The sequence below is a fragment of the Ursus arctos genome, unplaced genomic scaffold, assembly GCF_023065955.2.
Source record: "Ursus arctos isolate Adak ecotype North America unplaced genomic scaffold, UrsArc2.0 scaffold_3, whole genome shotgun sequence".
NCBI classification, from domain to species: Eukaryota; Metazoa; Chordata; class Mammalia; order Carnivora; family Ursidae; genus Ursus; species Ursus arctos.
The window spans coordinates 6694861-6766949 of NW_026622985.1; the positions used below are offsets into that span (position 1 = coordinate 6694861).

Here is a 72089-nt window from a genome sequence, read left to right on the forward strand (position 1 = left end):
TTGCGTTCTATGAAAGTCAATCATCAAATATTCCTCTAAGTGGATCAGACTGCCCGAATAAGACAGAGCAGTGGGTAATCAGGCAACGCATCACCTGCTCAAATACAGAGCATTAAATTACCAAGCTCCCAATGAGTGGAATAAAGAATGAAGTACCTACTTATATATTGCTATGATGTAATGAGATATCTTTACTGGATTCAGGATATCATCCATTTGATTGGGGCTTTTGGTTCAGGATCATATGTCCAGGAAAAATGCTTAATTCTCCCCCCAACATTTTATCCCCATCACCTAGCATAATGCCAAGGACACCAAAAGAGTCAACGTGGTTTATTAGTTAAATGAATGAATCGGTGGCGATGATTAACTTACTATGAGCTGGGATCTATATTCAATCTCTAATGTTGGGGGTTATGGGGAGGAAATGAGTCATAATTAGGAGTTCAAATCTAGTGGACTTGAGCTCCCTGTGTACAAAAGTGTTGTAACTGACCATCCACTGGGACTCCAGGTCTGACTAGTGAAACAGGGTCCCCAGAGCTTCTCCAAGTTTGACATTTGCAGGCTCCCTTGGGTCAAAGTTGTTCCCACAGTCCTGTATCTCATTAGGAAGTAAGAGTAGAACTGGAACCCAGCAGGGGACCTCCATCTATCCCTTTATGAGCAGCTGAGGAGAGAGAATGGGAAATGATAGGTCAACAGCTTACTGGCTCTGGGATGGATACCCCAAGAAGATGAGCATACTGGGCCTCTCTGTTGCCCTAACCCCTGTGTCTCATACCAAGCCTCAGCCTCACCCTTACTCCACCCCATCCTGACAACTACCTTGCATGTCCCATAGGTCCAAGAGGGGAGGCCCATATTGAAATGCCAGTGAATGAAACACATCCCCCAGAAGCAATGGCGTAGAACAAAGATGCTAAATTATTACCCAGCCTTTTCTGAAGAAAGCAGGGATCAGGAACTCACGGGTAGGTATAGTCCGTTAAAATCAATTTTCCACTGCTTAACAAATTTCTCTTTTCTTACAACACCATGATTATGCTGAAGTTAATTACCTCTGGCTTAACTCCATCTGCCTCAATAGAAATTCAATTGGATCTATAACACATGCAGATAATAGCTTAGTTTTTTTTTTCTTCTGCGGAGTTCATTTTAAGTAGAATCCCGGAAGAAAAAAAAAGCAAACAAGAGCCTGAGAAAATAGAAATCTTAACAGAGACATGTTGCAATTTTATCCACAAAATTCACCAGCCACAGTGGGTAACGGTGCAGGTCCAAGCCCGCTCATCGTGATTCTAAGGGACACGACAGAGAAAAATCCTGGCTAGTTCCTGCCCCTCTCTCCAATCCTCCCAGCTTAGGTGGAAGCCCCAAGGTCTCCAACTGTGTTCGTTGAAGCCTGATGCACTGCCCATGGCGCTGGTCCAGCAGTTCTCGGCGTGCAGACCGTTAGGGGTTCAGAGCCCGAGAGCTGCCAAGTCCTGTGATGTCCCCGGCATGCTGCTCCCCCAGGCGCCCAGGTAGGGAGCGCAGGGATGGCGGGGCGTCTGCCCACCTCACTCTTGGCTTCTGCGGGAGCCCAAATGGACTTCCCCAAGCCCTGCCTGTACCCAGACTGGACACCATCCCCTGGAGAGGCCCAAAAGGGATAACCGCTATTTTCTCTCTGCTTGGTCTTGCCTTCTAGATATTCTTATTTTCTTAAATTGGGCATGATGCAAGGCAAAGGAAAACTCTAAAGTTTGTTCTTTCCATTTTTATGTCATTCCTGCATTTTACCCTAGAGAGCAGCTAACAGTTGTTGGGTGGGGAGGCCAGCAGACGGCCAAGCCCCCCCCCCTCCCCCCCCCCTCCCCCGCCGCCACCGGGCCTTGCTATGGTGCACATGCGCCTGGGTGCCCAGCACGCAGCGCCTGGTGCTGCTCCGCATGGGAGAAGCTCCCGTGTGTGCAGGAGCTCCCGTGTGTGGAGGAGCTACGTTGCAGCAGGAGCTCTGGTGTGTGCCACAGCTTCCAAGGTTTTCCTTGTCTACCACCTCAGTGAGAGCTGACTCTGACTTCCTAGGTTTCCAATTAAAACAAAAGAGAGCACTAAAGCAAGCAAATCAAAATGAAAGCAAGGAAAGGTCTCTGGTCTCCTTATGTCAACAACACCGCGCTGACCCAACTAGGCGGTGGGAGCAGAAGGTAAAGTTGAGGAGGGATCCCCGCATTTCCTGGCCACCGCAGTTAACAAGTCAGGTGGTCAAGACCATGGAGGCTTTTCCCATTCAGGGGGCCCTGGGCAGAGAAACCTACCTAGAAGACCCTTCATTTTGGCTTCGGTAGCCAGAATTTCTAATACAATCATAGCAATTGCAATTTTCCCCATTCGTCCCGTCCAAAACAACAACAACAACAACAACAACAACAAAAACAAGAAGAAAAGATCACTAATTTTGCCTCTAGTCCTCCTTAATATAGCTGAAATTTAAATGAATTTTTGATCACAATAAAGAAGGTTTGAAGATGCTACTTGCAAAGTTGATCTCCAAAGACTCCATTGCAGAAGGGGGAAATACATGAACTCTTTTCTTATTGACTCTGTATAAAAGTCAAATGATTATCAAGCTTATCAAAGGGAAATACAAATCCCGTAAATGTTCCGAAGCTCAGCCATATGTAAATAGGCTCTCCTCTCACAGGTAAGAACTAGTGAAACACCATCTCTTATTGTCTGGGCTTCATCACATCGGAAAGCCAGGATAGTACTTACTTCTAAGGGCTCTGCCGAAACTTCTCATATATTCAGAATGCACTCAGTCTCAATACAGAGCAAGGCATTAGAGATGCAGCATGAAGTCAAGTATCTGTCCATAAGAAGCTCCCTCAAGAAATGTATAAATTATTCACACACACGAGTACCCAATCTACCCAGAACACGTAATGATGTGCTTTTATCTGGCTGGTGGTCACATGCTGTGCACTCAGTTGTAACTGTCCTTAATTGTGAAAACATGATAAAATCTGGAAACCCGTCCTGCTAAAGGCACGTTTCACTGCCCAGGAGAGTTTGCATGGGGAGATAGCAGACATTTTTGTGTCTGGATCAGACCCTTTGCTTCTCATGATCGAAAAGTCTCTACAACCCCTGGTCCTTCTCAATCCTATTGTGATTTGGCGCCACTCTCCGTCCTCACTAAAAATGAAGATAGAGCTGCTGGTGTGTGAAGAGAGGGTTAGTGTTAGCCTCAAACGTACAAAATGGCGTTCTGCATCAGCTTCAAAAGCAGAATAAAGTAAGCAAATACATACACACAGACACTTTGTGTCCCGAAACGAGCCTGCGATGGTACTGTGGTGGGCCAGAGCTGGGGCAGGAAAAAGGCAGATGGGCTGGATGTTCTCGGAACCATGACTGGGTGGTGTCCTCCTGCTGCCACTTCCAGGCAACCCCCCAGTCCTGTACAGCAAACAGACTGGTGGAGTCCTTCAGGTTCTCAAGAGGCTCCAGCAGGGGTCTCCACGGACCTACACTCTTCTTTGTGTTGAAGAACACATGCTCCATGCTGGAATGGGTCATGATGTCAGAAAAAAAGAGGCAGTTAAGATACAAGAAACATCGACATTGCAAAAGGGGAAGCAGATCCTGAAGGGGGAGTTACATTGTTTGGGAAGCGAAAGCCTGGCTTGGTGACAAAGGAGAAGGAAGACAGGATTTGGATTTCCGGCTGTGAGCTCCACCCTTCTCTCGGGAGGAATGTAAACATCCAGGAGAGAGTTGACACAAAGCATCACCTTTGGATCGACTATGAATGGGTTGGGATCAAATTCAAGAGAAGATTGTTAAACTGAACACGAAAGGAGGCAGATTCACTTCCAATTAAGAAAAGAATTTTACAAAAAGTCAGGAAGAGCCAGCTTCATGTCAGAGTGCAAGCCGACAATCAAAGACAGGACAATTATACAATGTGGGATGACCGGGGAGGTTGTTGAAATGTCCTGCCCCAGTCCCAGTTGTAGGTTTAAGTGTGTCTTCAGTAATATCCTGAGCGTAACAACACTAAGAAATCGGTTTTCGAAACCAATACTGATTCAAGCAATGAGTGTCCAAGTGTTCAAAGAGTAAATATGAAAGGCATACCCAAACTTGGAGAGGAGAGACATTATCTTACCTAACGGCCGCATTCATCTGCTTGACTCTCAAAGGCTACAAGAAATAAAAAAAGAAGAGGAGATCTTGCGTTCCATCCTTCCAGCTACTGGATAATTAGCTATTCATATAGAATCTCGCTGTTCTAAATGTTCATATAAAGATCTTAAAAGTATTTCCATGCATGGTGGTGAATAAAGATAAGACAAAAGCATCAAGGCAGGATATTGTTATCTCAAAATCTAGACGGAAAGAATCATCTGAAAAAGAACGAGTTAGCATTAAAAGCCAAATTCACTTGGTTTTCAGTGAGGCAGGTAAGATACGGGACTTGGATTTAAGGTCCAGATAATAGATTTCATTAGTGTGCATCCAGTCCGGCTGATAGTTCTGGTACCTGCAAATTGGCCAGACACTGTCCACTCGCCTGATCTTATTTGAAAGATCCTACGATAGAATATGATAGCACATTGCTCCAATTGTTGTAAATGTGGGTAAAAATGAAGTTTTCAACCAGTGAGGGAGAGAACAGATCTCTTATCCAAGTCTTTCTAGACTGCATTTCTAGATTATCTTTCCAATAATCTTGTTTGTCAGTGGAAATGTGGCTAGTGATCGTTTATTGAGTAACCGGCAATTGGGGCTTCCATAGGGCATCAGGAGCAGGGGAAGAGAGGGTGAGAACAAGCAGGTTTTCAAACAGGGAAAGCCATGCTGACTGCTCACACAAGTGAGTGCCCCGAGGTCTTGTGGTTTATGATGTAACACCGGTCTATATTTATGAGTTCCCCAGAATACGTCCACAGATGGAATGGTTGGAAATAGACTGACCACTTAAAATACTAGTGTTCAAAAATTAATCAGATCAAAAGTACTTAAAATAAGTGAACTGGAAGCTAAAATCTAAACCCCAGAATTTTTATGTCAACATTCTTGTCTGTGTGCTAAAATTAACACTTGCATGTGATTTCGGGCAAGTGATTAGCTTCCCCTGTAGTTAAGAATTTAAGCTCTCTCAAATCAACATCTAAACATCTGATATTTTGGGGGATGTGAAAGTAAGAGTTTATTTGGCTGGAGATGTTTTAGGTCATCAATCAGAGTTGAAATTTTCAGTGACATAGACATTATTCATTTCCTGCCAAAATTCTTTCTTCTTCTTCTTTTTTTTTTTTTCCTGAAGACTGAATCCTGTTTTGGTTTAGAATATCAATATAGCCAAGTAAGCATATTCACATATTAAGATGGTCTTGCCACTAGAAGAGATCTGTGACCTGTGATCCAATCGGTGATACAGACAGACTCAGGCAGCATACATTGTTGGTACCTTTCTTTCCCTTTGTAAGGAAGGAAAACTTTCTCCTTCTTCCCTTTTAGGTTCTTGGGTTGGCCTAATAATTAAATCCACACAAGACAGATTACCCAGAGACTAACAAATTAAAGTTTGCACCTATGGGAACCCCACAAAGACAAGAGAAGCTCCCAGATAAGCAACTGAGGCTTAGGTGGCATCCTGAGCCAAGGAGAAGGGGGCTTCAAAGGGGAGGAAAACATTTCACAGGAAGATGGAAAGAGCAAATATTTGGTAAACAAATGTTTGCCATGCCATGCAGACAAGTCTTTCTGATGGAAAAAATTCTCTCTGGTACTAGCTCTCTTTCTGGTACAGATTGTCTTTCTAAGTTCTTTTAGGCAGTTGGGACGTAGTCAAAAGCTTTTCTGGAGCCTATTGGGACTTGATAGTCTTCAGGTTAAAATAATCCACACGTAGAAGTGGCACATTCTGGGGTCATGAATTCTGTTCCCCCTCCCCTTTCTTAAAGAGTCTAGAACAGAGGCATCCAACAGTCATTCGATGTCCAGAAGGAAGAAAACCATACACATATTTTGGCAGAACAGGGAGATAAGAAACGTCCGGCACCTCGATGTCATCATTGGCCCTCTTTTTTTTTTTTTTTAAATTATCAAATAGATTTGACATATAACTTTGTGTAAGTTCGAGGTAGGTGATGTATTACTTTGGTACATTTATAGGTTGTAATATGATTGCCTGTACAGTGACATGTATCATATCATGTAATTAGAGTACAGTATTATTTTCTATATTTATTATATTGGGCATTAGATCTCAATGGCTAATTTGCTTCTTGTTACAACTTTGTACTTCCATGTCCTGGTAACCAACATTTTACTGTCTTTTCCAAGTTTAACTTTTTTAGATCCCACCTATAGGTAAGACCTGGACTCCCAGCACAGTAACTTCTGGAAGCAAGAGGTGATGAACCTTTGTGTTTAGACTTTGTTAGTCAGATGTTTTGTTTTCTTTTGCTTTAGTGTTTGTTTTGTTTTTTGCAGATGGACTCATTCCTAAATGATACACATGGTTATGTCATTATCGCTTCACTGCACATTAAGAGTTATATAATAATTAAATCATGGAGGATAGCCACAAACAGCAGTTGTTTTGATGTTTCATGATATTTTGAGGCTGTGTGAGGATACAGGACAAAAGCTTGAGTTTTTCCCAGAAATATTTTTAAACATCAGAACAAGAGTCAATCATGGATTACCTCACATAAGTTATTTAACCACTCTGTGCTTGATTTTCTCATCCATAATATTTGAATATTAATATGACCATATGAAATTCTAATCGATTATAAAGGATTTGCAAAGTGCGTGGACCATAACGAGGTGTCCAGTGATTATGGATTCCTTTTCCTCCTATCTTTCCCATCACAATTTATTCTTTACAATCTATCACACAAATTAAGTGTCAAATGAAGCCATGGAGAATCTTTTACGGCAAGAGAACTCGGAACAAAATGTTGAAGTCACCAATCACCAATGCCTAATTGATAGGACATGCCGTACTCATAAAGTGCATTCATGTGTAGATGTTTGTATTCACACACATCTGTTGTACAGACATCGTTTCTAGTCACCAAACTGGCAAACACACAGGGTAGAACAGAGGTAGCTTCAGCCATGCTGGTCATAGAAGTGGCAATATTTTGAAAAATTTAGGGAGACTGCACATTATGGAGTTCACACCATGTAGGTCTTTGGTTTGCTTCTCGCACCTAGTTTCTGCAGCATTGGCACATTAACATAAAGGACAATCCCAGTTGTCAGTGCTATTCAATTCTGGGCTGTGTAAGTAAGGGAGGTGGTTTGTTTCAAAGACGTTTCTACACAAAACTCTTTATGCATCGTCATGAAAGCACTTCATTAAAGCATGATTATGTAACTACTTTCCATACCCTTCCTACTCCAATACCAAGACCAAAAAATGACATTTGAATGCTTTCTTTGATGCTTTTTATGTACTTTTTCTCCATATTATGGTTATAATAAGCATCACCTATTGATTCAATCACATATTGCCCTATATAAATATACAAGATTTTGTTTCAGTGGTTACTTATTAAATCATCATAGTATGAAAATGTTGATATTACTATGGTGACTTTTATTAAAACTTTCTATTATCATAACTGATAGCTACCATCTGTTATTATATAGTCTTTCAATGGGATGGTGATTTAGACAGTTAATTTTCTCAGGATGATAAGTGTCTTAGGTAAGATCTCACAAGTAGGAGATAAGAGAATTAAGACAAAAACCTTGGTCCCTACTCTCTTAATCTTATAATCTTTGGAAGAAACATGGAAATCTGGAAGAATCTGTTTGGTCTTCACTTTTCAGTACTAAAATGCACAAACTTTTCTTGATTTCATAAATCGAAAATTTAAACTAATCTCAAATGATTAAACTATATACCCCAAAAAGAGGAAAGACTTTTTAACGTAGGAAAATGTTTACATGCAAACTTTAATGAGGCTTGCCTTAATTAAGAAAGCAAACTCCTCGTGTGTTTTATTTATTCACTAAGTCATGAAAGACAACACACATCTGTATTCTTAAATAAAAGACAAAAGGAAACTCAACACATATAAATCGGAAACAAGATTAGGGTTCGACATGTTCTCACTCCACCTAGAAGTACAGCACACGGCCGTTCATTGCAAACCACAGCCAATGAGCGACCAGGAAATCTAGAGCTGCCAATTGACCCATGGTTCCGGAAGCCCTGGAACCTTCTAGAACTACGGGTGCAAGTGAACAGCAGGCATTCCAGCCACAGTTTTTAAAGAATACTGTTTCCATGAATGATGGGCTTTTCCGAAACCACCCCAACACTGGGATGAAAACCCCAGCTCCAACACGAGCTGTATGATGTCACGAAATTGCTTTATCCGTCTTGGATATAGTGCCCCGTGATAGTGCAATAGTACTCCCACCTGGAGGGGTTGTATGAGGGTGAGAAGGAAGGTGAGCAAAGCACCTGACTCACATCAGGTGCCTAATATTTCACTGTCACATTTTCAGGTGGTTTTAGGATTCAGTGAGGAATACGCCACTTATTCCACTTGGTGGTGAGTTTACTGAGATCCAAGACATAAATGGCCCCTCAGCTATTTATGTCAAAGACATTGGTATTTTGGTTTAATGTGAGCCACGGGCAGGGATTTTTGTTTAGTTCATAGTTGTAAGACCCAACTCCAAGATCAGTCTCTGACATATCGCTGGTTTTCAAGAATAATTGATAAGTAAATGACAACTCCCCTTTTCTTGAGGAATGTCTTTTTATAATGCTTCACTTCTCCCTATTTAGATATTCAAATATAAGACAGCTATACCTCTCTTCCTTGGCCTGGCATTTATCTTCCTGGCAAAAGGAAACCCACTTTGCAGCAAACACATTTGCTCTTTCCAAGGTAAATTAGCCTTCTTATCAGGCTAGATAAAACATGATTTAAGAAGCTGGAACAATAGCTGGGTGTATTTCCCTTCTGGAGCACAGTATCGTGGATGATTTCCCCCATCGGTTACCATTTCAAATAGTAGATGAAAACGCCATTCCTGGAAGTATATAAAAGACACAATAAGATGAATCGCAACCAAGCTTAAAAGCATTTTTGAAGGCAGAAATTAAAATAAAGTGTAGATTCTTCACCAGAAGCAAAGAATAATTTAGGTCGATTTGCATCCTGTGGTTTGTAACTAAATTAACTTTACGTATTAGATGTGACTCAGCCTGCTTATCACTGTCATTAATATTAAAACCACAACACAACATTGTCAACTGGCTGAAAAACTGGTGACATGAACAAAAGCACAAAGACAAGCTTCAAGTCCAGTCTCTTCTTCGGAAGATATTTGTTATGTACTTTTCCTACATCACTGACTCCAGCATTCCTGTTTGGAGGATGAAATAAGTATTACAGACTTACAGAATCCATGACAGACCTCCTTTAATCAGTTCATTTCCAGAGAAGCTAAGATTTAGGAAAAAAAAAAAAGCAAATATTTAACCTGACTTTCCCAATTCTTGATAATAAGTTATTTTGTCCTACTTAGTTGGACTTAATCATTTATTTTGTTCCCAATTTCACCACTCTCCTCTTCCAGAACAATGATGAACTTAGAGCAGCAACTGGGCAGACAGAAGCTAGAACCCTCCACAAAGGCAGACATGGGGCCCAGACAGTGCAAATGCTCCCCATGGCACCAGGTGGTCATTGGCCGTCCTGGGACTAAGTCCTGTTGGGCATCCAGAGATTCTGGAGGATGGTCCTTTCCTCCAGTTCCCTTCCTCTTGCCTGGACCTCTCAGTGATGACTGTCCAGAGCCCAGACAGACTCAGAGCTTGGGCCATGGACACTAGCCCATTGTGGCTTTGGGAGCAAGTCCATTTCACCAGCCCACGAGCCAGATTGGTAGGGTCCTGCGGTGACCAGAAGGGCCTTCCTCACGTTCTCAAACTACCTTAAGATAGGTTTTCCGTGCTTTACTTTTCTTTCGCCTTTTTGTTTTCAGTCTATACTAGATTGATCATTCGTGAAATACAATAAAATGAATTACTACAATAATCTAAAGAACTTAAAAGACATACACAACTATGTCCTGATAGTTCTATAACTTGGTTCAACAAAAATATGCTTACTTTTTATTAAATATAATCCAACTAAGTATAATATAAAATAAAAAGAATTACATAAATAAAAATAATTACACAAATTATACACTTTCTTCCTTGAAATTATGCTAAGTGATCAATATAGAGAAGTGTATGAACACTTACGGCTTCCTATGATTGTTCAGTAGTAACTAAACAAAAATTGTAATTGCAATTTTGATTTCCCATATCAATGCATATAGGTGAGCTTTTAAGCAACACTGATATATCAATATTTAAAGTTTTTAATGTGACCAATGAAATTCTTGTTTGCTGACCAATCTTGTACAGTTAGGATTGACAATATACTATTGACACATGCAATGAACACCTAAATTGTCTGTGTTTTATTGTAATCAAAGTTTTGGCACAGAAACCAGTCTTTCAGAAGTCTGGTGATAGGAACAGAAAAAGGAAAAATATTTAAAGCAGTTTCTGTAGGCCTAGGACATTTATTTTTAACTTTAATCCAAAATGAATCAAAGGATGCTTCAAAAGGAAACAAAGAAATTTTCAAAATTCATTTTTAATACATTAGTAAATAATTCAAGCAAAGCATCCTGTGTAATTATGGCTAAACTTAAATAATCTTTCGATGAAAGAAACGGATTCTGTATCATTGAATGATCATTTAAATGTAACTACAATTTTTCATTTATAAATGTAACCGTAAAACTATAATTTCCTGTCCATAGATCTTCTTTTGCTGGAAAATAATTTTTAAAACATTTTGTCAAATTTATGAAGTGTTTGTTGATAATTTCTGTAGCTATCTACTCAACATGAAGACCATCATATAGTTGATCCAAAATCGTTACATCCCAGAACTTGTCATAATAATTTGTAGAAATTCTGTTCTTCAGAAGTTTTTAATTATATCTTTCATTGAAAAGCATTTCATTCTTTCCTAGCATGGATATATTCAGATTATTAAAAATGCCAAAGATATAAAACAACACACAGGTCCTGCTGTTTGGTCTACTTATTTATTCTCACTTCTTATCTCAGAGCACTGATAGGACATTCTGTAGTGCAAACATTCTCAGATAAATAAATCTTAAAAAAAAAAAAAATAGGGGAGTCAGGGTGGCTCAGTCGGTTGAGCATCTGACTCTTGATTCCAGGTCGGGTCATGATCTCAGGTTGTGGGATCGAGACCCAACAAAGGGCTCCAGGGAGCCTTCCTCTCTTTCCTCTCCCTCTGCCCTTCCCCCTGCTTGCGCATGCTCTCTCTCTCTCTCTCAAAGAAATAAGTCTTTAAGGAAAAAAAAAAAAACATTCTCAACTGAATTTTTCCCAATGATCGCTATCAGGCTGCAACCTTCATAGTAGTGATTCATAATCAGCGCCTACATTATCAAATGATTATTACAATAATCTAAAATTCAAAGCATTAGATGGTATACAGGTCACAGATTTCGCTATGAGCACTTCAGCTCAGCTCACTTGGCGTGGAGACGCAAGCCCTTCTCCGGGACAGGATGGCTTGATTTATGTTTTCAGGGCAGCTCCATAATCTGGTTGAACACCCAAAACATTCTTGTCAACATATCCATGTCATTTTAACAATCGTCTGCACACAGCACTTAAACTCCAGACCACACTGGATGATAGTGTAATATTTTGCAATTTATGTAGTTTAGAGCTAGTTGTGTTTGTCAGAATCAAGGCTGAAAAAAAAAAAAAAACACAACATCAATTTTCCGTTATTTTGCCGTCAAGTTCAAATAACACATACTCGGAGAGAAGTGCCGTGTTAGCCACATCTGTGCGTTCAGAGGCGGCTGTGGTTGTGACAGGGCTGACTGAGTGTGCGCACCCAGCTCCCCCAAGGAAGCGTCTCCAGTGCAGTCTTTCCCTGATATATTGGAAAGTGCATTAAGAAAACAAACGCCATGTGTAAGACTCTAAAACACCGATCTTCAGACGTGGCATGTTGAACAGCTGCTCTGTTAACTCTTTAATGCAATCTTCTTTCTTTTAAATAAATCTTCGGTTTGGGTCTTCCTTCTGTACATTGTGCTTGTAAATGCTGTCTGCATGGGGATGGCTCACTGTTCCTTTAGACAGTGTATCTCCCAAAATAACACACTGTGGTCTTAGCACTTGACCATCAATTATCGTTGCAAAACAAAACTCAAATGGTGATGAATCATACTGCTAAAAAATACTAAAAAAGACAATAAAAAAAAAAAAAGTTAACCTAACTGCGTTTCAAATGAAGATATAACTAGAATGTAGAGAGAGGGGAAAAAGAAATGTAAGTTGACTTGGATACTCTGAGTCTAAAGACAAAAAACGATGTAGAAGTACTATACTCTCGTTCGTAAATGCGTCTCTTAAGAGGGTGTAGGTTACTCACACTGCATGCTAGGATTGAATGAATTAGGGAAATATACCTGGGATGATAAACGTCAGGGTTTTTTTTTAAGGTTTTATTTATTCAATTGAAAGAGAAAGAGAGCGAGCAGTGGGAGGGGTGCAAGTGGAGAGGGAGAAGGAGACTCCCCAGTGAGCAGGGAGCTGGACACAGGGACATGGGGCTTGATCCCAGGACCCCGGGATCATGACCTGAACTGAAGGCAGATGCTTAACAGACTGAACCACCCAGCGCCCTGAGAGTCAGGTTTCTGACTATCAGAGAAGAAGCTGCAGGTATGCAAGAAGTAAAGCCAGAGTAAGCTCTGGGGTGTGGGGTTGGCATCAGGTGAATCAGTGAGTGCACAGAAAGAGAGAGTAATAGGAGTGACAGCAGATACACGTGTGGGCTGGTACACACAAGCTAGAGAAAAGCCATCATGTCCACAGCCCCACCCATGCATGGAGGGAAGAGAGTATATGGATGGGCACCCTGAGGGTGGGAATCCTAGGGGTTATCTTAGGAATCTTCCTGCCACAAGGATAACCACAGACAAACTTAGAGTACCCATACTTAATGGTAGTGTATGGACAGCTTGCTCTTTGAAATCACAAATAAGACAGGAATGCCCATAGAATAAGAATAGCCACCTAATTTAAACATTTTTATTAGAGTTCTTAGTCAGTGCTATAAGACAAGAAACAGAAATTAGGTTTATGAGGCTTTTAAATGAAGAAAAAAAACATTACTATATTTATAGTCAAATAGCATGAAACAACACTCTTAGAGATTTTTAGATAAACAATGAGAATTAATATGTGAAATTAGCCATGTCACTAGATTCAGCCATGGAATTAGAGATCAGCAATTATAAATTACCTTTTTATATAGTACACTGTACAACTGCATCAAGAAACATCACATTCCCAGGAATAAAGCTACAGAAAAGATTCAAGATCTCCACACAGAAAAATACATAAGATTATTGAGGAAATTTTAAAGGACCTAAATAGAGTGAAGAAATACATCATCTTCCTAAATTGGAAGATAAACATTAGAAAGATATTAATATTCTCTTATCAGCCTATAGATTCGATTATATTCCATTGGAAAACTAAACAGATTTTTAAATGTGAAAATTGAGAAGGTGCTTCTAAAAAAAATCATATGAGAACACACAAAAAAAACCCTCAAAAAATCAAAATTAGCCAAATCCATACTGACGATGAGTAATGTTAGAGTACCTATATTTCCTAATTTCTAGGTGTTTCTCAATGTGACATTAATCACGGCAGTGTCATATTGGCCTATAGATAGCAAATAGACCAATAGGTCCATAAGATACCAAAACCAGATCCACCCAATTGTGATTTTATTAATGATATTGTGACACTTCAGAGCAGAAGAGGGAAGGAAAGTCTGTTTAATAATGGTGGCGAATCAGGTGGATGACAATATGAAAAACAGTAATTTGACCTTGACACCAACCTGAGATTATATACACAATGCAATTATGCACAGAGTATACATATAAATGTTTATTTTCTAGAAGATAAAGTTCTTAGAAGGTAGTTTAGCAGAATAGCACCCTGATTCTGGGACAGGCAAATCTTTTTAAAACAGGAAACCACCTGCAAAATTATAAAGGCAAATTATTGATAAATTATAACTCATGACCATTGCGGATTTCTGTTCATCAACAGTGCCATTGGAAGTAACAGAAAGGCCATGCATTTTAGAAGGTATTTCCCTTACGTATAACGGAAAGGAACTTTTATTGGTAACACAAATAAAAGACTTCCTGTCTGGAATTAAATGACATATATCTTAACAGAAAAAAAAAAAAAAAAGGTAACAGATTCAAAAGCGTTCAAAAAAGTGCAGAAAAGGGAAAATAAAATTAAAACCGAAACGAGATACTATAACACACCATGAGAATAATCAACATTAGGATGAATGACAATACCCGTTTGTTGATGAAGCAACACTGTTGCCTGGGCTAGTGCTAGTTGGTACAACCAGCTGGGAAAACTATGGGGAATTTTCTACGGAAAGAGGCTTATGCCTACCATACGACGGAGCTAACGCACTACCAGACCCTAAAACGGAAGTATGAATAGTAGGTCTGTAACTCACCCACCTTCTTCTTGGATCAGCCAAGCAAATGCTGACCTAGAGCTAATCACTACGAAGTGAATATGGTAGTGATGTTTTGCTAGCATAAAAACGACTGACCAGGTCTTTTCAACATAAAAATTACTTCTAGCAGCATATACCTGGTCTGGCCGGCTTGTTGGTTTCAAGTAAATGTAGAATCTCTAAATCCGTTCTATATGTAAATTTGGTCAATAAATTTATGAACAGAAGTTGGTCACACAATGTGACTTTACCTGTGTGTTACTAATCATATCTAAATGACTTCAACTGTACTGACCCTGTTAGCTCTTGTCATTTGTTTAAAGATTTATTTTTGTATTTTAGAGAGAGAGAGATCATGCGCACAAGGAGGGGAAGGTAGGGGCACAGGGAGAGGGGGAGAAAGAATCCCAGGCAGACTCCCCGCTGAGCTCAGAGCCCCAAGCAGGGTTCCATCTCACCACCCATAAGATCATGACCTGAGCTGAAATTAAGAGTCCGCTGCTTAACCGACTGAGTCCCCCCAGGTGCCCCTCTTGTCTGTCATTCTAAAACCAGAATGGCTTTCAGCTGAAGAAAGGGGCCCCCTTGAAGGCTAGTCCTGCCTGTGTGGGACTTGCGCAAAGAGGAATGCCACGCCTGAGCTGCATTTTGCTTCTACTCTTGGAATCATTCATTAAGCCTGACCTTGATCTTTAACGCCTGTGAGTTTGCTTTGCCAAGCCCACTATGGAAAGGAGAAGAGAGCATACTGAGAGTCTGACGCTAGGAATTTGCTTATGCATCACTGGTGTAAGGTGGTGAGGGAATGGGGACTGTGGGGACCATGGCTAAGTGAACAGAGAAAGAATTTTAGGAAGAGGATAGGTTAGTAAATACTATTTGATAAATGCTGTTAGCATTGCCAACAAATAAATCTAAAGGAAGAAATCAGATGGAAGAGAGACTCAAGACCAGCTCTCTAATCTCTGAAGGCATGACCTTGCCTCCATACCGGCAGGTTAAGCGGCAGCCTTCGGCTCAGATCATGATCTCAGGGTCCTGGAATCAAGTCCCTCATCAGGCCCTCTCCTTAGTGGGGAGTCTGCTTCTCCCTCTGCCTGCTTCTCCCCCTGCTTGTGTGTGCTCTCTTTCTCTCTGACAAATAAATATATAAAACCTTTAAAAAAAAAATCCTGGAGATCTGTCTGTACTATTCTGCCCATAAGGATAATAGCCAAGTCCTCCCTTTCCCCAGTCCATGGGACGTTTGGAACTACCCGAACATTCTTATGTGGAAGAACCAAGCAAGAAAGAATGGCAAGATGGAAACAAGAAACCGCTTCTCTCATGAAGAAAAGGGTTAAATTGGGGGAATTGTTCCCCTACTATTCTCTTTTTTATTAAACTCAGTTTGGCTGGGATCAAGGCAGAGGGCTGGGCTCACTGAGACTGCCTAGATGAAATGCTGTGTGTGTGATTGCTTGAGCCCTGGGCCCAGTACGATAAAGATTGTGGCAGAAGCACAGGAGGCCAAGGGCAACTGGCTTTGACACCAGCCCTCCTTCCTTGTTTTCCTTCCTGCTTCAGAATACAGCGGAGCACAATTTGCGTTCGTGTAGAATGACCTCCAATTCACTTTCACGTCTTGGCCGCAGGAATATTTAAATACAGCACAACTAATGAAGCATTGAGCTGTACATCGGAAACCAGGGATGTACTGTAAGGTGACTAACATCATATAATAAAAAAAACATTTAAAAAATAATTAAATAAATAAATAAATACAGCATCATATTCTCAGAAACCACTGGAGGGAGAGTTGATCTTGATAACCCTTAAGGATAAGTTGGTGATCCTCGCTGATTTGTCAGTATAATCGCCTCTTTGCAGAAAGAAGGGCAGGAGGATTGAAGGACTATAATCAACCATATGACAGAGGCTGGACCCAGCCAGAGCTCAATGCCAGGTCTAGCCTGAGAAATGTTGGAAATGGCAGGAGACAACAAGTAGGAACATCCTTCAAATCTTAAGAAATAAGTGGTTATCTCTCATTGATCCAATCCTATAGAGGCTTGTTTGAGTTTGGGCAAAACCACAGCCCCCACCTAGGAATCCTGCTGAGCCCTATTTACAAAGTCACAAGGAAGGCATCTAAATTTACATTGAGCCCTGAGCAGAAATAACAATCAATGTTTACAAAGGGCTGCTGAGAAGGCAGTGTAGCTGGGCTGGAAATAGCCGCTCAGATGCTTTTTGAAGTGCCTGCAACCAGAGTACATGAGGACTGGAGCCGCTGGCAGAGATCCAGGACGGTTACTCAGCAAACGCATTGGTGAGCCTGCGACAGCTCCTTCCCAGAGCGCCGTTGGAAGACGGTCACCAGCTTGCTGCTGGATGGTGCGAGGGACGCTTCCACCGTGGAATGAGGTACACCAAGAGCAGGGGAAACTTTGTGGAACTTCCTTGCTTATGGAGCTAAGTTCCCAGCCCCCGCTACCATATTGGTCTGAACTAGAATTTTTTCCAGCCGAGACACGACTTCCTTGTTTCACACATGACAGTTGCCGCGTTCAGGATCTCGTGCCTTGAAGCCATGGTAGAGGGAGGTGGTGGTGAATCTACAGACTCAGTGGAGTTGAAGCCATGCGTTTGGTGAGGGAAATAAGCAAATTTATGTCCTCAGGGGACTGAGTATTTAGGGACACTTAGATAGCCTCCAGACTCCCTACTGTGACTGCAGCCCTGGGAGACTGTATGATAAGATATAACCAAAGTACATTTCTATGTACATTGAGAAGAAAAAATAAGATAAGTCATGCGTATACTGGTTCAGAAGGAAATGGGAATACTAACGCAGACACCTTGATCAAATCTCACAACTAGGTTCATTAAATGAGGACACGTGTGCGCTTGAATACGGCATAGACACAGCAAAGATGGCACAATCCTCTTGCATAGACTGAAACAAACAATGTAGAGAGAAACTGAATTCAGTGTCAGTAGAAAATAATCTGAGGATGATTTTAGGTAGAACTGAAGTCCTAAAGACTGAAGACTCGCGTAGCTGGCAAGAGAATTGAACTGAACGTAGAGGTGTGTGTCCGCGTACAGGGCGGGATGCTTAGAAATAAATGCGTGTCGACAGGAGTTGACATCTATCCTCATCGAGACTTGGTTTATTCTGCAACAGAAACAGAAGCAACCACAGAAACTATGACGCTAAGAAAATATAATCTAATACTATAGTCTAAATATTTACCGCAGTTAGTGTTCTATCAGTCAGACCCACCTGGTTGTGTTCGAGGTATGCAGTCCACTGTGGCGAATGTGCAAAAATGGGCAAGGGCATGTCATGGACCTTCTTCAGTATGTGTCATATTTTCAGAGTCTTTCATAGCCTTTTTTTTTTTTTTTTTTGGATTCTATTTTATTTGAGAAAGAGCGAGCGAGCCACGAGCAGGGCTGGGGGGAGGGAAGGGAGAGAGAGACAAGCAGACCCCTGCAGAGTGTGGAGCCTGATGCGGGGCTCGATCCCAGGACCTTGAGATCATGACCTGAGCCAAAGGCAGATGCTTAACCAACTGAGCCACCCAGGCGCCCTAGTCTTTCATAATCTTATGAAAATTGGAATAAGGAATTAAAACAGACAGTGAGATTGGATTGACGGATGAGCTAAATCAACTAGAAATATGTGTTCTCAGGTTGAAGGAAATACTCAGCATTTTGTCTTTCCATCTCAGGTGGGCTTCCTTTCTTTTCACCAGATCTATCCTCCAGCCCCCCTCCCCCACTCTTACGTGTGCCGATGGAGGCCATTATCGAGGCCTGAGAATACAGTGTCTATATGACTGTAGTCTGCTACCACTGAATTTAACCTCGTACATTCTTACTATAACTTTTGGGTGTAGATCGTACTCTCACCCCATGTAGCTAAAAATTAGGACGAGCAGCAATTCTTCCTTTCCAAACCCTAAGGACCTCTTCCTGGGAATGAAACAAAGCAGCACAGGTGGCAAGCATGGTATGACCAACCATTCCTGGGTGAGCAGGATTGCCAAACCTGAAGTCTGGGTGGTGTGTTGAACTTTTAAAAGTATAGGGAGAGAACCACGAGAGACTATGGACTCTGGGAAATAAACTGAGGGCTTCGGGGGGGGGGGATGGGATGGGCTGGTGATGGGTATTAAGGAGGGCACGTATTGCATGGAGCACTGAGTGTTATACGCAAGTAATGAATCATGGAACTTTACATCAAAAACTAGGGATGTACTGTATGGTGACTAACATAATATAATAAAAAATAGTATTATTTAAAAAATAAATAAAAAAATAAAAAAAAAGTATACATGAAAGTTGTAAGAATTGGAAAGAAAGCAAACTCTGATGTTAACAATGACATTTTATAAGTACAGCGGGGATTAATTTTATGTGTCAACTGAACTGGGCCGAGGGATGCCCAGATAGCTGGCCACACTTTATACTTGGGTGTGTCTGTGATGGCATCTTCAGGAGAGACTAGGAGTTGAGTTGGTAAATTGAGTGAAAATGGCCCTCGCCAGTTTGAATGGGCACCATCCAATCCATTGAGGGCCTACGTAGGACCAAAGGACAAAGAAAGGGTGTATTTACTCTCTCTGCTTGAGCTGAGACATTCATCTTTTCCTGCTCTCAGATGTCAGGATTCATGGTTCTCTGGTTTTGGGACACAGATTGGGACTGAGACCATCAACCAACCTCAGGCACAATTCTTGTGCTTTGGACTCAGACTAAACTATGCCACCGGCTTTCCTGGGGACCTAGCTTGCAGAAGGCAGGTCATGAGGTTCTCAGGCCTCCATAAGCACATAAGCCAAACCCTAAGATAAATCCTCTTATATTTATATCCCTATCAATGTCTAGATCGGTTGATCAATCTATACCCCATTGGTTCTGCTTCTCTGGGCAACCTTGTCGAGTACAGATAGAAGACTCCTCAAATCTATAAAAGACCACTGGAATTAATAATGCAGCTTTGCTGGTAAACCACATATAAATATTTTAAATATCAATTTCTATATACTCGTTATAAAGAATTAGATAATTTAAGAGAAAAATTAGAAAGCTATTTGATGTGGCAACCAAAAACATTAGGTGGCTAGAAATAAATAAAAACACTTTGTGAGTTATTCTTTAGATACAGCTGTAATATTAGGTTTAAAAATAGCACAGGGGCACCTAGCTGGCTTGGTTGGTAGAGAATGCGACTCTTGATCTTGAGTTCAAGCCCCAAATTGGGCATAGAGATTACTTTAAAAATAATAAAAATAAATTAAAAAAATAAAAACACTAAAATACATCAATATCATGAAAGGTTCTTGCTTTACCAGATGTAAAGAGTAATTACAGGAGTGAGGGACAGGGGCAGGGTAGGCAACCAGCCCTATGGAACTGGTGACAGGGGCCATCAGTAGAAGCACATGTGAAATAATACAGAATCCGTGCTGCCAATCACTGATGGGGGAACTGAAAACATACTCATGAATCTGTGACACTTCTTGTTTCAAGAAGTAGAATCTATGTCCCTTGCCTTTAATGTGGGTTGCACTCCCTGACTTCTAACAAGCAGTACTCATAGTAGGTCGGAAAGACATCACTATTCCCACCTTGTCCTCTCTCAGGTCACTTTCCCTGGGAGAAGCCAGCTGCCATGTCATACAGACACTCACACAGCCCTTTGGGGAGCTGAGACCTCCTGCCAACAGCCAAGTCCTCCAGACAACAATTTTTTTTTTTCAAGACGGGGAGAGAAAGAGAGAGAATCTGTGCAAGTGGGGAGAGCAGGAGAAGGAGAGAGAGAATCTTAAGCAGGCTCCACACTCAGTAGGTAGCCCCACGTGGGGCTGGATCTTACAACCCTGAGATCATGACCTGAGCTGCAATCAAGTCAAAGCTTAACCAACTGAGCCACCCAGGCGCCCCCTTCAGGCAACATCTTCGCAGCAACGTCAGGAGGGGCACTGAGCCAGAACCACCTGGTTAAGCTGCTTGCTCCCCAACTCCTGACACAAAGAAACTTTGAGATAATTTTTTTTTTAAACCACAAAGATTTGAGCAACTTCACATTCTGGAGAAAAAATCAATTTAATGTTGAATAAAGACTTTAATAGAAATAGTGATGCTCTAAAACTTTAGTTTAAAATAAAGAAAATACTAAATGTAGATTTATGTTAATATAAGATAAGTTGACTACTTAAGAGAAGATTGATGAATTTGAGTACATTACCATTTAAAAGCATTTAATGAAGCACAAGAAAGGAACATGTAATAAAGGACAGAAGGAAAATATATAAGCTATAAACCAGAAAATGTTTTGAATTCCCCTTAAACATATAAACTTTGGGGGGAGGGAGGAAAAATGGGCAACCCAATAGGAAAATAAATAAATAAATAAATAAAAGAATTAAATCAGTCTTTTAGATAAAAAAAATTCAATTGTCAAATGGATATGTGAAAAAGTACACAGGATTATAAATTAAAAATAAAATGTGACAACATTTCATGACCACCAGTTTGCAAAATAGGTTAAAATGTCAGACAATACTGTTAGCTAAGATGAGGAGCAAGAAGTAATTCTACCCTGCAGGTGGTCGGGGTAACAGGTGCAAAGCTTTGGCAAACCAGTTGTCCCCACCTGGGAAGCCGAGGACCCGCAGTCCCATCTTGGTTAGTGGCCGTGCATCGTTCCCCTTGTTCACCACTAAACTCAGAAGCCCTGTATCCCTCCCCTCTGAGACCCCAAATCTGACCTCTTTTGACTTACCCTAACTTCCACTTCCAATTCATGTCAGCCTCATCTCTTGACTAAATTGTTAACATATCCTAACTAAGCCCCTTCTTCCTGGCTCTGTCACCCCCTCCTTCCTTATCATTCAGCATATTGTCATCAGAGCAGTTGCAGTGATGCTACTTGAGTTCTTGGGCCAGTCCTCTTGCTGTTGCATTTGTCCTCATGTCATTATAATCATCTGACAAACTATTTGTGCTGGTCCCTGGGGCTGCTTGCAAATATTTGAGCATCTCCTTCCTTCCAGGCATGGTAGGAACTCATGGTCTCACCTTGAGCAAGGCCATGGCACTTTCTTTAGGCCATAAAGCCCAAGTGAGACACTGGTTAAGTGCCCATTCTGTGCGGAAGCTTGAAGAACATGGGTGGATTTTGCCTTTATTCTGTTTCCTCCTCCTCAGTGCCCGGTACATTCCAGACAGTGGCCAACATGAGTCTTTTTTTTTTTTAATTGATTGATTGATTGATTGATTTTGGAGAGAGAAAGAAAGGGGAGAAGAGAGAGAAAACGGGGGAGAGATTCAGAGGGAGATGAAGAGAGAGAATCCCAAGCAGATTCCATGCTGACTGTGGAACCCAATGTGGGGCTCAATCCTACGACCCTGAGATCATAACCTGAGTGGAAATTAAGAGTTGGAGACTTAACTGCCTGAGCCATCCAGGCGCCCCCCCCAACCTGAGTCTTAAAATGAGAGATGCCAACATGGGGAGACCCCCTTGCTGACCTCTAAAGAACATGTAATGTGGTGGAGAACTGATATTTGCATTCAATCATCTATCAGTAGACACTTGGGTTGTTTCCGTATCTTGGCTATTGTGAATAATAATGTTAGGTACATGGGGGAGCAGGTATCTTTTGGAATTAGTGTTTTGTTTCTTTTGGATATGTTCCCAGAAGTGGAATTGCTGGATCATACAGTTAATTCTATTTTTAAAGTTTGAAGGAGCCTCCATACTGTTCCACAGTGGCTGTACTAGTTCTCATTCCCACCAACAGCATATGAGGGTTCCAACACCTGCTGTCTCTTGCCTTCCTGGAGATGGCCAGTCTAACAGATGTGAGGTGCGATCTCACTGTGGTTTTGATTTGCATTTCCCGAATGACTAGTGACGTTGAGCACCTTTTTGTGTACCTGTTGGCCATTCATATATTTTCTTTGGAAAATGTTTATTCAGATCCTTTGCCCGTTTTAAATTGGTTTGTTGGTTGTTGTTTTGTTTTGCTGTTGAATTGAATGAGACCATTATATATTTTGGAGATTAACCCCTTCTCAGAAACATAGTTTGCAAATATTTTCCCCCTTGTTTTGTAGGTTGTCTTTTCACTTCGCTGGTGGTTTCTTTTGCTGTGCAGAAGCTTTTTTGTCTGATGTGGTCCAACCTGTTGATTTTTAATTTTGGTGCTTATGTGTTAGGTGTGATTTCCAAAAAGTCATCACCAGGACCCATGTCAAGAAGCTTCTTTCCCCGTGTTTTCTTCTGAGAGTTTTATGATTTTAGGTCTTACACTTAGGTCCTTAATCCATTATAGTTAACTTTTGTAAGTGGTGTAGGATAGGGGTCCAGTTTGATTCTTCTGCATGTGGATGTCAGTTTTGCCAGCCCGATTTAACAGAGACTGCCTTTTCTCCATTGTGTCTTCTTGGCTCTTGTCAAATATGAGTTGGCCACATGTGCTTGGGCTCATTTTGGGGCTTTTGATTCTGTTCCATCAGTCTTTTTTATTTGTTTAATGCCAGTACCATAGTGTTTTAGTTACTATATCCTTTCAGTATAGCTTGAAATTGGAAAGTGTGATGCATCCTGCTATCTTTTTGTTTCAGGATTTGTTTGCTATCCAGAGTCTTTTGTGGTTTCACATAGATTTTAGTGGGGTTTTTTTTCCTATTTCTTTTTTTTAAGAGTTTATTTATTTATATGACAGAGAAAGAGAGAGTGGGGGGAGGGGCAGAAGGAGCGGGGGGAGAAGCAGACTCTCTGATGAGCAGGGAGCCTGATGCAGGTCTTTATCCCAGGACCCTGAGATCATGACCTGAGCTGAAGGCAGATGCTTAACTGACAGAACCATCCAGGTGTCCTGTTTTTTTTTCTTATTTCTGTAAATGATGCCATTGGGCTTTTGATAGGGTAAAGATATCTATATCTATGTAACTTTGCATACACAAACACACACACACACACACACGCTGGAATATTATTCAGCCATAGAAAATGAGGAAATCCTACTATTTGCAACAACATGAATGGGCATTGAAGGCATTCTGGTAAGTGAAATGTCAGACAGAGAAAGACAAACACCGTATAGTCTTACTTATGCATGGAAACTAAAACAAACAAACCACCAAAAACAAAACAAAAAACAAAGTGGGGGGGAAAAAAAGTCCACAACTCATGTAGAAAGAGACCAGATCTGTGGTTCTAGAGGTGGGGTGGGGGAATGGGGAATGGGAGGAAGGGCACAAACGTCCAGGTGTAATATTCTTGATGCTTAGGGATGCAATCTGCACCATGGTGCCCGCAGCCAGCACTGCTCTGTGGTGTGAAGGGGAGCTAAGGGAGTGGATCCTAAGACTTCTCATCACAAAGAGGATTTGTTTATTTCTTGCCCTCTCCTGTACCTATATGAGGTGATCAATGTTAACTAATCCTCTAGTGGTGATCATTTCACAATATATGTAAGTCCCATCATTCTGCTGTAAACCTCGCAGGGGAAGAATAATGTCTTTCTGCCCTTCAATGTTCTCCATCTGGCCTAAGAGGGAAATTGACAGGAACCAGATTAACAAGAGAAAAAACCAAAGTGCAGTTACATACGCACAGAGGCCCAATAATGACATCGTGACCTAAATGAGTGACCATGGTAGGCAGTTTCTATACTTCTTAGACAAAGAGTAAACTAGTGAGGAATTAACAGGACAGAGAAAACTCCATTTGGGGAGCTTCTGTGAGTGAGGAATTCTAAGCAGAATTTAGGGGGGTTGGGTGTGGGTCGCAAATTAGTAGAAGTCACAAGGATTGTCTATATGGCCTTCTATATGGCTGTAAGTTTCCCACGGCTGTGATAAGGATGTTTCTCCCCCTCCTACTACAAGGAGGGCGCCTCTACATGGGAGATTCATTTCTTGCTTTCTGGAGACAAAGGGAGGGGGTCACAGTGTTCTTTTGCATTGGCTGTTTCCTTAGAACTTTTATTTAGAATAATTAATACGCAAAGTGACACATTTTGGGGTGTCTGCCCTTGGCTCCCTGTATCTCAAACTTTTGTCAATTATTTCTCAGTAAAAGTGGAAAAAAATAAATGTTAACTGAATGAAAAAAAAAGCCATTTGGGTTTGAGGATTATTTGCCACGCAGTACGACCAGGCCTGTGCTGATGAATGTAATGTTTTATGTTTGTCTTATTTATAACGTGCTTTTCCCCATAATGATGTAAACACCACAACGAAGGAAATGCCTCCACCTTCAGTGCCTAAACAGTTCGTGTCATGTAGATGCTTCTCAAAACTACATAGTTGGGTGAAAACTGAAGAAATGTCTTCTGGTCTACTAGTTGTGTATCCTGAAGAAATCCTCACACAGCTAATGAGAAAGGCATACAAGAGAGCTTGTGGCAAATTGTCATTGAGAAACAAAAACTCATAAGCAAAACTGAAAACAACTACAAAATCTATCATTTCCTCAATAGATAAATCATTGTGTTATTTTCTCACAAGGGAGGAGCATGAAATAAGAATTTGCAAAAAAGAATGGACTGTTTTCAGTAGCATGCTGGGATCTCAGGAATCCAGTATCAAGGGGGAAAAAGCAAGTCAAAGAAAAATTTATGAAGTCTGCTGCCATGTATTTAAATTTAAATAATTTAAATTTAAATTAATTTAAATTTAAATTTAAAAAAAATGACAAAGATGAAATGACACAATGTTGAAGATAAAATGCATGTGTAAAAAAAATCATACCCAAACTCCAGTTCATTATAAACATGGATTTCATTCCCCTTGGGGAATGGAGACAGGTAGATGGGATGGGAAATGCTCAGCAATGATTAGGGTCACTTTCTTAAACTGGATAGTGACTACATGTTTATCCGCTATCTCTTTTAGTTTTCTCTGCACCTTATAAATATATTTATGTAATTCCTTTCATGCGTAAAATGTTTAACACATAAGTGCAAGCAAATTTGCAAAAAACCAAGAGAAGGGTCAAGGTGAGTTATGTTCTTGAGGAGGAACACGGAAGCAGGGCATTGAAATGGAATGTGCTATCATGCTCTTCAGCTGTGGGGCACCTCTCCATTGTGCTGTGTCTCCCTCGATTATCACCCTGACCTGCCTGCCTGCTAAGGTTGAAGTGAGAACAAATCTGGAAACTGCAAATGCAACCTGCTTTGTGTCTAGTATTTCCTCTGAGCCAGACATTGGGCCAGGCATTTGATCCATTATAATCCATAATCTTCTCGCCTATATCAAGGCCATGTGACCATCTCCATTTTAATTAGGACCTTGAAGATCAAAAGCGTTAAGACATTATTTCAAAGTGGGGTGCCTGGGTGGCTCAGTCATTAAGCATCTGCCTTCAGCTCAGGTCCTGATCCCAGGATCCTGGCATTGCTCAGCGGGAAGCCTGCTTTTTCCTCCCCCACTCCCTCTGCTTGTGTTCCCTCTCTTGCTGTCTTTCTCTGTCAAACAAATAAATAAAAATCTGAAGAAGAAGAAGAAGAAGAAGAAGAAGAAGAAGAAGAAGAAGAAGAAGAAGAAGAGGAAGAAGAAGAAGGAGGAGGAGGAGGAGGAGGAGGAGGAGGAGGAGGAGGAGGAGAAGAAAAAGAAATCATTTCAAGGTCACTCAACTGGTAAGTGGAGGGGCTGGGATTAAGACCTCTGTCTGTTGACAATGTTAGAGTTTGTTCCATTCTGGCAAGTGCTTGTAAAGCCCATGGGAAAGTATTCTGTGAAGTTTGATGTATTTGATGCAAATTATCAAAAAGATTTCTATAATTTTCTCTACTCTGGCCATCTCATACCATAGGTGGGGCTTGAAATTAGCCTGCCACTTAGTTTGAAAGGTTCATTGCTTTGACAATGAGACGATTTCTGCAGAGTGGTGCGTACAGTCTTTCCCATGATAATGGTGGTTTCTGCTGTGTAGCCTGTCCATGGTAACCAGAGAAGAACAGTGATCTTACCCTTCTCACCAACATCGATTAATTGTGCTATTGCACTTTTCAGATGAAGGGCTCAGTAAATAACTAAATAGCAAATACCCCTCTGCACTGTATCCTCATTAGAAGGGAAGGGACGACCCTTCATCTCAGGATTGAGCACCAGATGCTGTTGTCAGCAGGCACTGGACAGCACAAAATCCCTGATGTCCTGGAGCTCGGGTACCAGGAGAAGGGAGAAGGAAGTAAATAGGGAAGCAAATACATAGACAGGACAATTCTGGACAGCCACATGTGCCTCTGGGACAGTACGCCAGCATGCAAAGATGGGAGAGGAGGGGTACTTTTGATTGAGGTCAGAGAGAGGTTTTCCAAGGAGGTGCCATCTGATCTGAGATCTTAATGTGAAAAGCTAAAGAAAAACACCAGCATGAAGTCCCTGGGTCATAATGGGTCCAGCTGAGGGCACAGAAATATGAAGCTCCAAAGCCAGACCGAGAGGGGTGTGATGAAGAGTCATGTGTGGGAGGTGGTCCTGACCTGGCCACTCTTTCTGTACACTCCCAACTGAATACAAAAGCCCCTGGGGGACTTGTATTTTAGTTTTTCGTCTCCCTATTACTTGTGAAGGTATTTTTCACAGTGTGTTCCCAGATGGCTTTCTCCCCAGCTTCAACCTTGGGTTTAAGACCTGGCTTTCCACACTGACTTGGAAACTGGGCAGGTTGACGTCATAGTGTAAGCTCTGTGCTAGAGAGCCCTCACCCATCATCCCATCATAGGGTCACCACTCCCGTGTTGCCCGTCCCCACTCACCCTGGGGTCACACCCCTGACCTTGCTCCAAGAGAATTTTAGAAGCTCATGCATAATACTGTGGACTCATATCAGAGCCAACCATGCCAGGCTTTGGCCAGGTTCTGGGGACCACTTCCTAAACTGCAACCTTCCTAATCTTTATAACAGTATCCTGAGTAACCGTTCACTGGGTCTGGCTCACTTGCTAAAACTAGAATTTGCTTCTAAACCAAACCCCTGTATCTGGGACTACATCTTGGTGACACATTTCACTGATGACTCTTAGTTCACTGTTTTCCTCTGGGTAATAATAATAATAGAACTTATGAAGCAGAAACATTGTGCTACCTTTCATGGATTATCTTATCTAAGTCTTCCCCAGCCCAGTGAAGTGGACCCTATTATTCTTTCTTTAACTGTAGTGAGAACATTTAACATGAGATCTACCTTCTCTTTTTAAAGATTTACTTATTTATTTTAGAAGGCGGAGGGGCAGAAGGAGAAGGAGAGAGAGAATCCTCAAGTAGACTCCCCACCACATGCAAAGCCTCAGGTGGGGGCTCGATCCCAGGACAATGAGATCATGACCTGAGCCAAAATCAAGAGATGGACGCTCAACCAACTGAACCACCCAGGCGCCCCAAGACCTATCCTTTTAACACAGCTTCTAAATGTACCATACAGCATTGTTCACTGTAGATGCGATGCTGGAGAGCAGGTCTCTAGAACACATGCAATTTACCATCGCTGAAGCTTGATGGCCACTGATTCGCCATGAGATCATGCAGAAGTTGTCATTCTAACACTGGCTTATTTCACTTAGTATAATGTCCTCCAAGTTCATCCATGTTGTCCGATATTTCAGGATTACCTTCTTTTTTAAGGCTGATAATATTCCACTGTACATATATAGGCCACGTTTTCTTTATTCAACCACTGATGGCCACTTAGGTAGTTTACACATCTTGGCTCTTGTAAGTAATGCTGCAGTGAACATAGGAATGCAGATACCTCTTTGAAATCCTGATCTTAATTCCTTTGGATAATAGTAGGGTTGCTGGATCATATAGTAGTTCTATTTTTAATTTTTTGAGGAACCTCCATACTGTTTTGTACAGTGGCTGCACCAGTTTGCATTCCCACCAACAGTGCATGAGGGTTCCAATTTGTCAATGATAATTATCTTCCTTCCTTCCTTCCTTCCTTCCTTCCTTCCTTCCTTCCTTCCTTCCTTCCTTCCTTCCTTCTTCGTTCCTTCTTTTCCTTTTGATACTAGCCATTCTGACAGGTGTGAGGTGATACATCATGGTTTTGGTTTGCATTTCCCTGATGATGAGTAAGCTATTGAGCACCTTTTCATGAGTCTGTTGGTCACAATGTATGTTTTCTTTGGAGAAACATCTATTCAAGTTCTTTGCCCATTTTTAAATAGTTTCTCTTTCTTTCTTTCTTTCTTTCTTTCTTTCTTTCTTTCTTTCTTTCTTTCTTTCTTCTACTAAATTGTAGGAGTCCTTATATATTTCATATATTAACCCCTTATCAGATATTGTTTGGCAAATATCTTCTCCCGTGAAATGGGCCCACTTGATATGTGTATGAACACCAAGGGCAAAACTTGTTTGGAGATGTGCTCAAAGTTGGTATTAAGTGATAGAGATTCTGCCTTGAAGGTTCTCAGTCATGGCAGGGGCTCTGCACCTCCACCCACCTGGGTCTCCAGACATATACACCCATGGGACTGCCCCGGGCCCCATTCCACATTACTAATGCCACCTGCTCACAAAGGGCATTTTGGGAGGAATATTTACCATCCCCATTTTATGAGAAAGAAAAACAGATGCTTAGCATTTGAAAGATCTAATATGTGGGCATGGGTTCTTCCAGTCATCTGTAGTGATCTGGGCCCTCACTGTGCTGCTGTGACACAAAATCATGGCTTCCTTGAACAAGCAGGCCAGGTCTGCAGCCCGAGGGGTCCCTGGACCAGGCATGCCAGGCTCATCCTCTGGGCTGCACATCTTAGTTCCTCTCAGTGCTCATAGGCAAGTCATCAAACTCCCTAAAAATGATGCATTTGTTAAGTAAAGCCTCCTTGTGATCTGTTCACAATAAGACAGATATCTCCATGGTTTTATTTTCCTTTAGGAGTTAATTATAGTAACCATCCAATGATTGCAGCAGGAACTGCTTTTCCAGCAGATTTCTCCTCCTGTGAGTGATACTGGACCCAGAGCAGTACCATTCATGCTGAGGCTGACGAAAAGTCCCTTCCTCCATGGCACAGATCGACAGGGTGAAGGCAGGGAGCCCCCACTGGACCACGCTGGAGTCCTGATGCTCTTGCAGGAGGCCCCGTCTGCTATAGGCACGCCAGCGAAGCCCCTTTCTGAGTGCCAGCCTGGTGACCGCATTTGCTGTACCCTCGGGAATTCATCAAGGTATCTTGACATCTGGGGTCCCTAGTTCCTTCTGCTTAAGTCAACTGATCCCAGAAGCAATGCTCCTCCTAGACACTTGATGGGAATCAGCCGAGCTCTGCAGCTCTGGGTCCATTTTCTCATCCAGTTGTTCTGAGAGGGGCTTTGAACCTTCTGTTAAGCACTGGACTCAATTTCCTTTCTCATATACACAGGGAATAAGAACATGAGATGTAAACAGAGATAGGACATCTTTTAAACACTTTCAACACTTAAAAAAGTAACCATAATTCTATTGAAACACAAATAAAGTAAAAAACCAACACGTTTTAACTAACCTCCTGTTGGTTCATCCACCCAGGTTAAGGGACAGATTTCCAGCAGGTGGTCACCCTGGATATGGGTGTAGAGGGAGATTTCTTGTAGGAAACATGTGCACACACATGCCCACAACATGCATGTATACAATGCATATGTTATAGTCTAGATTTGAAAGCACAAAACAATTTCTATGAAGTCACCCACTAAATGTCAATGGTTGCTCCCCTCTGACTGGGTAAGGGAAGTATTTTGGGTGAAGTGAAGACAATGCAGGGATGGTAAATGGGAGCATTTACTTTTGAATCTATAAACTCCTGGATGACTTGGCTCTTTTTATTCTGAAAATATTGTCAAATGTTTCATGAAATAGTTTTAAAAGGAGGCAATATGTTAAAGTGGGTGTTAATATTGACAGGGAATAATTATGTGGGAATGTTTATTACGTAAAAGGAAAACTAGGTCCAGATTTCGTCAGGGTTTTAGTTTTTTTAACAAGTACTGAACAGTCAGGACACATCATTAGAGAAAGCCCCCTGGAGCTGTCTGCACGTTATGTGACAGAAACTGACGGTGAGCAAAGCAGAGGAGGCTGAGTCCTGGACAACACGTCCCTCTGTGACACCAACAGGGACATGGATCTCATGAAAATCCTGAGGGAACAGTTACCAGAGAGGCAGGCAGGAAACCAGGGGATGGAACAGAGGATTTCACGTGGTGAAACAGTCCTCCCTCATACTTCCTGTTGTTAGAGGCAGTGAAGTCCAATGTGGTGAGATGGAAACAGGCAGCCTCGCTGACTTGGGCATGTCAGCTCAGTGGCATCAGGGCCACAGTGAAGGAGGGCTGATTGTGTGCTGAGAAAGGGGCACGGGTACGTCAGCCTGTCTTTTAAGCACATGGCTGTAGAAGGGAATGTGATATTAAGGGACGCATGATATCAGGGGGACATGACTGAAGAAGGCTGCTTTAAAGTTGGGGTCAGTAAGGCAAGGACAAACATGTTGATGGAAAAATCCCAGTGGAAACAGACAGGTTGGTGAAATGGGACAAAGGGGGCTTATAGAGGATGGAGCCACCCCCACGGTGTCCTGCCCCCTGCTGAGGACCAGGCCAGACGGTGACCAGAACACCCTTCTAAGAGAAGGGAAGAACAGAGAACGGAAGTAATTTCTAGGTAATCTCTTGCATAGAATCATGTCTGATATATACCTTCTCCATGTACTCTTGCCTTCATTTCCCCTGGTTCATCAGGCCACATGAACTCTGCTTCCACACTCAGACCACACTTGTTCCCGGTTCTGTTTCCTAAGGCCTGTACGCCCTGAAGAAGAGCTGTATGAAGAAATAAAAATAATAATAAGTCATAGAGATGATGAGGCTGATAAAAAGAGCCCCTCTCGAGATGGAGGGACTGAATTCAGAGCAGGGGGGCCGCAGCATGGGACCTCAGGGGATGCTCGGTGACCTGGAGTCCACACCCTCTGCAGGGGCTCTTGGTGGCATCCAGCTTCCCCTTGTCCGCAGGACCCCTATGGAGGGCAGCCCATGGTGAAAGTCGCCATGGAAAGACACCATGACCACCATTGTTCTCCAGCCTGGGAGCGGATGAATACAGTAACATGCTCACTCTCAGCCTTGAAGCAGGGGCCATGCCCCCTGAATGTGGAGGCCTTAAAATGCCTGGGAATCCTGTTCTGCCCAGCCAGTGACACAAAACTACATTGATTTATAGAAAAGGAGAAAGGGTGACCTTCCTACATGTACTTCTTGAAATGAAGACTCATCTTGCCATGTAAATGTGTAGTCTATCGAATAGCTCTGTCTCCTCATCAAGGATAGCTCATCTTCCTGAGATAGTGTGGGCAGGAGTGTTAGAAGCAAGAGGTAAAACTTTTAAAAAACTGTTAAAATTATCTTCGTTCAACTCATTGAAATATCCCCACTATGTGCAGAGCACATAGTCACAGTTCCGGGCACTGGGAACATAGGAAGAAGAATCCCCAAGCTGTGACCCTCAGGTGTGGAAAGTGGACAAAGGACCTGCTTGTGGGCTTGAAGCTGATGGGCAGTTTTCATACTCACCGGATACTGCTCAGTGTGGAACTGTGATGGCTCTAATCCTCACTGCAGCCCAGGTATGAGATCAGGTGGAGCCATCTAGAATAACTGTATTAGGAGACCAGTTAAGTCAGAAAAAAACTGAATGATGTTTCGTACTCCACAGACCAGATGTCTTCATAAAGTTAAAACAGAGGTGCACTAGGTGTCCGATAGGGTGAGTGTGACATTGTTGATGGTGGTGCCAGAGAAGAAGCCCCTGCAGGGTTCAAGTTGGAATCCCCCCAAAATACCAGACATTCCTACTGTTAGCGATTGTGGTTCCGTGATAGTGGTTCAAGCAACTCTCAGAGTTGAGAAAGTCAGGAATCTACATCTCCAGGGCATTGCACGACTACCAGGATGGATCTTCTACCTCAAGATGAGGGCAGTTGTTAGGATGTAGAGAAATGCTTACGTTATCTGTGAACTAGAGGGAGTGTTTCACAGATGGAGAAAATGAAAGGGAGGAAGAGTAGATGGTGAAGATATCAGATGGCTCTTGTTTTTCAGTGTGAGGTTGACCACAATGTTGAAACATGACCTAGAAACAAGAAGGAGTGCAAACAAGAGGCAGTCGCTTTTGGTGACTGGGTTGTACTTGAATCTTGACTCTTCACTGAAGTGACTGGATATGATCCAGCAACTCTGGAAAAAGGCCAATGTTTAATTAAAATCTGAGTGTATGGAAAGTTCTTGCAAAGGGTTTGGCTATGAGAGGATATTATGTTGGGGAAGCTTAAGAGGAATGATGGGGTGAAGGCAAGGCACAGAGCAACTCTGGTTTCAAGAACAGCTTGACTTTGGTTGTTGGGCTCAAGAGTCTTTGTGCCATCAGCTGGCTGCCAAGATCTGTCAGAACTGGGTGTTTAGGGGCGCCTGGGTGGCACAGCAGTTAAGCGTCTGCCTTCGGCTCAGGGCGTGATCCTGGTGTTATGGGATTGAGCCCCACATCAGGCTCCTCCACTGGGAACCTGCTTCTTCCTCTCCCACTCCCTCTGCTTGTGTTCCCGCTCTCGCTGGCTGTTTCTCTCTCTCCGTCAAATAAATAAATAAAATCTTTTTAAAAAAAAGAATATATTTAGAACTGGGTGTTTAAGAGATTTCTATGCTAATATACATGGAAACACTGTGGTTCTAAGGCTGGAGGATGGTGACAGTGGTTTAGCCCATGTTTGGTCAGGAAAACAGAAGCCACTCTTGAAGTCAAAGTAGATCAAAGTGTTGATGATTTTAATACAGGGAAATAGAGGTGTGCGCCATGTTGGAAGAGCTGGAACTCTGCTAAGAACGATCTCAGCTGGGATCAAAAATATGAGAGATGCTCACAGATCAGTCTGCGGCAGTGCATGGTGGCTCTCAGGAAGCTGTTGGAAGTCGCGAGGCTGGCTGTAACTGTGAGAAGAATGACTTCTCCTTTCTTTCAGCCTCCCTTGGACCCAAAGTCATATCGGAAATATGGTTCCTGGCTTCTTTTCTCCAAGGCAGCAGTGGCCTTGGGAGGGGTGGTGGCGATTCTGAATTGACCACAGGGCATCTCGCATACATGGTCCATGATGTATTCAACACTCTCCAGCCTCTTACTGGGAACCAGTGAGACCTATTTTACACTATATCTTATTTTATTCCTTTATTCCTTTATTCTCTACAATACGCACGTCTCTGCCCTGTGCTAGCTTCTGAGGATGCAAACATGAATATTCTACCATCCTGGCTCTGAGAGGAGACCCCCCCCCCCCAGTCTGGACTGGGGACCATGCTTATTTTTCTAGAAACTTCTTTTTTTGTGGGGGAGAGGGTCCCTATGTCCAAATAATTGTCTATTGTTAGGAGCAGAACTCTGAAGACCCGGGACTGAAATTATTTAATACATATAAAGAGACACTAATTCAAATAAACAGTTAAGTTTATAAATTAAAGGAGGCCCAAACCATTGCTGACCCTTGGATGGAAAACAATGATCAGGCATGAATATTTTTTTCTTTCAAATTTTTAGTCAGTAATTACCTCATCAAGTCAAAGCAGTAACCCCAATTTTGAGATCCAACAGCTCTCAACACTATTAGAATATCAAGTTTCAATCTCCTGGGGACACTGAGTGGGAACTCTGGGGGCAGCATGGGTGGAAGGAGGGCTTTTCTGGGAATATCCCAAAGGTTAGTGAAGAATGCAAATAGCAGTACCATCTCCTACAGATATTTCTTTGCATGCTTAATCAACTTAAATACCATGCTACATTGATTTGAGATAAGGTTGTGCACCGAATGTGCCTGAAGTTCTCCTTTAAAGGTTGCATTAATGCCATGAGCACTCCATAGTCAGTCCTTGTGGTATTTTCCTCTTACTGAGTACTGATTTCCCATTAATGCTGACTCATTGGACTCACTCATTTTGTACTCAGAGAGCATCTGCGTGCTATTGGCTATGCTGTGTTCACAGGCAAGGGTTTGAAGCATCGCATCTGCAGGGATGAAATGTGGGACAGGTGCAAAAAATCTTTGCAAGTGAAAATTCACAGCCAGTGGGGAAATTTGAGGAGTAATTTTTGCTAAGTCAAATTGTCCCTGTTCTACCTGGATACCACTCAAGTCTGGATTCTACTGTAAATTGAGGAGCACGGGACAAGAAGAACACAGATTTCAATTAATGATACAGTGTTGAGATAGCACTCGGCATTTAGGATCATTTTAGAATGTACATATGCATGTCAATATCTGGTAGAAAAATCAGTGGGTCCTGAGTTGCAATTCTTGCTCTATGTCTTATTAGGTAGGGGATGCTGGGAAAGTCATTTAACTACTCTTTGTTCTTTGGTTTTTCTCCATGTAAACTAGAAATAATCATGACTATAATCCAGAATTTTTCTGACCATTAAACAAGAGAAGGGTGAAAAGCCAAGGAGCAGAAAGAGACAGATTCTCTGGATCTTACGGTATATTTTGTTGAAAAGACACACAAATATACAGCCAACCTTCAGCATTTAGAGGACCAGGGCTTACTGAGTCTATACTGCGTGCCCGTGTGTTTTAATCCCCATAATATGAATATTCTCACCAATTCCAGGGAAGGAAACAGGGTGTAGGTTAAGTGAGTTTTTCTCGGGATGACTGAATTCACGCACTACATTACTAGGAGAAAAACCGAATGTGCTTGGGCTCGAATTCCCTGATCTATTCAGAAATTACAATGCCTTTCAGCTCAGAAATCAAGTTAAATCATGAAATTGAGGTAAAATGTTTTAGGGCTCCATTTTCCCAAATGGCTAGCTCCTTTTTCAAAGACTGTTCTTTAACTAATTCATCCTTTCTCCAGTGGTCAGAAAAACACAGTCATTACGCGCTTGATATTTTTAGGCTTTTTATTTAGTATGTCACACGGTGTATGCTTGCTCACCTCTTCTTCCTACTAAATCCCCATTAAAATGGCTATAAAAAGACAAAAGCCATATAAGCTACAGCAGTATAGAGAGAGTTTTCTGTCTTTAGTAGCAAAGTCCCTTTAAAACATTTTTTTTTTTCAGATTTTATTTACTTGAGACAGAGAGAGAGCATGGGCAGGGGAAGGAGCAAAGGGAGAAGCAGACTCCCCACAGAGCAGAGAGCCCAACACGGGGCTTGATCCTAGGACTCTAGGATCAAGGCCTGAGAGGAAGGCAGATGCTTAACCGACTGAGCCACCCAGGTGCCCAGTAGCAAAGTACCTTATGGTGGATTCCATGTTGGAGACGTTTGCAGACTCCGTGGTCAGTGAAGCTTGAGGTCGATGTTTCAGGGCCCCTTCGCAGCTCCATCTCAGAGTCCTGACATTGAGCTCCCTTCCTTCTCCCCAGCCTGGGAATGCTGGATTTTTTTCCTATGCTTGTCACCTCAGCTTCTCATGGCATCACGTCTTCCCAGAGTGTTCAATGCCAGGAAGAAGTAGCAAGGGTGGAAGGGTTCCCCAACTGATGGCCTTCCTGGCCCCGCCTGAAACACTGGAGAACAGAGCGTTCTTGGGGTCCGCATGGTGTTTGCAGCCCGCTCCCTAAGGGTGTGAGCTCTGGAGGTAAGCTGAGGGGATGGGTAGTCATCATACGCTGCCAGTCAGACCTAATAGGATTCTATTTGCTTCCAGCGAATTCTGTGTCTTTCCAACCACAACCAAACACCTGTATGGACACTACGTAAGCTTAAGCTGGATACCTGCCAGCCATTGGCCTCCATGCTCTGTTCATTAACCTGGTCTCTCCATTCTGGCACCACTTACAAGCAGTAACAAATTACAGTCCCCCGCATAGAAGCCCCCCCCTTCTGCATGTGATTCTTGCTAGCAAGCTCACCTCTTTGGTCTGGTAGGGAATGTAAGTAAAAGCTGCTTGAAAGGATTATGGGGTCTGCTATCTGAGCAGTATATATACTGTATTCTTGCAATGCTTTACTCGAGGTGATAGACTTGGACAAATCCTTTCCTTTCCAGCTTTCTGCTTCCTGACCTGCTACCTGTACCTGATCTCCATTTTCTTTTACAGGAGTTTGGAAAACGATTCCTAAAGAAGCCAGTACAGAGCAACATGCTATACTATCCCTGTTATGTCCCCCAAGGCTACAGCCATGATCTGTGTGTCATCTGCCCTACAGACGACCGCCTTGCTGAGGGCATCTTCCCAGCCAGGAACTACTCTCCTCCCTGCATCCAAGCAGTTCCGGACCTGCGACCTACAGCAGCCACTGTCGCCGTCAAATTTATTTATTTACTTTTTTTTAAACTTTATTTATTTGAGAGAGAAAGAGAGAGTGCAAGCAGGGAGTAGGGGCAGAGGGAGACAGAGGGAGAAGCAGACTCCCTGCTGAGCAGGGAGCCCGATGTGGGACTCGATCCCAGGACACCGGGATCATGCCCTGAGCAGAACCCAAGAGTGGGCTATTTAACTGACTGAGCCACCTGGGCGCCCCTATCAGAGTCAAGTTTAAGCGAATGTTTTGAATCTTTCCCATTTTCTTCTGGGAACATAGTACTTATTCAAATATTTTATATCTTTCTATATACGTCATTCATTAAAGTTCTATAGTTTGAGTTATTATAAATTTTGGGAGTTTTGTGTATTTTCGTTTTCACTTAGGGCTTCTCGATTCTTGTTATCATTCCCTATAAGTATTTTTTTTTTTTTTTGCCAATGTCATTGATGGTATCTTTTCACACATACACTTTTTTGTGTTCACTGCTTTTACCTACAAATATTTATTTTTTTATACTCATCTTGTAGTTAGTGATTGTTACTGTATATTCTAATTAGTTCCTACAACATTTGACGTGCTTTAAAAAAGTTTTACAGGTAGATAATTGTGTTTATACCTAAATAAAAAAATACATATTTTCTTTTTGAATGTGTATAATTTTTTTTCCTAATTGCATTGATTAGGGCAGAAAAAGTGTTGAACGATAACAATGTTATTAGAGATGCTGAACTTGTTCCTGATTTTCTCCTGGGAAAGCTTTCCTGTTTCAGTCCTAAAAATGATGCTGGATATTGTTTTAAAATACGATCTTGGGGAGCCTGGGTGTTTCAGTTGGTTCAGAGTCCCACTGTTGATTTCAGCTCAGGTCGTGGTCTCAGGGTCGTGAGATCCAGCCCCATCTACATTAGGCTCCATGCAGGGTGTGGAGTCTACCTGAGATTTTTTCTCTCCCTCTCCTTCAGCCCCTCCCCCAACCTGAGCACTTTAATTCATGCACTCTCTCTCTAAAATAAATAAGATCTTTAAAGGAATTTTAAAAATTAATAAAATAGGATCTTTATCAAAGGACTTAATCTGAGTTCTTTCCTTCCTTCCTCTGTAGTTCCTTCTCCCCTTAATCTTTCCCTCCTCTCACTTCCTCTTCCCTTATCTTAATTAATACTAAATATTGAGGTCCTAAAAGAAAAAAAAATGTAACCATGTAAGGTGATGGGTATTAAACTTGTAATCATTTAGCAATATAGACTTACATCAAATCTTTAGGTTGTATAACTTAGACTAGTACAATGTTATATGTCAACTATGTCTCAATAAAAAAAGAATAAATGTTGAATTACACAAAATATGTTCTCTGACTCTCTAGTGTGTACCACGTATTTTTTCATTGATAACTTTTTATTTTGAAATAATTTAGGATGCAGTACATTTCAAAACTCAAGTGCCCATGTGCCCTCTACCCACCTTCCTCCGGTGGTCATATCTTATCAAGCCATAGGACAATGGCAAAACCAGAAAATTAATGTCAGTATCGAACTATTAACTCAAATAAAGATCTTATTCAATATTTACCAGGATTTATGCACTTTTGCACATGTGTACAGTTTTATTTATTTATTATTTTATTGCATGTGCAGATTTGCCTAACCATCTCCCAAATCAGGCACAGGATCATTCTATCACTAGCTAGAAATTTCTTAGGCCAAACTGTAATAGTCGTATTCTTTCCCCAACTCGACTAACCTCTGGCAACCACTGATTTATTCTCCATCACTACGAATTTGTCACTTTGAAGAAGTTACATAAACGGAATCATTCACTATAGGACCCTTTAAGGTTGGCTTTGGCACTCCACGTAATTCCCTCGAGGTCCGTCCATGTTGTTTGGTGTAAGAACTCACGGTCCATTCTCTTCGGTTGCTGAGTAGTTTTCCATTAGTTAGATGTACCACGGTTTTCTGTCCCTTTACCTGATGAAGGACATATGAGTTATTTCTAGTTTTTGTCCATTTAAAGTACAACCACTCTGGTGTACAGGGTTCCGTTTCCCCAGGATAAATTACCACCAGCGTAACTTCTGCGTGGTCTGTTCAGGGCAGGCTCCAGTTCACCAAACGACCGTGCCGTGCTGATTTTCATGTATCATGTGATATTCGCACGAGCAATGTGAGAAAAACCCAGTTTTCCACATCCTCGCCAGTATTTGATGCTGTCGGTACATTTTACTGTAGTCATTGTAATAATCTTGCAGTGTGGCCTCCTTATGGTTTCAATGTGTCATTCTCTGACGGTTATTGAAGTTGAACACGTTTCCATGTGGTTATTTGCCATTCTTTATCTTCCTAGGTGAATGAATTCAAGTCTTTTGCCGATTTTCTAGCTGGGGGCTTGTTAAAAGAGTAATTATTGTGATCATTTTACTATTGAGTATATATTTTATTAACATGAAATGACATTTTTATGAATATTTTTACATTTATGCCATTCACTATTAAATATGACCAGCCATCACTCCTTCCTTTCCGTTTTCTGTTTTCTTTTGTCTTTACTTAGCATCTTTGCTCTTTACTCTCTCATTCAAAGATTTCATTAGAGATATTGCGTTCAAGGCTGCGTGGACCTTCGAAGAGCTAAGCAGTATGGGGCAGAGAGGAAAGTGAGCCAGGAGTCACAGGGCGGGAGTCAGCGTAAGGATGATTCCTGGTGGATCTAAACCACAGCTGTAAGCACTCCTATGAATTAGGCCTGAAAAGAAGCAAGATTGAGAGTTCAAAAAAAAATGGGGAAAATACCGCCAAGTCTACAGAAATAAGAGATGGAAAAAATAAAGCCCAGAACCTATGTTTTCATGTGACCAGACTATACATTTCATAATTAATTAAATTATTAGTGTATTATATTGCTTTATGTTGAGGTAAATATAGATTTTATTCTGAATATTAGCAGGGACAAAGTAAAGATTAAATAAGATTTTCTCACTATTGAATAGCCTGGATTCCTGTAACAAAGGAGGTGCTCCAGAGCTGATTTTCCCCCATTAAATGATAGGCTGTCGGGTTCTATGGAAGCCCTGGTGTTTTACATGACGTTGAATTCAAGTGGCAGAGAGAGAACAAAAGAACACTGGGAGAGAAAGCCTGGGGACTAAAAGAAAACCAGAAAGAAGGGAATGGAGGGGAGGGCTCCTGGGCACCCTGGACGAGCAATCTTGTGTAACAGAGTCGGGAGGCTAGTAAGGAGGCAGATGTCCACATAGCTCGTCAGAGCCCAGGCCAAGGGGACTCTCAGAGGGCACTGGCCGGAAAGCCATCTGGGAATCAGCCAGATTGCCATGAGGGGAAGTGAGCAAATGGAAGGTGCCTGTGTAGCCAAGGCTGACAAGTAAGCCGAGGAATAGAGACAGAAGCTCGTGGAGATGAGACCCCACGGCAGCTCTTGCGTATTTCTGCAGTGGTGTTTTCTTGTTTGTGCTTGTTTTGCTTTGGGTTTTTTGTTTGTTTGTTTTTCCAAGATGGACAGTGTCAGGGCATGGGTCCTGCTGCTGGGAATGCCTCAGAGTTGGGGGGCATCCCACACACCTCCAAAGGATTAGGCATCACAAGCTCACATACACCGAATGGCATGTGAATGAGGCATATGCCAGGATTCTGTTGAAAGGTATAAGCAGCAGGCACAGGAATTGATGAGATTGCCAAAGAAACTACATTTGAGTTGGTTGTAGAAAAAAAAATTGGCATCTTCAAGGCAGTAGTCCACTCTGTAATAATGAGAGTTCGTAATTCACTGTATTCTGTATTATTGTGTCTTCACATTTGCTACCTTGAAACCATACCACATCTGATACTTTGCCACACATGCATTATTTCCCTGATAGTTTTATGCTTTTTCTTCCTTTTCAGGGGCCTTTATTTCTATGTCAATTACCATTTTACTAATCTTTTGATACACGTATTTCTTGTTAAAGCTCCTAAAAAGAGTCAGGGTATAAATAAGCAAAGTAGTGGAGATTGTAGGAACTTATTTAATCATCAAGCCATTTAAACACTCCTGATTCACAGGGTTATGATGAACAAAACTTGTAATTTACAATTGAATATTAGATAATTATGAGTTATTTCAAAGACCGGAAAAATCCTTAATTATGATTAATTTACATTATTTATTTTTTCTTAGGGATTTTACTCATCGTAGTGGATGAGCCACTGATGTGTGGTATATTTCCATGTCAGGGAATTTTAATGACCTATTAACTATTAACTGTTTACACCAGTCAGGAAAAATATGCTGTACTTACATAATAAAGCGAAAACACATTAATCACATTTAATTATGTTTTTACTCGGTTGATCTATGATTATACAATTGCATGGTGTGTCTGATTTGGAAAGGACTAGAATTAGTTGAGAAAATAAGGGTCTGCCCTATGCAAAATTAATGTGCACATGATGGCTGCAAATTTCATTTGTGATCGTTCTGAAAATAAATAGGATAATCGCAATGATAACATTATCTGACATCTATGAACCACTCACTGAGGACTAGGTGCCATGCTCAGTGATAAATGAAGAGCTTTATCTAATCTAATCCTCATCAACCCTAGGAGGTTAGTGCTGCTCTAATCTCTACATAACCAAAGAGAAAGCCAAAAGAATAATTAATCTGCTCAAATTTCATGGCTAATAAATTGCAGACACTAAATTTGAATTCAGTCAGCCTGATGAAACACAAAAACACGCTGTCTATAAATTAGAAATATCTAGACTGTGCCCTGTGCTTTATCCCCACTGACCCTGCTGTAGAGGAGCCTATATCATTGTGAACATCTGGTCAATGGCTTTAGCACCCAAACTAGTCATCTTGGTGGAAATGTCTTTATTTCATCTTCTAAATGAGGCCGCAGAAGCAAGGGGGTCTTTGGTACATGCCTGCTGCTCAAATTTAGTCATCAGGTGGACGGAAATTATTTTAGCTCCTACATCACTTTCACATTGCAGGACCCAGTGCCCTAATAAATTTGCTCCTGATTCTATTCCTAGTCTGAAATCGTTCTATATAAATTCTTTTTTTAAGAGTTTATATTTATTTATTTGAGAGAGAGAGCACAAGCAGGGGGGAGGGGGTAGGAAAAGGGGTGGCAGGGTGAGAGAATCTCAAGTAGACTCCGTGCTGAGTGCGGAGACCAGCGCAGGGCTCGATGACCTGAGCCAAGACCAAGGTCAGACGCTCAACCGCCTGAGCTACCCAGGCACCCCTATAAATTCTTGAAAAGAGTTATTTATGTATTAATAAACAATTTGATCTCCATCTCTGAGGTCCTTTCGAATTGCACACGTTGGTGATGCCTTAGGCTCCAAGAGTCAGTTCAAACGTAAGCTCAAGAAAGCCATCCCAGGAGTTCCTGAGAAGTGTTCGTATCTCCTTCCTCAATGTCCCCTTGCAACTTGTTCATGTCTGTATTTTGGCTTTTCTGAGATTGTAAAGATTAGTAAAATAGTGTGTTCTCATCTTCCGGTCTTCTGGACAGGAATGCTCTTTTATTCATATGTGTAGCATAGATGCCCAACAAAGAGACTGGATTAGTGAAGAAACAAAGTTGCATTTGAAAAGTGCAAGGATCTGAATGATTGTGTCCGCTCTCAAGCAGAAGTAAATGGAGGCGGATGGAGAGCAGAGCCAACACACGTGGTGTATCACTCTTTCTTTTCATTGTTGGCAGCCATGCTGCTAGCCTCCTACCCCCAGCACCTGCCTGAAGGCTTCTCCTCGCTGCATGAACAGGCTCAGCCCCCGCACAGGGCAGGCTGGAATTGCGTGCATATTAATGTCCCAGGAAGCAGCCCTCAACCAATGATCAATCAATACTCCAGCTTCCATGGCTCGCAGTTTGGTTCACACGGAGGATTGTTTTGGGCAGGTCCCTACTGGGATCGTCCCTGGTAGGAAACATACACGTTCATGCATTCTGCCGTGGTTTTTCTGCCTCACTCCTCCATTAACCAGAATCACCTCCTAAATAAATTACTTGACTCTTAATTCTTATGTCAGAGTCTGCCCGGATACCTGGGCAAAATAACTGATAAGGTGAGGGAAGACCAGCTCACCTGGGCAGGTCCCTTCCTTCAGGCTTGAGTTTCTATTACTGTCACTGTGTGGAACCAAAAACCAAGCTGATGGGGGAGAAAGAAATAAAACCAATGGGATTTGGAGTCCTGGGTCCCAGTTAATTGCTGATAGAAATAGTCTGTGACACCACAGAAATACCATTGGTCATACTTTCCGTCACAAATTGGTCCCCAGATGTCCACCCAGGGCTTCCTGGCTCACTCAGGTTCCTAACAGCCATTTGCACAACTTCTTAAAGCTTTCCTACAACGAGCAGTAGGATGTGGCTGCTGATTAATGTAAAAACAAGCTGAAGAATTATTTTGGAAATCTTTCTGTGACCATTTCTACAGCCACTAAGCAGCTGGGTAAATTCTGTCAGTCTCACTGGATTTAATTCCCACATGTGAAGGATGGAAACTACTCCATGCTCAAGTCAGATGTTTATAAAACACCCACATCATTGTCCATTATAGTGTTCAATAAATACTTGTTGAGAAATGTTTACTTCTATTATTTATGAGAACAAAAACAGTGTTTCTTATGTCTTAGCAGGTAGCAGACTACTTTAAAAAATCATCAGTTTTGATACAAGAATTCCCTTTGGTGATAATTTTTAGGTTATTACAAACTTCAACTTCTATTTGTTCCATGCAGTGGCTCTGGCTCTGAATAGAAAAACTTCAGCTTAGGGGTGCCTGAGTGGCTTAGTTGGTTAAGTGTCCAACTCTTGCTTTTGGCTCAGGTTGCAATTTTGGGGTCGTGGGATCAAGCCTTGTGTTGGGCTCCATGGGCGGTGGGGAGTCTGCTTGGGATTCTCTCTCTCCCCCTCTCCCTGCCCCTAGCCCTCACTCTCTCTCTAAAAAAAAAGAAAGAAAGAAAAATTTAAGCTTAGATCTTTGTTCAGTAATATGAATAAATCTATTCATTCATCAATGAAGCTTGAAGATTTGCCAGGTGGGAATTAGCAGGTGTTCACCCCATACCCAATAGTGGAGAGCAGGATAGAGAAAATGTTTCACCTTAAATATTTAACCTGATTTGTCTTTGAAGTTATCTGATACTTCTAAGTACTTGCTTATACTCAGATTTTTTTTTTTTCAAATGGCACTTTGATATTTTTTCACATATATCAATAGTAATCAATTCATTCATTCACAAATATCTTCAAGTACATTTAAATGTCAGATACTGTTAACATCATGAGATAAAATGATGAAATATACCAGGACCTTACTCTTAGGGAGACCTCAGTGTACTGTACATTACAGACAATAATTATATGAAAGCAGGGATTTTTAAGAGAACTAGCAGTATATGGGGATCAGTTATAACGGCAACAGCTATTTTACGGATAGCCTTTCTTTGTTTTTTTTTTTTTTAAAGATTTTATTTATTTATTTGACAGAGATAGAAATAGCCAGTGAGAGAGGGAACACAAGCAGGGGGAGGGGGAGAGGAAGAAGCAGGCTCATAGCGGAAGAGCCCGATGTGGGGCTCGATCCCATAACGCCAGGATCACGCCCTGAGCTGAAGGCAGATGCTTAACCGCTGTGCCACCCAGGCGCCCCAGCCTTTCTTTGTTTTTTAAGATTTATGTATTTGAGAGAGGGAAAAAGAGAGAGCATGGGGGTATGGGGAGGGGCAGAGGGAAGGAATCTCAAACAGACTCCCCACTGAGCACAGAGCCCGATGTGGGGCTCGATCCCATGACACTGAGATCATGACCTGAGCCAAAATCAAGAGTTGGAAGCTCAACCAACTGAGCCGCCTAGGTGCCCCAAAGAAAACCTTCCTGAGAAACTGTCATGTTATCAGACAAGGCGTCATAATGGATTAAAGGCACCGGACAGCCAAAGCATAAGGGAGGGGTTTGCTAAGCCCAGTTGGGGAGATGATGAACAGACATGGGTAAGACCTTAAGGGTTTTCTCAGCATAGTTAGATTACAAATTATAAACGCAATGCAAAGTAGTGAGTGCCCCATGATATGAGAAGTAGAACTAATGTTTTGGGTTATGGCAGAGGAAGAGAAGACCTCCAGGCTGGAGGGGATGTCAACACAGAAGATTCCTGTAATGGGAGGTGTGGAGAACCAAGGTCAAGTGTGGATTTTAAGAGAACCTGGGCTTGGGGAGGGTGTTGGAATGTGTGGCCTAGTGCATAGGCCAGGGAAGCGTAAGGCATGGAAGGTGAACAGCAATTCTGGTTGGTTGGAGGGTGGGAGAAACGAAAAAGAATAAAGGAGAACATTTCTGTCCCTATCGTTACACTGTGAAATTCTCAGCAGCAGAGGAATGTCTTTGCTTATCTTTGTAGCAGTAGAACCTGGAGAATAAAAGTTATTCTAAAGTCCCAAGTGAGTAAAAAAAATGAATGTTTCATGAATAAATTCATTCAAAGACTAGGGTTTGGGTTCTGCCTCTAGAATCTACTATCTTGCACTGGAGTGAACCTGGGCGCGTACCTTGTCTTCCCAGAGTCTCCCTCTGTCTGTATAAAACCTCAGTCAAGGGGCGCTTGGGTGGCACGGCGGTTAAGCGTCTGCCTTCGGCTCAGGGCATGATCCCGGCATTGTGGGATCGAGCCCCACATCAGGCTCCTCCTCTATGAGCCTGCTTCTTCCTCTCCCACTCCCCCTGCTTGTGTTCCCTCTCTCGCTGGCTGTCTCTGTCAAATAAATAAATAAAATCTTAAAAAAAAAAAAAAAAAAACGCAGTCAAGAACCAAGGTCTGTCACCTTCCAAGGACTAATCACTCAAGTGAGTGAGAACAAGATCAAGATGTTTCTCCGACATGAAAAGGCACCAAAGTTTGCTTTTCACATATTCTTTAGGAAGAAATGATAGAGAATATTCTCCAACTCCATGTCATGGATACAAAACTAAATAAGATGCCATTGTATCGAAATAAGATCTCTGTCCTAGACATCCGTCTAGCGGGAGCGATATGAGGAATGGGGGGTATTTAACATAAAACAGTACCTGCAGAAGAAACGTAAGACTGCAATAGCCAAGCAAACTACAAAGTGTAAGCATTCTTTCTAAACTGTTCAGCAGCAGACAAACGTGTATGTGTGCTCTTATGTTAGGACTGAATTGTATTCTCCCAAAATCCAGATGTCGAAGCCCCAACCCCCCGCCCCCAAGGTGACTATTTGGAGACAGGGCCTATAAGGAGGTGAGAAAGGTAACACAAAGGCGTAAGGGCGCGATCCTAACTTAATGGGACTGGCGTCCTTATTAGAAGAAGAAGCACCAGAGAGTTCTCTCTCCCTCTCTCCCCACACAGAGAAAGAGCCACGTGGGGACACAGCATGAAAGCACTGTTCACAAGTTAGGAAGAGAGATCTCACCAGACACCTATCCCAAAGGCACATCGATCCTGCTCTTGTCACCTGCAGAACCGTGAAAAACACATTTCTGTGGCTTAAAACTGTCCATCTGTGGCATTCTGTTACAGCAGCCCCAACAGACGAGCAGACCATGTCTGTTATGTACATACATCTGTACATATCTCGGGGTCTGACTACCTAGCTCTATATTCCTGCACTCCTGACTCGAAAGCTATTTTCCGATTTCCTAGAAACTTTCCTTATTTGTCTTCACTTCTACATGCTTAGTTTATGTGCTCTCATGAAACCTGAATTCATGGAAGTGATAGTCCATGGCTGGTGTGCCCGTTACATGAGTGGGGGGTTCTTCTCCAGGTAATCGAGCTAATCCAATCAAGGAAGGGTGGAGCAGAAGCTTCGCAGCAGCAGGAAGACCGGAGGGTAGGCAGTCCACGGTGCCTCGTTGAAGGAAGTACAGCCAATCCTTACAGTGGACTGACCACAGTGGCCAATACGTCTGATAGGTTGTAAAGGTCTCCAGGATTGAAGGAACAAAGGCTTCACGGACCATCTTCGCTGGGAATACCCGACGTCACGCACCCAAACCGCTAACAGTCGTGTGAGGTATTGTGAACAGTGTTCTCCAAGTGCAGGCACTGGACCACCACCCGCCCTTAACCGCTAACGTGAGAATACAGACAAGCTTACTGCCTCTGGGTCCGGATCCTCGACACACGTTCCGGCATGAGGTTCCAGCTGCTGGTGCGGTAGGTACACGGCGGCGAAGAACAACAGCCTAGAGAGTCTACGGGTTAGAATTTATGGTGATACCGATTTGTTTTGATTTTCTCTTGCGATTCTGAAATTGCGGTCATCGTGATTGAGCTACCGTTTCCTGCACGTTGAAATCTCTTTGACGTGTACCTGTCTCTCCCGCCGCCCGCAAATAACCTGTTTTGTCAATGTGGGTCTAACAACTAGTCCTTAGGGACCTAGAATGTTTGAAGCTCGATTCAGCAGCATAACGTCTGGGTGCTTTTTCTTTTAATCTGACTGTAGTGCAGTAGTTCAACTATTTAATCTTGATTGCAGAGTCGAATTCTTCCAATGCTCCGATACGCCTCTCCCTCCCTCAGAGAATCTGCACCGGTCTGCTTCAAGACTGAGTGTCTCTCACCAATGTCATCCGCTGGTGTTTGGCAGCAAAACTAGGCACCTTCTGATAGTAAGATATAGGAAGTAACTATACTAACAAAGATGCTCTGTATTCTAGGAAAAGAGCCTGGATTGGCATCCTGGAGAACTCTGTATGCTGCAGGGAACTTTGGGAAATCCCTCTGTCAGGCATTAATGGAACGCAGTTGAACCGCATTGAAGAGAGAGAGAACATGCCACTCCTTCAAGAGGTAGGCATTTGGCGTGAGCCATGCCGGAATAGGTATTTTATACAACACCCTGTGTAAAAAGGAGCTCCTTCAGTCCAAGTTGTTAGCAACTAAGAAAGTCAACAACTGGGGCGCCTGGGTGGCACAGCGGTTAAGCGTCTGCCTTCGGCTCAGGGCGTGATCCCGGCGTTGTGGGGTCGAGCCCCACATCAGGCTCCTCTGCTATGAGCCTGCTTCTTCCTCTCCCACTCCCTCTGCTTGTGTTCCCTCCTCACTGGCTGTTTCTATCTCTGTCAAATAAATAAATAAATAAAATCTTAAAGAAAAAAAAAAGAATTTCCTTAAAAGACAATTTACTGATTTTTTTTTTTAATGTATGACAAAGGCCAGGAGGAGAGAAATTAAAGGAATTGTTGTTTCTTAAGCCATATGCACCATAGTATCATCGTATGTGAAGACGGATTGTGACAGGTAAAAGATGTATATTGCCGAGTCAGAGCTGTAACTTTTAAAAAAGCATTTTTAAAGAATAGAACAAACATCAACTAGGCTAACAATAACGGAGAAAGACTAGAGTCACAAAGACTTTCAGTTACAGAAATAAAGTAGAAAAAGACAGGGGAAAGGTAAACTATACTGGATAAATCAAAATTAAACTAAATTAAATTAAATTAATTAAATGAGTGGCTCACACATTTCAAGTAAAAAGGCCCCATTTTTTATACTGCATAAAAACTGAGACCCAGTTATATGTTGATGGCCAGAAATCCCTTTTAATATAAAGACACTAAGAAGTAAAAAAGAAATAAATCAAGTGATGGAAAGTGATAAATCACACTAAAACTAATCAAAGAAACAGAGTGGCTATATGGATGCCAGACAAAGTAGATTTCGGAGAAGAAATATTTCCAGGTATAGAGAAGGTCATTTCATAATGATGAAGAGGCCAATATTTCAAGAGAATATTCTTAATATATCAACACCTAATAATAGAGCTCTGAAATACATGAAATAAAAATAACGGATAGAAAGCAAAGGAAAACATAGACAAATCAAAAATGATATTGGTGATTTCCACACCCCCTTTCAATAATTGACAGAAAATATGGGCAGTGAGTGAGTAAGCATACTGAGTACTAGAGTAACAGCACCAACCGATTAACCAAGCTGGCGTCCGTAGAAGAGCCCTGCCCGAAACACAAAATGTGTCATAAACTATAATATTTCTTCTAAAATGGAATAGAAGTAGGTTTTTAAATCAATTATCATAAAACTGTTATGCAATTAAGGATTTTTTCAACTTTATATCTTGTGTATAATTTTGTCTTAAGCCACTTATCTGTTTCAGAGGGCTAAATAAATTAATGATTTTAAATATCACAAATAGATATTGATGGAAAACCTCATAAATCGATGTCATCATCTATGTATCAAACTTCTGTGCAGTGTGGGAGCCTATGACAAATAACCAAATCACATATAGGTTTTGATAAACTATTCACATAATGTGTTAAAACTTAATCAAGTGTGAAATACATATTTATAATATGAATACCCAGGTTCAAAATTGATAAAGTATAATGTCTTTGATGATTTTTATTGGCAGGTGTTTTTTGAGTGAATTGGTACTGAAATTTTTCTTTAAAACTTGGATATCCACACGTGGAAAAGCACGTGTGGCACCTACTTTTCTACAGAAGTGGCTGAATAAGGCTTAACCCTGCTCAGAATGGAATGCACCTGCTGGAGGGGTATGTATTACCGAAGTCAATTATTCCCCAACAAGTTTTGGCCATGAAACAAAGAAATAAAATTATTATAATAAGATTTATAAGATAGATAGATAGATAGATAGATAGATAGATAGATAGATATAGATACAGATTTGGATATAGATAAATCTATCTATCTATCTATCTATCTATCTATCTATCCATATATATACACACACATTTTTAGTCGAAGTTGTCATAAAAGTTCCAATGTCCTGTTGAAATTTCCACTGCAGCAAGGTGTTCTCCATTCTCCTTAAACACTTCCTCTCCCTATTTTCATCCCCAACCCCTGCCCCCATTTTTTTTTCTGGGGATCTTTGGTAAGATAAAAAGAAACAGGCTGATCCTAAAATAGAAATGCACCTGAGTCTCTGTGTTGTATGCCTGAAACTAATGTGACATTGTGTGTCAACTATACTCAGAAAGAAAGAAAAGGAAGGAAGGAAGGAAGGAAGGAAGGAAGGAAGGAAGGAAGGAAGGAAGGAAGGAAGGAAGAAGGAAAAGAATAAAGAAGGGAAAAAAGAAAAGTACTCTGGAGTCAAGAAGCACATTCTCGTCTTGGCCGCTGGGCTTGCCTCCTGTGCCATCAGGATCCTGCAGGAGTCCCGCGCGGACACCTTGAATGGACCATCATGGGAGCCATTTGACCTTGGCGGGGGCATCTCTCCTGCCGAACGCTACATAAGGCACCTGCTGCTTGCCTTGGATGGTTCTGACAGGACCATAGCACCTCTTGGCAGCAGAGGGAGGAAAGTGGAAATTTGAAACTAGTAAGGCCGAGATGGGTAGATGAGAAATGATATCCTCTAAGACACAACCAAAACGCATGAAGACCTCGAAACACGAACCCGCTCTACATCTAAAAATAAATACAAAAAACATCCACTGAAAAACCCATTTTTGCATCTGGAAAGGAGTAAGAAGAGAATTATGAAGGATAGTTATGCTGAGAATTTCTTATTTTAAGTCGCAAGATATCCTGAAATGCCCTAAAATTTTTTATGGCTCTAATAGTGAGTAAAATATGTATATATTTATATATTCTTCATCTGAATGGCAAAGAAGGAACGGTTTTAGGAGGTACATTCACAAAGTGTGACATTTCGGCTAACCCAAATGATTTCAAGTATTTTGTGATTGAATTTTATATATTTCTATAATGGAAAAAAAATGTCTGCAAGTGTAAATACCTTTTAATTTCAGTTTGGCTCTGAGAATGCTTGGGCCTATGAATAATCAGTCTCTCTTCTGTTTTGGACACATCAAAAAGAAAGAAGATTTATTTCCTTACTGAGAAAAGGAGTCCACACTCTGGAATTGCCAGGGATGCAGGTCGGATTCTGGGTTTCTTTGCCTCGACAGGTTAATATCGCTGGGCCTTCCATTTTTCTCCTAGCACGGTGGTTGCTGGCTTGGAGCCTTTTTCAGGCATGTTGCAACACAGAGACCCACCTATGAAGCCGTTCAGCTCAGATGAAGTATGTGATCTGGAGAGGCCGGGGGAGGCAGGGAGGTCAGAGGAAGGTGGGAATCTGCCCTCACCTTCTCCCTCTCCAACGCAAAGCATCCCCTAAAGCCTCCAGTTTCTAAGAAGCAGGTCTGAAGGCAAATGTTCTGCCCTCAAGACTGTCCTCAGGTCTCATCCATCACAAATGACTGCTTTCCAAGTTCACACGCTCCATCCTAAATGGCTCGCCCCACGCTCCATCCGCTTGTTCCTCCGCTTACCACACCACGACCTTCCATAGGCCTTGTCTTCACTTCCTGTTCCGTGTTTCCCGGCCTGGCTCTGCAGTTCGGCACGTGCCCTCCTTGGCTCCCCAGCTGTCCAACAAGCTCTCACCCAAACTACCTTTCCCAGCCAACACCATCCTGGCTTTTCCTATTTTTATTTCTGGGCAGCGGGCAGCCCTCCCTAAGACTCTCTGTCAGTGGCGGGCCTCAGTCCAGGAGAGGGGCAGGGGGCCTAGAGCTGCTCAAGAATGAGTGTAGGTTGTTGACCAGGGGCCCAGGACCCCTGAAGACCAGGCCCGACTGGTCTAGGAAGAGCAGCCAAGCTGCAGGTGCTGCCGATTCATTACAGGATGATGTTTAGATAGGATTACAATGAAAAAAGAAATAAAGAAGAACTTTAGCTGAAACGTTTTCTAGGGCCGCCTGCGTGGCTCAGTCGATTAAGCGTTCGACACTTGATTTTGGCTCAGGCCATGACGTCAGGGCTTGGGCTCCATGCTGGGCATGGATACTGCTTAAGATTCTCTCTCCCTCTCTAAAAATCAAAACACAAAAGGAAAGAGAGAGAGAGAGAGAGAGAAAGAAAGAAAGAAAGAAAGAAAGAAAGAAAGAAAGAAAGAAAGGGAAAGGGAAAAAGAGAGAGAGAAAGAAAGAGAGAGGGGGAGAAAGAAAAAAGAAAGGAAAGAAGGGAAAGAAAGAAAGAAAGAAAGAAAGAAAGAAAGAAAGAAAGAAAGAGAAAGAAATGGAGAAAGAAAGAAAGAAAGAAAGAAAGAAAGAAAGAAAGAAAGAAAGAGAAAGAAAGAAAGAAAGAAAGAAAGAAAGAAAGAAAGAAGAAAGAAAAAGAGAAAGAAAGGAGGAAGGAAGGGAGAAAAAGAAAGGGAGAGATAGAGAAAGAAAGAAAGAGAGAGAGAGAGGGAGGGAGGGAGGGAGGGAGGGAGGAAGGGGGAAAGGGAAAGACGGAGAAAAAAAGAAACATTCTTTTAATCTTTAGTTTACAAAGTTGACAGAGGCACATGGGGTCATGAGGAAAGGTGGGAATCCATGATGTCAGATCTGCCTTCAAAATGGCAGCTCTCCAGCTGTGACCCCCACCTGGACTTGATCTGGACCTCTGCACCCTGATTCCGAACCCCTCTCATTCTCTCATTTGGGCTGGGCTTTATGATTATTTATGTGGGGAGTTCTGTTTTATACAGTGTTGCTCGAAGTCTGATCTCTGTTTACTCACTTATTGCAGCAAATAACCACTACTCGTACCATTATCTGCAGTGATAATCGTAAATACAAAACGAATTTGATACAGAAGAATGTTTATTGAGGAGCCGGGTATGCTAACAATTTATCAAAAATAATGAGAATGTGTAAATATGAGATAACACCTAAGTACATTTTTGCACATCGCCTCAGTAATAGTCATGAGGACAATGTTTGCAAATGACTTGCACAATATGTTCTTTTATGATTCCAGAAAACAAAAGATGCAATGAGATCCAGAGACGTTTAGCACCTCTGAAAAACATGCATACTGAAAACAGAAGGACATACACAATTTATCCACGATTTGCTAATAATAACGGAACTTTTGCCAATATTTTACATTTTAATTTTATTTTGTGAATTTTTTAAAAAGATTTTTTATTTATTTATGTGACAGAGAGACAGCCAGCGAGAGAGGGAACACAAGCAGGGGGAGTGGGAGAGAAAGAAGCAGGCTCATAGCAGAGGAGCCTGATGTGGGGCTCGATCCCATAACGCCAGGATCATGCCCTGAGCCGAAGGCAGACGCTTAAGGACTGCACCACCCAGGCGCCCCAGTTTTGTGAATGTTTTATATCAAAGTTTTGCTTTGAAAATTTGAAAAAATAACATTTAATTAGAAAATATGTTTCAAAAATAAATCGAAAGGAATTGCCTGAGAACATACAATGAGCATGACTTTTATTATTCTCCTTCATTTTAACCTGTGAAAAATTGTTTTAAAAGTTTTTTAAAAATTTAGGGGGGCCTGGGTGGCTCAGTCAGTTAAGCGTCTGCCTTCAGCTCAGGTCATGATCCCAGGGTTCTGGGACTGAGTCCCGTGTCAGGCTCCTTGCTGAGCAGGGAGTCTGCTTCTTTCTGCCTCTGCCGCTCCCCCTGCTTGTGCTCTCTCTTTTTCTCCAATAAATAAATACAATTTAAAAAATGCAAGTTTTCAAAAAAAGTTAAACAATATAGTCTGCCAATTCGGGAAAGGACAAATAAATATTTCTAAATCATTCAAGCATTTATACCTTTAGAACAAATGCTTACCCAAATGTTATTACCAGAACAATTATTATCAAGCAAGAAAATCATTTAATAAAGAAGTCACTTTTGAGATCACGGGATTCTATAGAGCATGGTATGGTAATAACATACGGAGTTCAGGAATCTTGAGAGAATCTTCTGTTACAAATAACATTTGCAAGGAGAATTTCTTTCTTTTGTTTTGTTTTGTTTTGTTTTGTTTTGTATCCAAATACCTGTTCCAGCTGTGAACTTGTGTTTCAACTTATAAAATTTATAAATTGAATGGTAGGAATGTCCTGAGCCCATCAATAAAGTTGTTTATTGACTTACACTCTAATCTTTCTAGATAAAGATCTTATAATGTATTTTATTAAATTTAAGGGAGATATATTCGTTTCAGGTGAACAATATAATGATTTGATCTTTGTACATATTGTGAAAAAATCACCATAATAAATCTAGTTAATATATATCCCATACTTAGTTATATTTTTTCCTTGTGATGAGGACTTTAAAGATCTACTCTCTGAGCAACTTTCAAATATGCAGTACAGCACTATATCTTTTTTTAAGTAAGCTCTATGTCCAACATGGAGCCCAGTTCGGGGCTTGAACTCATGACCCTGAGATCAAGACCTGAGCTGAGATCAAGAGTCAGATGCTCAATTGACTGAGCCACCCAGATGCCCCTGCAGTATAGTGCTATTAACTATAGTCACCATGCCATATGTTACATCCCCATAACTTAATTGTTTTATGACTGGAAGTTTCTACCTCTGACCCTCTCATATTTTTTCTTTTTTGAATGAGAATAATATGTAATCCAATTGATCAGAATTCCGGGGCATAAGCTTTAGCAGTATGAAAACCAGCAGCTATCACGTTTGTGAAATCTCTTGTTTCATGCACCCTTCTGACCTTTAATAGAAGTAGGACGTCAGCTCAAGTCAATTCTGCAGAGAGGGCTCCAAGAAAATAAATACCCCACCCCTTTCTCCTTCCTTTCTCTGATCTCCTGCAAAAACTCATCACTAACTTAACCCTACTGAAAGGTAGAGCACTAAGGAGCAATTAACACACTTTCTACAATTAATACAAGGTGAAGAAGAGTGGTGAGTTGATTCATAAGAACAAATGAAAGCATTTCATCAAAATTACCAATACTTCTTTGCAACATCTGGCACAGGTACAAGGCCCCAATTTCATGTTAATATTGCATTCCAAATTTGATTGGCCCACCTAGTCATGTGCATGGCTGAATACCCAGGCCAGCCTCCCCTAAACTCATGAGAGTTACTGCTCTGAAGACTAAGATTTGGAGGACTATGGGATGTGTGCTTCCTACAAGTAATCACACACCAAGAAAGTGGAGAAGGAAGGGGGTGATCCAGGGAAGCTTAATGTCTTTTCCAGGCAAACCAAACACATCATACTTTTTCCCCCTAAGGAGAGGAGGCAAGGGAACAGAGTGACTTGATCATTGGACTGTGATGGGATACACAAAAACTTGGATTGTAAAGGAATGGATTGTGCTTGTGGACGTCATCAAGCAGTCTGGGGGTGAGATTGTACAGCGTGCGAATACCAGTCCCCCTCCTCTTTCACCTGATGACTATGGCATCCATTGACCGGCCTTGCCCGCGACAAGTATTTCCTTAAGGGTGGCAAAATTGTACAATTGCAGTGCCAGCATCCGATGCTCCTACATTCATTAGCCATCATTCTTATCAGCTGGTGCTACTTGGATTCCGTGGATAAACACCTTTATTCCCCTTTAATTACCAACTGTTAAAGTGTTAGAACAATAGTCATCTCAAATAGTAACAAACCTTTACTATTTTCTTGCTATTTTTTAAACAGCATTAACATTTGAATACTTCTGTAGGCAAGTATTTAAACGTAGGCAAGAAAAAGGCAAACCTTTTTCCCCTTCTGCATGAGAAGTTGACCTTCAGTTAACTGCCTAGCTATGTTTCCCTGGAAACAGATAAAGAGAGTAAGTTACTAAGTAACATTGCTTATAGTAAAAAAATACCACTCATTGGCAAATTAGGTCTAGCCTGGAAGAATAATGAGATAGAAAGCCATATCTTTTGGCTTCCCTGTGAGCAATCACTCTTGGGACTGAATCCTTCTGGAGCCCAGGGTACATAGACAAAAAAAAAAAAAAAAAAAAATACACTCTCCTTTAGAAATATCTTCAATAACATAGTCTATGAAGCTGTTCTGAGCGCTCAGCTCCTATAGGGAATGAGGCTCTCCAGACAGGCCAGCTCTCACACCTGCCACGTGGATCTCATCTCCCTGCGCCTGAGCCTTCTGATGTGTGGCTGCTGGACTCGGACTGGAAAGAAAGACCCAGAGTACCCCGGTGGCAAAGCTCTGATTCCTGTCTTTATATTCTGCTGACAGATCGGTTTCATGTAAGGTCTGTCGTAATCCGGTGAGTCTGAGTATCTACTTGAACCTAAGAAGACCTTTGCTGGGCACGGCAGAATTTCTCTGTATTGTGACACAAGAAACCACCCCAGCAATGGCTTATACGTTCCCTGTCCAGCTAGAATTAGATTCCTTAGATGAGCCCTGGTTGCTTTTAGTGGAGAAAAAGATTTAGAAAAAGAAAGGTGGGCTTCCGGATTATTATTGTTTTCCTGCTCATTGTTATCAGGGTGTGCTGGTTCCTAGGCCTGTTCCTACACAATAGATAATTAGAAAAAATCTTGAATTCATAATAAAAATTCCAATTAAATTGGGGAAATGTGACATATGTTCTTTAGTATTATACTTGTAGCTTTTCTCTCTGATGCTGATAACATTAACATAATCATTTATTTGCTTTACCCTACAGTATAGCAATAATTTCACTATAATACCAATGATTCCATGAATAACAAGGCTACTGAATATATTGTATGATTTCATGTCGCTGTTCTTTTGTCTGTCTCTTAGTGCTCTTCCCACTAAATTATCATAGACGTGGTTTATGGACATGTTCTAAATCACCAGAAACAACTCTTTCCACCCTGTACTTATCAAATTAAATTGATGTAGAACTATGTTCCATTTTCAATTTGTGTTCAAATTTTGCCTTCTCTATAATTTAATCTGGTTCTTTTTATAAGATTTTATTTATTTACTTGAGAGAGAGTGAAAGCAAGAGAGATCACAGAGGGAGAGGGAGAAGCAGACTCGCCACTGAGCAGGGAGCCCGATGCGGGATTCGATCCCAGGACCCTGAGGTCATGACTTGAGCCGAAGGCAGATGTTTAATTGACTGAGCCACCCAGGAGTCCATAATTTAATATGTTAAACAGGTACATTTTTTGTCTTTCAGTATCAAAACTATGTTAAAAAATGTATGATCAAGGGGTGCCTGGGTGGCTCAGCCGGTTAAGCATCTGCCTTCAGCTCAGGTCATGATCTCAGGGTCCTGGGATCCAGTCCCACATTGGGCTCCCTGCTCAGCGGGGAGTCTGCTTTACCCTCTGCCTGGAGCTCCCTCTGTTTGTGTGTGCTCTCTCTCTCTCTCTCTCTGACAAATAAATGAATAAATAAAATCTTTGAAAAAAAAGTCTCAACCTCTTCCTTCTGCTGCCTACAAATAAGAATTTTATGTTTTTTTAAATTCTCTCAGCAATTTCATTTTGTATAGTAAATAAATATAGGTTGTCATGTATATATTTTATTCACACATGTATTTTAATTTCTTTTTTATATAAAATATGCTGTATCACTCTTGTGATTTTAAATTTTTTCCACATAATAAGATATGTTAGTATGCATAGAACAGGGATTGTGTGCACAAAACAGGACATTATAAAGGTCTCCTATTTCATTGATTGATAACTGTACAGGATGGAGTCTTGAAGAACTTCTGTGGAGCAAATATCAGGTTTATAAAAGATGATCACAAATTATGAGTAAATATAATATACCTTGACTAAATAAAATGTGTATACATGCATGTAGATATATATTCTTATATTTATATATGTAATTTTTAAAAAGATTTTATTTATTTATTTGAGAGAGAGAGAAGGGGGGAGAGAGAGAGAGAGAGACAGAGACCACAAGCAGGGGGAGCAGCAGAGGGAGAGGGAGAAGCAGACTCCCCGCTGAGCAGGGAGCCGGACATGAGACTGAATCCCAGGACCCTGAGATCATGACCAGAGCTGAAGGTGGACATTTAACCGACTGAGCCACCCAGGTGCCCCTTTATATATATGATTTTTAAAACCACTTCCTCATCCCCATTTTTTTAAAGATTTTATTCATTTATTTGACAGAGATAGACAGCCAGTGAGAGAGGGAACACAAGCAGGGGGAGTGGAAGAGGAAGAAGCAGGCTCCCAGCAGAGGAGCCTGACGCGGGGCTCGATCCCAGAACACCGGGATCACGCCCTGAGCCGAAGGCAGACACTTAATGACTGAGCCACCGAGGCGCCCTCCCCATTTTCAACGCTTCTCGACTGAAATCTCTATGTGGCAGGATAGCGTCCATCTTATACACTGGAGCGTGACCAGAGCCTAACAAGTTTCCTTTACAAAAAAAGGAATTTCAGGGGCATCTGGATGGCTCAGTCAGTTAAGCACCTGACTCCTGATTTCAGCTCAGGCCATGATCTCATGGTCGCAAGATTGAGCTTCACTTTGGGATTAAGACTGAGTCTGCTTAAGATTCTCTCTCTCCCTCTCTCTCTGTCAGAGAGACCCCAACTCCCCTGCTCATGGACTCTCTCTCTCTCTCAAAAAAAAAAAAAAAGGAATTTGACTTGTAACTGTTGAATGAATGAATGCAGTTTCTGGGGAAGTATGCACTTTAAACAAAATGTGTAAAATAGAGCAAAATATCAATAGGAAGAGAAGTTTCTGCATTCCAATTTAGGTCCTAACTAGAAATAAAGTCGTGATTCTGAGCTCTCCCGGCACCAAAACTTCATTTTTTCCCCCCAGACATAAAGCATGAACTAGCCTTTTGGGAATAATCGCTCCAACCCCCTTTCACAGGACAGAGGAATATCAAGTAATTACATGGATTGAGTCTGAAATCATCTGGACAGCCGTCTCATTCTCAGCTGCTGCTACGTGATACTGATGAACCCTGAGCAATTATTGCACAAACCTAAGCTTTACTTTTTTTCTTTGTTAAAGGGCGATCATGAGAGTTAAGAATTATGAAGCACAGATAATATGCAACAGTGTCTCTAAGGATGATTTATCTAATTTGTTATATAAGCTCAATTTATATATGTATATACATTATGGAAATGTTCTATATGCAAAGATGTTATATAGTATTTACTGCACCCTTTGTGGAGTAAGAGTCAGGTCCAGTAGGATAGTGGTGAGGGGTGATGGAATTCCAGCACTCGGTCTATGTATCAAGTTATTACAGGCTCAAGGAAGAAACGAATTGCTAACGGTCCAGTTGAAGTCCTTTAACGCTCCCTGAGAACATAGTGTGCAGGTTACCCATAGGGGACCCCAGAAGTGAGATGATGAAGGTAGATACGGAGTGTTGAACACATTCTCCCTGCTCTGGGCCCCTCATGAAATGTGAATGGTTTCTTCAATGAAAAAGAAAAAAATAGAATTCCCCGGGGCAGTGAGGAACAGTCTCCTTGGATATGTTTGAGCTAACTCAGGCCAAAGTAGTCATTCACCAACAAAAATAAGCTGGGGTCACCACAACCCCATTTCTGCAGGTACCTAAGATCCTTCTCATTCCATTCCCTGGCTCCAGTTTTACACCTTTGTCTCTCAGAATCATTCCCATAATTGCACTTTGTGCAAGTTGACAAAACTGCTTCTCTTCGATCAAAGTTTTGGAATTGCTGCATTCCTCATTAATAAATAGCTGTCTTGTCTTGTAAAGCAAAGCCATCCCTTCCCAAAGTGAGTCTATAAGTTACAGCGCCAGCGTGAGACCGCCAGACGCCATCCACATCAACAAGCATCAGCTCTTGCTGACTGTTTCTTCTTCACAGTGTGGAAGGTGTGGGTATCGACTTCAAATTTCAAGGAAAATGATTCATGGGAACTCTGCTCTGTTGCTGGCATTCGTAATAGAGCAGGCCCTTGACATTTGCAGATTTAGTATTCCAAGTTTTGTCTATTCATGACCCAATACGTCCCATGATTTGTAATTTTGCTGAGGCATGAGGTTGAGTCCCACACACTAGAAGGCTGCCAGTAACTCTTGCCATGATGAAAATGTTTCTTTGTGATAAATGATACCTAAGAGTAAAATAGACTAGTAGGAAATCTGGAGATACTTGCAGCTCTCTTGGTGAGTTGCTCAAGACATTTAAATGAGCTCTATTATATTTGTTAACAATTCTTATGAATGAAAAAAAAGAACAACGGAGTGATTGGCCACCAAATAAAAATAAGGCTGTTTAGCCTTAAGGCATTCAGTATGTCTGAGATGCAACAAGCTTTTGGGGAAGGAGGGAGACAGGACCCCAAATGAGGAGACCCACAGACCACGCGAAGGAGGGTAATTATGGTGAAGCAAAGCTGTACTCAGTACCCGGGGATAACGAATGCCCGAGTTCCGTGTCCTCCCGATGTACGATCGTGTTGTCACCTACAGCTTCAATTTCCTCCTACCCTTGTACATATGCCTGCATGTCAAACCAGCCTTGTGTTTTTGTTTGTTTGTTTGTTTGTTTGTTTGGGTGTTGCAGGCCAGGGCTCTGTCTCCATAATGTCTTAGTCTAGTTGTCTGAAATGTTACAATTCCAGCCTATACATGTCAGATTTTTTTTTTATTTAAAGATTTTATTTATTTATTGGACAGAGATAGAGACAGCCAGCGAGAGAGGGAACACAAGCAGGGGGAGTGGGAGAGGAAGAAGCAGGCTCATAGCAGAGGAGCCTGATGTGGGGCTCGATCCCGTAACGCCAGGATCACGCCCTGAGCCGAAGGCAGACGCTTAACCGCTGTGCCACCCAGGCACCCCTATACATGTCAGATTTAATCATCTATATGCCCGTCGTCTAGATACTTCTCTTCTTTCTCTTAAAAAAAAAAAAAAATCTTTGAAAATCCTGAAACTGCACTTATGCTCTTTCCAAGTGATAAGAACAATGTCCTGCCAGAGAACACCTTCTCTTCAGGCTTCGGGTACAACGGCAGGCACAAAAACAAAATCTACTTTGGTGCCACATCTGACAACTCCCCATTATTTCAAAGTTCTGGTTGCTTTTTGGAAGCCAGCTTTGCTGACTGTATCTCTTGTGACATCTGTGCCTTCCCCTGCCGTAGTGTCCTCGTGGAAACACAGAAATGCCCACTTGTGAGCAGGCCGTGAGGATTAACTGAGAAGGTATCAGAACAGGCTTGACACATTAAATTCTGGAAGTTTTAGTATTCTTCCCTTAATCTATGATACTATCTCCCTCGGCTATCCATAAAATATTGCGTGCTCACCCTTGAATCCTGCAGTGTCTAGCATGGTGGCTATCACAGGGGTGCTCAGCGACTGTGTGTGACACGAGCGAGACACATATCAGAGCTATGTGGATGAAGTGGCTGTTATCATCCATAAGAGGCGTTCTCTAAATTCTGACTACAGATGTCTTCATTTGGATTCAATCTCCCGTAAAATGTTCTTTTACAAGGCAAAATATGAAGATTCCCCCAGAAAGAGACTTTTGATGAGCTGTTGAGATTCACATAAATTGTAATGATAAAATTCTGTATGTTTCGATTGTAACTCTTGATAATAAAATCACAACCATTATATACTGGTCCATTCAAAACACCGTGGCTAATTAGGTTCACACACCTGACAGATGGCTTTTCTCTCCTAAATTGATTAAATGAGATTTAATTACTGACAAAAGAATTCGCAGCTAATTCAGGAAACAAATATGAAATTGATTCATCTGATGAAAAGCACAACTATAACTTGGCCACTGAATATAGGTTGCATGTGGTATACTTTTTCTCAGTGCAAAACAGTTACATAAGAAGAAAATTATCAACGGATTCAACAGCGCTCGTAATGTCTCAATAATTAATCATAGATTTACAGGGGAAGATGTCAAAATTGATATTCTAAATGAGCTCTGCTGGTTTGAACCAATTAATAGTTTAGTGGATACTGAGATTAAAATCCCAGTTCAGCTACTTAATTGATATGAAACATCAGTCAAGTTATTTAAATACCCTAGTTTCATTATCTGTGAAATGGGGCTAATAATCATTCCTTTCTCAGAGACGGTTAGGAGGGTTTGGTGAGACAATGCATGTAAGGAACTTAGGGGACTAAGTTGAAAACACTTGAAATAAGATATCAATTACTGCTTTTATGTTTTCTTCTTTTTCTCATTGTCTTTGCTTGTTTTAAGTCTTTATTTAAATTTCAGTTAGTTAACATACAGTTTCAGGTGTACAATATAGTGATTCAACACTTCCTTACATCATCCAGTGCTCACCAAAACAGGTGCACGCCTTCATCCCATCACCTGTTTCCCCCATCCCCTGCCCACCTCCCCTTTGGTGATGATCGGTGTGTTCTCTGTGGTTAAGAGTCTGTTTCTTGGTCTGTTTCTCTCTTTTTTTCCCCCTTTGCTTATCTTTGGTTTTTAAATTTCACATATGACTGAAATCATATGGTATTTGTCTTTCTCTGATTGACTTATTTCACTTAGCATAATACACTCTAGCTCCATCCATGTCCTCGCAAATGGCTGAGTAATATTCTGTTATCCATATCCATATATATGTATATGTGTGATATATATCACATAAATGTCATGTATAGATATATACCACCTCCTCTTTATCGATCCTTCAACAACAGGTGTTGGAATAACTGGACAGCAACATGCAAAAGAATGAAACCGGACCAGTTTCTTACACCAAACACACAAATAAATTGAAAATGGATTAAAGATTTAAATGAGGCTTTTATGTTTTCTTAATTATTATTCCTATGATTAAGAATATTTATAAACAGATTTAATTACAAGAAATGAAATCAGTTGAGTGATTGAGTGGTACTGGAACACATAGAAAATAAAATGTACTATGGAACATCAGCACGACCTCAAGGAAGGAAAATTCTACTGGAAAATAAAGAGTCCAGGCATCTGGGAAAACACTGATGGTGAGTCAGGTTCAGAATCTAGAAACACGCTAAGAAAACCAAGTTGAGAGCTACTTAACCTGGGAACACTGGCAACATCTACTTGGAGGAAGTGGTGTCTGAGCTGGATTTTGAAGGGAAAGTAAGAATTGGGTCACAAAATGGGATGTGAGAAAGGTCACTCCAAGGAGAAGAAAGGGCTTATTTGATGGGGCAAGACGAGTGAGGGTTTCAAACTTTTCGTGACAGAATGACAGTAACTGTTGCCCGAGTGTTAGATAGACAGGAAGATATGGTTCAGAGTCTCCACTCTAGGAGAGCCACAGTGGAGCTCTGAGAGAAGTAAGAGCCAGAGCACAAGAACAGAGACCATGTGTTAGGAATCTGAAATCTCAGCTAGCATGGGAGTGCTTGGGGCTCTTGTGTCTTCTGAATTAAAACAAGGCTTAAAATGATACCGCTTTAGAACCTTTGGGCAAATACAGATGCAAAAAGTGACTTGAAAATTTAGCATAATGAGAATGGAATGTTCTAGAACAGAGAGCACACTAGAAAATGCCCTGGGCCTCCCCACCTATTATGTTACTCTCCAGCAAAGGCCATCTTCAGGCAGAGGACTAAACTGCATTTCAAGGGAGCCATGCAAAACAGGCCTTTCAGAAAACACAGGTCTCCCAATGTGTGAGCAGCTGCTCCTGAAGACGCTTCCTCCTCCGTGGGGGAGGGGAGGCCCCTTGGGCAGTGCGTGCAGGAGGAGTGGCTATGCTGATGCATACACCATTATCGTTCATTTCAACAGTGATCATGATCCATTTTTGTTGTCTCTGGGCCTCGCCTGTATGACCAGGTTTTGGTTGATTTCATGATTGGGGTACCTCACAGAGTGAGCTTAATCAGCCCATGGATCTATCATCAATGGATAGCCCTTTTGGAAACCAGACAAGTTTACCCTGACAGTGGAATGTCCTTTCCTACATCTCCTGCTGAAGATGATTCTAGTTCAGACTAAGTGCAATGTGATAGCGGGACTTCCCTCGGCTGACCAGCCCAATGTTGTGTAACAGTGTGGAGGGGCACGTGTGCAGCACTGTTTTCTCAGAACACGTGATAGGAGAGATGATGCCCCATCCCAGGAAGTGCTCTGAGTCATCCCATTTGTTCCTCGGTGTCAGGTAAGTCCTGGAAGTAAGATCATCTACAGCCCAGTACCAGGAAGGATAAGTTTTACCAAAGTCATTCTACAGATACTATCTCAGTTGATTGATCTATGAGTCACTGAGCAAATAAGATATGAGATCATATTTGTAAAATACTAAATACAGTATCAAGAATATAGCGGGCTACCTGAGTGGCTCAGTCGGTGAAGTGTCTGCCTTCAGCTCAGGTCATGATCTCAGGGTCCTGGGATCGAGTCCCACATTGGGCTCCCTGCTCATTGGGGAATCTGCTTCTCCCTCTGCCTGCCCCTCTGCCCGCTCATGATCTCTCTCTCTCTCTCTTTCAAATAAATAATTTTTTTAAAAAATCTTGAAGAAGAAGAAGAAGAAGAAGAAGAAGAAGAAGAAGAAGAAGGAGAGGAGGAAGAAGATATCGGGTATGGTTGCTGGATTAGGCTGTAAAGTAAGAATCCTCCAGCAACATGTTCTTCTCTTTGATGAGCTAAGTACTGATAAGCGAGAGAACAATGAGAAGTGTTTTTTTTTTTTTTTATCCCATAGAAGTGATTGTGGTGAAAACATTGTGTATTTGCTGGTGCAAGCCCAAGATAAAGACGGAGGGTTTCAGGAGAATCTTCAGTCTATAACCCAGGTGCACAGTGGACCATCCCTCTCGATGTCTTTCAGGATTAGTGATTCTTCTCATCATCTTGACACATCATTCCTTTCCATCGTAACTTGCAAGAGTCCTTATCAACAGAAGGATTTGGAAGGAGATGACCAAGGCAAGCCTTTCTTTAACCTTGTCATGTTTAGCATCATGATTCCATGTAACAATCTCTTCTTCCTGCATTCCCCTTGTTAAACCATGGTTTATGGCCTCCGCAATTCAGCAGTCAGCAGCCCTGCAGTTTTAGAATGCCCTAGTGAAATTGTACCATGGAGCACCGTCCACAGTTTGTTCCCAATGGCCCCAAATTGATGAGAAGAACAAGAAAGGTTTCTCTGTAACTCAGAGGATGCAAGGTACAGTCAAGACTTAGGACACAAGCCTCCTAAGATATGATAGATAAATCACCAGTCTCCCATGGGGTCTTTCCCTGGGTCCCCGTGATAAGATCTAGTCTCAAGCAGCAAAGATCTTTTCATGTTGGCTCTTAATGAGAAAGTAGGATTTCTCTAGAGTTACCAATGCTCATTTAGCTTAAAACAATATAGTCTTGGTCTCCCCAGGACATACTTCTTCAAGCAGAAAACTAGCCCTTGTTTCTACATGAAGTTTATTTTGCTCAGTTTACCAAAGAAACAGATATTTCTTATCTGTGTCTAACTAAACCAGTGGTGTGGACAGGCTGAATCAAGTACCCACAATACCCATCTTCTTTAAAATTATCTTCTTTGCCAAGACGTGGTTAGTGTGTGGACAAAGAAGGTAATACCCTCTGTGACACACTTTCCCTGGTGCTACAGGAGTGCGCGCCTCTGGTCCTTGGCTCTGCTCTGCCACTGGCCTAGACGCAGTGGCTGCAAGCATGGTGGCTTGATTGTCATGAGGTCCCCACCAGCTCGTAAGGGAAAGCTAAGGGTAGAGTCAAGTCTCTGCCACATGTGTCATGTCTAAACAGTCTCCAGTGCTCAGTCTTCTTACTCTGTTGCCTCCTCCTCCTCTGTCTTTGTTTTCTCAAATGTTGCTCTGTCAGGCAACCTTCCTACAGAAGCTGTACCGAAAAGAGCGCTCTCTTATAATTGCCTTGTTTCTCCCGAAGACAAATCTATGAGAAGTGAAGAGAATTCATTTTTATTGATTAAATACTTTACTTCTTAGGGGGGGAGAAAAGAGGCTTAGTAACCATAATCTTACAGTTGTCATCAGTTGATGAATATAATTTTACATCTAATCCCATCTTCAAGAAGACTTTTATGTTTCCTAAGATAAGACAACAGCAATATTATTTAACAAAATTCTTGCTTACAAAATAAAATGTATTTATCCACATCCAGCTTCAGCTGATAAATCAAACATCAACTTTCACTCTTTCCCCAAACATAAAAGGTATGTTTCATGTTTTAAGAATAAGAAGGAAAGCAAGATAATGGAAAGACCATCTATCATAATGGAAAGTATGGGACAAATGGTGCCGATGGAAGGAACCAACAAAGAGAGACTTGTGGGTCCAACATGTGAGAAGTTCTTCCTGTAGACACCAGGCACTCTAGAGGACATACATATGGACACAAGACTCATATGGAGACTGGGACCTGAGAGTGGCATCTCCACATAGCTTATTACCTTCCCATCTGAACTTAAATCTATAGGGCGTATCCTAAGAACTTGGGTTTAAAAACTCCTTAAGCCTAGTTACCAGAGTTCCTGCCATATACTCAATGCTACACATGAAAAAATGAAGTGGTCAGAGAAGAGCTCTTGAGTGAGTGGGGCCTGATGAAGTGTTCAGGCATCAGATAAGACTTGGGTGTTCAGAGAAGGGAGAGCAAATCCTTCCAGGTCAGGGAACCCAGTGTTGGTGAGCGAGCCTCGGTGTGTGTCATACGGGATGAAGTGGACATGTACATAAACTCGGTATCCTGTTGAGTAGCAGTAGCCACGGTATTGGCAAGAACAGCATTGGCGAGCTGGCGGTAAAACATAACTTTAGCCAATGTTGGCAAATCTTTAAGATCTATAAATTTCTCCATGGGTAGAAAGAGTAAAAATCAGATTTGGAAATGTGGCTGTAGAGTGTAGTGATTAAGAACACTGGCTTAAAATTCTGGCTCTACCATATACTAGCAGTGATTTACAGGAAGTTATTTATTTTGACCAAACCTCAGTTTCCCCATTTGTAGAAGAAGCATAAAAATAAGATGTGTCTTGTATGACTTATGAGGAAATCAAATGAAGTACTAAATGGAAAGTCTCAGCTTTATCTCTGGCATATAGTAACATCTCGATGGCTGTTAGCAGCAACACTAGCAGTAAATACAGTCCTCACCTTGCACCATGTATGGAGTTCATGACTTAATCTTTAACTTCCTTTTCGTTCTCCTTGTCTACACAATGCCTACCCACCTACCATCGCACACGCTATGTTTGGTTCCTTAGGTCTTCGTACACCACCAATTCCACTTTCTCTCCTTGGAAGGCTTTTCTCCAAACTCTTACCATTTTCTATTTATTCCAGCATTTCCAGAAAGTAGCTCAATGCCATCTACTCTCTGGAACCTTCCTTGACATATTAGGAAGATCTATTTGCTCTACATGTGAGCTGGACCCTGACCAACTACTTGCCATCAAGGCATTAATCACCTCTATCACTATATTGAAACTTGTGGGTCACTGCCATGTGGATAAGATCCTTAATGGAGAGAGGGCCCTCGTCATGTTGGCCAGTGATGACTCCACTTTCACCTAATAACTGGCCAAAGGCATGGTTCTAGTAGACAAGCCTCATGTTATTTTAAGGTAAAGTTAAAAAATTACTACCTATATCTTAAGATATAGGCAATATTTTTGTAGATAATTATCATTTTCTAAGGGCACACCTCCATATTCATAGTAGTAGAAATTATTATTTTCCCAAGAAGGAATGTATCTTTGGTGGACATCCTTATTTACCAATTTATTCATTCCATGGTCTACTAGTTTCTTTGTTCAAGAAATATTTTGTAGCTCTTATCTCATGCAAAAGCTGGTATAGTCATTGGGATTCTAATGCGAATACAATGCACTGACTCATATCAAATAGCGAAACACCTGTTAGCGAAATATAATATTACCCAGACAACTGCATTTAGTGTGTAAGGTTTATAAACTAGATACACCCACTGTGTTTGAGAATACAATGGACTTTTTGAGGATTTATTTTGTTTATTTATTTGAGAGAGAGAGAGTGCATGAGCAGGGGGAGGGGCAGAAGGAGAGGATCTCAAGCAGACATTGTGTTGAGCCTGGAGCCCGACGTGTGGCTGGATCTCACAACCCTGAAATCATGACCTGAGCCAAAGCCAAGGGGCATTCTGAAGCAGCACCTGGGTGGTGCAGTTGGTTAAGCCTCCTACTCTTGGTTTCAGCTCAGGTTATGATCACAGGGTCATGAGATGAAGCCCCGTGTTGGGCTCCACACTCAGTGTGGAGTCTGCTTAGACTCTCTCCCTCTCCCTCTACCGCTCTCCGCTGTATGTACGTGCACTCTCTCCCTCTAAAAAAAAGCAATAAATCTTTAAAAAAAAGAGAGACATCCTATAGAGAAGTTGTCTACAAAGGAGATTGAAAAGAGGTAAGTAGAGGCAGGAGGAAGCCAGCACTGTGTGATGCCATGGAGGCCCCAGTCTGTCTGCAGTTGCCAAAAACAAGAGGCAGACAGCAGTGTCACCTGTCAAGAGTTCCACACTCACCATAAAACTGCCCACGCCATCATTTCTCCAGGGAAGTGGGGATCCTGAAGGGTTTCATGTCACTCTTATGAGCTGTCATTGATTATGTTTATAAAGCTATTTTATGAGACATTTTATTGGGAACAAAATTCTCATGGGGTTGTAAATCAAAATTTGAGTGACGATCTCTGCATTCATAAAGTCCCCGTCGGATATGCTGTCCTACAACACACTGGATGGTTCTTCAAGCAGTGGCTTTGTGAGAGAATGCTTTTGTTCCGACTTTCAAATCCGGGTGAAGACAGGCCATTGAGTTCAGTAGTGACAACTTGTTCTGTGTGAGCTGAGATGAGAGGCTCCCTCAGCAGCCACATTCATAACTTCACACCCCTTTGAAGACTTGTCCTGAAGTACAGGTGTGAATACACCCATATTCACACAGACACACACACAGAGGCAGACGCACACACACAGAGGTGCATACACACAAACACACGTGCAAGCACACACATATGCACACACGTACACACACACATATACACAGAGATGCATACACACGCATGCACACATATACACAGCAGTACACACATACACACATGCATTCACACACATGTACACATGCATGCAGACACCCCCACAGAGACACACACACACATACGCACACACATATACACATATTTTAAAGTTTGGATGTAATGTACCTCTTGTTACCTCCCAATAAATGATGTCAAAAATTTCTTTCGATTTCTTTAATTCCTCACAGGGATTCTCCTACAATTTACTGTGTAAATAAACTATGACGTCCTCTGTCCCTATTCCATAAATTACCTAATCACACATCTGACAGAATAAGGGCTCCTAACTGCAGCAGCAGCTGAAAATTTTGTTTTTACCTCCTTCCTCCCTCCCTACCTATGACGGGCAGCTGCCAGTGAGCACATAAACTGAGGCTATCTGTGCCTGGACCACTTTCATTTTACATATATTTGTATTTGTTTTTCCTTATTTCTTATTTCATTGATTTTACCATCTTTTTATTTTATTTTTTTATATTTTTAATCTTTTTGAAAATGTATTTATTTTTTAAAGATTTATTTATTTGAGAGAGAGAAAGGCAGGGGGCAGAGGGAGAGAGAGAGAGAATCTCAAGCAGGCTCCCTGCTGAGTGCAGAGCCTCACCGAGGGCTCAATCTCACGACCCTGAGATCACAACCTGAGCTGAAATCAAAAGTCAGATGCTTAACCAATTGTGCCCTCCAGGCACCCTTTAATTAATTTTTTTATCATCTCTCCTAACCTGTGTTGCTAGGTATATGCTACCATGAAAATAAAAATAGTTTCTAAACCATGAAAGCTTTTGGGGTCTTATATATTACCAATTTTTTTCTATTGCACACACATGCAAAAAATCTTCATTCTGACTTCATTTTGTTTTTGGAAAACTACCTCTTTTTAGACTGCTGGAGAGTCCTTTGTTTCCACTCCCCCTTTGCCAGCTCAACGCTCTCCTCAGAGACCTATTCAATTCACTATCTTAGCAGCGGATTCAAAATAACGAATTCCTGCCCTTTATGCCCCAAATAGCACATTGGCACAAGTGAGTTGCCAACTAATGGTTCACACTGCCATTTGAATTCTTCTGTCTCTGCATCACGACATCCACAGAGGAAAGCCCCACTGTGGGGCCTCATTTCCAAATCAGAGGAAGCCATAGCGTTTCTCCCTATGTAAACTCTCTATGGATGATACAGCGATTGTGCACCTGCAAGGTCCCTCGGCCTTGTGAGCCTAGCACAGGTGTCTCAGGATCCGTGTTGCCAGGAAAGGGACTGGAGCTTGGGAAAAGCTGTGCATGCCGGGATGTGGCTTGGCAGAGCCTCAGAAGGAGATCGTTTGAATTACACTTGGAAAGAAGAAGTTGATGAGCTGGTGATCTATACCAGGAAAAACGAGACCCGAAGTTGAATTTTCTCCTCATCAATGGTCAAGTTCCATATCTTCCCTGAAGGGGGAAGCTCTTGATCCTCTAATTTGGATGCTCTTATTTGTAGGGGGGTCATCGCAGCTTCACCCATTGAGTATGAGTTTCATAAGCTAAGCTGATCAAGTGAACGAGGAATGCAAAATGCATGAAGGATGCAAAAGGTGTGTATTTGGTTCCGTTGCTTGGTTTGGTGTCACTGCTGTTGTGAGTTCAGGGAAGCAGGGCTGACCAAGAGAAGAGGCATGGCCTCTTTCACCAGGTAGCAGAGCACACTACAAGGTTTGTTTTGGGGTATTTTGATGGGTTTGGGGGCAGAGGTGGTCCCTCTCGATGGCAGCGGGGCCACCACCAGCAGGTACAGAGGGGCCAGAGAACACCCAGAGGAGGGGAGGTCGAGAGGGGGCTCACATGTCTAGGTGATGTCCCTTAGCAGCCAGGCAGGAAAGTCTGGGTCCAAGACCCCTGAAGGGCAGCCGCGGCTTGGGGTCTTCAGGGCCTTTGGGTTTACCTTACCTGTGGCTGGTCGGTGTTAGATGAAGCCCCGTGGGGTATGCAAATCAAATGGACTCTAAATGGCTGAAAATCTGTTCATTGGAACTACATCTAAAACAAATGGATGCGTAGGGACACATGGGGGGGGGCTCAGGCGGTAAAGCGTCTGACTTCAGCTCAGGTCATGATCCCAGGGTCCTGAGATCGAGTCCCACATCGGGCTCCCTGCTCAGCAGGGAGTCTGCTTCTCCCTCTACCTCTGCCTGTCGCTCCCCCTGCTTATGCTCTCTCTCTCTCTTTCTTGCTCAAAAAATAAATAAAATCTTAAAAAAAATAAAACAATTGGATGTGTAACAGTTTGAGTTTGGTGTCAGCGTGCTTTTGAGCTAATGGGTACCAGCCTGCTGTGAAAAAGTAAACAGCATAGGATAGGACCAACAGGCAGAGCCCATCTTTGGCTCACTCATATGAAAACTACCGCCAAAAGAAAAATAACGTGAAATAGCAACAGTTTTTGTTTTTCTTGCTGTCAAGTTTACAGTTTGATGTTTATACATATATACACATGGTTATGCGTATGTTACTTCCTTCCACAAATGATTTACGTGCCCCGTAAACACAATAAAGTGATCGGGTCGAATAAAATAAATAATACAAAATGAGGAGGAGAGTAAATATAAATTAGAACAGAAGTTCAGAGACAGAAGCCAAAAATCCCATACGAACTTTCTCTTTGTAAAAATACAGCTTTTGAGAAATTTATTAAAACGGACTACTATCACTTGAAACGTTTTTGTAAGGGAAATACTTGGTTAATTCAATCTCTGGGTCATATTTAAAAGACAGAGTGAAAGGTCTGGTAGGTTCAGACCAGTGTGCATGAGTGGGGGGCCACTTGGACCCCCGGCGACATGACCCCATGTCTTGCTGGTGAAAGCCTCCGCGTGAAGGGTGCTGTGCGGAGGTCCAAGGAGGGTCAGTCACGCGTCTGAAGCCCCAACACAGGGCCTCGTGCAGAGGAAGCACTACGTAAGAGATAGCTACCAGACTTCACGGTTTTCATATTGCAGTTTAAAGACCTTAACAAGCTAAAAATAAGAAATCATCTCAGAAATTTTAGGGAAAAAAAGTTGCAAAAGAAAGTCAAGGATGAAAGAGAAATTTAAATTAGAGAAATTTGTGTGTGTGGTCTTCTATCTTTTACGGTTGTTTGACGTTTTAAGGGAACAAAGGCTCCATTTATATATTAGAAAGTTCAGAGTTTATAAGAGGAGGGTGCGTTTTTCACGGGCCACAAGACTTCGTGCAAATAATCACTCGGTGACATATATCTCAAAAAAAAAAAAAAAAACAATTACTTCTCTTGAAAAGTTGGTTTCAAATTCTTCAAATTAAAAAAGACCTCATTTTGATCTGATTAATAATTAAT

At 41.7% G+C, this 72089-nt stretch overlaps 1 long non-coding RNA gene across 1 annotated transcript; it reads left to right on the forward strand.

Annotated features, from left to right (window-relative positions):
• Positions 1-16954: 16954 nt before the first annotated feature.
• Positions 16955-38029, forward strand: LOC130542062 (uncharacterized). Its single transcript, XR_008956350.1, has 2 exons — positions 16955-17063; positions 36754-38029. It is a non-coding gene; the product is annotated as an uncharacterized LOC130542062 (long non-coding RNA).
• The last annotated feature ends 34060 nt before the right edge of the window (positions 38030-72089 follow it).